The 72,089-nt window shown below is 35.4% G+C and overlaps 2 protein-coding genes across 5 annotated transcripts; both read right to left on the bottom strand.

The window, feature by feature from the left end:
* Positions 1-831: 831 nt before the first annotated feature.
* On the bottom strand, positions 832-23,517 carry LOC120167426 (myosin-17-like). The gene is made up of 37 exons (XM_039176451.1): positions 23,244-23,517; positions 22,123-22,251; positions 21,350-21,493; positions 21,017-21,162; positions 20,761-20,917; positions 20,616-20,674; positions 20,302-20,461; positions 19,205-19,354; positions 18,983-19,119; positions 18,327-18,473; positions 18,103-18,204; positions 17,957-18,014; positions 17,771-17,872; positions 17,608-17,645; positions 17,337-17,463; positions 17,081-17,251; positions 13,932-14,063; positions 13,695-13,804; positions 13,505-13,565; positions 13,000-13,177; positions 10,896-11,101; positions 10,663-10,782; positions 10,464-10,562; positions 10,102-10,323; positions 9,686-9,825; positions 9,105-9,336; positions 8,758-8,928; positions 8,445-8,600; positions 8,144-8,350; positions 7,735-7,872; positions 7,581-7,651; positions 7,372-7,471; positions 7,220-7,276; positions 7,062-7,118; positions 6,885-6,965; positions 1,316-1,398; positions 832-1,205 (listed from the first exon to the last, which is right to left on the bottom strand). Exons 1-37 carry the CDS (start codon positions 23,244-23,246, stop codon positions 1,082-1,084), a joined length of 4,575 nt encoding a protein of 1,524 aa, XP_039032382.1. The 5' UTR covers positions 23,247-23,517; the 3' UTR covers positions 832-1,081.
* A 2,169-nt stretch (positions 23,518-25,686) lies between these two features.
* On the bottom strand, positions 25,687-29,561 carry LOC120167427 (60S ribosomal protein L18a-like protein). Of its 4 annotated transcripts, none has more exons than XM_039176455.1 (5): positions 29,422-29,561; positions 28,843-28,919; positions 26,471-26,597; positions 26,261-26,378; positions 25,687-26,058 (listed from the first exon to the last, which is right to left on the bottom strand). In XM_039176455.1, the coding sequence occupies exons 2-5, from the start codon at positions 28,850-28,852 to the stop codon at positions 26,005-26,007; spliced, it is 309 nt and encodes a 102-aa protein (XP_039032386.1). In that variant the 5' UTR covers positions 28,853-28,919; positions 29,422-29,561; the 3' UTR covers positions 25,687-26,004. The 4 variants fall into 4 exon arrangements, with proteins under 4 accessions (XP_039032386.1, XP_039032384.1, XP_039032383.1 ...); XM_039176453.1 differs by lacking the exon at positions 29,422-29,561 and adding an exon at positions 27,458-27,530 and having other exon boundaries at positions 28,843-28,945; XM_039176452.1 differs by lacking the exon at positions 29,422-29,561 and adding an exon at positions 27,458-27,534 and having other exon boundaries at positions 28,843-28,945.
* Positions 29,562-72,089: the final 42,528 nt, after the last annotated feature.

Raw genomic sequence — 72,089 nt, forward strand, 5'->3', positions numbered from 1 at the left:
TAATGATTTCCAAAATATATGTTACCAATAACTTCTAACGAGACACGATTTGTCTTTGCTGGTCGAATATGTGTAGTGCCAGGTTACGGTGATTCAAGCTATGCTCTATTTTTCGGTATTCGTATTTCGATTCATCTTCATTATTCAACAACTATAGATAGTTGTCAAATTGGCTTATCTATGATCATCTTTCATTTAGCTGAAATCCGATAACTAAGTCTGTAAACGAACATAAACGAACGAATATAAAGGAACAGATTACCGAATGTTCACGAACATAAATGAACATGAATAAACATTAACGAACTTTCTGTCAAACGGTTCACTGAACGTGCAATTCATTTACATGCTACCGATAACTTTTGGATGTCAAAAAAGTATTTGGATCCTTTTTACTTTAAAGAATCGAGAATTACTTAAAATTTTAAAGTAATTTAAAAATTTAGAGAAAATTACTTCTATGAACACCGATGAAAGAAAGGCTTGTTATAATGCTTATTATTAGGGATATAATGCTTTAGGGATAGACCAACCAAGGAAGTAGGTGCAATCGTTTTCCTTGAAATTTTCATATATATTAATCTATTTACGTCTAAAATTTTATAGTCAACCTCTAATGAAAAATCTTACATCGATCCCTACTTATTGTGCTATTTGTTGTAGAAACTTGGTCATATGCATGACAACTTCCAAGAACTTTTAAGTGGAACATATTGGAATTGGCTGGGATCCATGTGTTTGAACAAAGTAAAACAAGTAAAATAGTCTAAATTGGGGATTGTTCAAAATAAATTAAGTACTTTTTTATTGGCCTATAAAAACTGGCACTTTTCCCCCTTTTTGGCTTCCAAATTACAATAAAAAAATACTAACAATTACTTAAAATTTTCAAAAAAATCAACAAAAATAAACCATAGAACCCCCACCATTAAGCTTATCCCTACAGCACAACCACCCGACCTGACACTGGATATGGTGTATTTTGTATAAAGCCTATTATAGTTACAGAGTATGCACATTTATCACGAGGGTGCAAAAATATCGTAACGGTAGAGTGAAGGGGGTAAAGTGACGGCTTACTTCATTCGGAAGCCTGTAATAAGAACGCGAAACTGGAGTGACCTCGAATCAAAGGTGGCGGATCAATTTCAGTCACCTCTATTTGTTGCATTGACTTGGAGATGTCATCCATGGAAAATGGAATGCTGCAAGAGGAGAGAGCAAAATGAACATATAGTTCGTTTTATAGCCATGGACGAAAAAGGATTCTTTCGATGAAGACGTTTGTAAGTTTGAATGTGATGATAACTGGTACCTTGAATCATCATCCAGTAAGAATGAACTGCTGACAGCATTGTTGGAATCCTCGGTCATCATAACTCTCATACTCGCAATTACCTGCAGTGAGAGAACATTTTCGGAATGGTAATGTTCAAAGTGTCGACGTGTGTGACAGAAAAGAGGAAAGGATAGTTCTCTCTACTTTCCATGTTGCATGCTTAAGCATATCTATACAAACAGTGTAGAATTATTTGGAGTTTAGTTTGAATGCATATCTGTCTGCATGTTAGAGGGCCGAAATTAAGGAAATCTAGAGTCAAACAGATCAATATTCAGTTCCATATATTAAGGGATTCTGGTAGCTTGTTACCATATCCTTATATATTTATTTCCTGTTTATTTCTTTCTGTTTTAGATAAGATTTGATCCTATTCTAGGTAAGTTGTATATATCCCTAGAAATTAGGTGTTTCAGCATGTATATATTTAGGGGATGTGTAACCTGTTTGATTATTGAAAAAGAAATAAAAAGGTATTCCTCTAATTTCTACATGGTATCAGAGCATTCTCTGAACCCTAAATCCCTCATATAACCAAATACGGGTAGCCATGGCCTCCAGTAACAGTAGTGGAGATAGCAATCCCATGCCCATTACAGGACACAAACTGAATGGGAACAACTATCTCCAATGGTCTCACTCTGTTATAATGTTCATATGCGGAAGAGGAAAGGATGATTATCTCAAAGGAGTGGCTGCCAAGCCAAGCCAGGATGATGAGAAGTTCAAAATCTGAAATTCCGAGAATAATATGGTCATGTCATGGCTCATCAATTCCATGACAAATGAAATCGGAGAGAACTTTCTACTCTACAGAACAGCAAGGGAAATCTGGGAGGCTGCAAAGGAAACGTATTCCAACAATGAGAATACATTTGAGTTGTTTGAAGTGGAGAGTGTTCTCCATGACTTCCGTCAAGGAGATTTAACAGTAACCCAGTACTTCAATACACTCAACCGCTATTGGCAACAGCTGGACTTGTTCGAGGAGCACAATTGGAGCTGCCTAGATGATGGAATCAGGTATAGACAGATCATTGAACGGAAGAGAATATATAAGTCTCTGATTGGATTAAATAAAAATCTAGATGAAGTAAGAGGAAGAATCTTGGGATCCAAACCTCTACTTAATATCCGGGAGGCTTTTTCTGAAGTCCGGAGAGAGGAGAGTCGAAAGAAAATCATGATGGGCTCTCAAGAACCAATGACAAGTCTTGAGAGCTCAGCCCTTGCTGTTAGAGGGAACTCCTACAACAACAATGACACCAAACCAAAGAAAGGACGCCCTTGGTGTGATCACTGCCGCCGACCTGGTCACACCAGGGACACTTGCTGGAAAATTCATGGTAAGCCTGCAGATTGGAAGTCTTCTCGGTCTGCCAACGACAAAGAGGGGCGAGGCAATTTTGCCTCAATGGATGACAAACCTTCACCTGAACCCACTCCATTCAGCAAGGAACAATTAGAGGTTCTACAGAATCTGTTCAACCAGTCTTTGCATGCCCAAACCTCCACTGTGGTTGGTACTAGGTCCTTAGCCCAAAAAGGTAATTTTTTAAGCGCTCTCAGTGTTAAAAAAGAGACGTCAAATCCATGGATTATAGATTCTGGAGCTTCAGACCATATGACTGGAAATGAGGACCTATTTTCTACTTACAGTCCATGTGATAAACACTTGACGGTCAGAATAGCCGATGGTTCACTCTCAAAAGTGGTTGGTACAGGTTCTATTAAAGTATCAGAGAATATTACACTTGAATCAGTCCTTCTTGTGCCAAATTTGAATTGCAATTTACTGTCCATTAGTAAACTTACTCGAGACCTGAATTGTGTGACTAAATTTGGTTCAATCATGTGTGAATTTCAGGTCTTGGACTCGGGGAAGACGATTGGCAGTGCTAAAATATGCTCGGGACTCTATCTTCTCGAGGTTACAAATCCTCCTCAAGGCACAACTTATCAGTCCGATTGTCTAGTGTCTGGTAATCCTACTTCTTTTTCTGTCAGTTGTTCTAATAATGATAGTGCAATCATGTTATGGCACTATAGATTAGGCCATCCGAATTTCTTGTATCTTGAGAAGCTGTTTCCTTCTCTATTTCATAATAAAAATCCAAATGAGTTCAAGTGTGAAATTTGTCAATTCTCTAAACATGTCCGTAATTCTTATCCCAACCAATCTTACAAAGAATCCCATCCTTTTTCAATGATTCACAGTGATGTTTGGGGGCCATCTAAACTAAAAAATGTGACTGGTTCCCGTTGGTTCATTACATTTATTGATGATCACACTCGGCTTACATGGGTCTTTCTCATGAAAGAAAAATCAGAGGCAGGTCAGATTTTCAAAAACTTCAACACCATGATACAAACTCAATTCCAAGCCAAAATCCAAATTCTGAAAACTGACAATGCCAAAGAATACTTCAAATTCATACTCAATGATTATCTCTTGAGTCATGGCATCATTCATCAAAGCTCATGTGTCAACACCCCTCAGCAAAATGGAATTGCTGAAAGGAAAAATCGGCACCTTCTAGATGTTGCAAGATCTCTTATGTTTTCTACTCATGTACCGAAACATTTCTGGGGTGAAGCTATTCTCACTGCAGCATACCTCATAAACCGGATGCCATCTAGGATTCTCAACTTTCAAAGTCCTTGTCAAACCTTACTTCAGTTTTTCCCAAATACACGTCTCATCAACACTATTCCCTTCAAGGTTTTCGGGTGTTCAGCCTTTGTTCATGTCCATCAACATAAAAGGGATAAATTTGATCCTAGAGCACTTAAGTGTATCTTCCTTGGGTACTCTCCAACTCAAAAGGGGTATAAGTGCTACTCACCGGTCACTAAACAGTACTACCACTCCATGGATGTTACTTTTTTTTTAGCACCAGCCCTACTACCCCAAATCTGATATTCAGGGGGAGACCAATTTTACCCAGGAATATCAAATTTGGGATATTGATGAATCAGTTCAGCTCTCTCCAAATTCTAACTCTATTTCTCCTCAACAACATCTCTCCCTAGAATCTTCATACCAAAATCTGGACATTAGTAAATCAACAACTAATAAAGAGTTGATTACCTATTCACGAAGGAGAAAGAACCAAAAGGAGATGGAACCTTCAGCACCTCTGCAGCAAAACCAAGAATCTGATCCTAGTCCAAGATCTTGTGAAGATCCAGCACCTCTGCAGCAAAACCAAGAATCTGATCCTGGTCCAAGATCTTGTGAAGATCCTTTAGGTAATCCTAATCTTGAGCCCTCACAGAGTAAACTAACTGGTGATGACAGTGACTATCCTATTGCCGTGAGGAAAGGGGTTAGAACTTGCACAAAACATCCTATATACACCTTTATATCATATGAAGGCATGTCACCAAAATTCAAGTCGTTTGTTGCCAACCTCGACAGCACTCAGGTCCCAAATAACATACAAGAAGCTCTTGGATCTCCTGAGTGGAAAGCTGCTGTGCTTGAAGAAATAAATGCACTGGAAAAGAATGGCACTTGGGAAATATCAAAATTACCATCGGGAAAAAGGCCAGTAGGATGCAAATGGATATTCTCAATCAAGTACAATGAAGATGGAAGTGTTAATCGTTTCAAGGCACGGCTAGTGGCAAAGGGATTCACTCAATCATATGGAATCGACTATGAAGAAACATTTGCCCCAGTAGCCAAGTTAAACACAGTTCGGGTTCTCCTATCACTAGCTGCAAATCTTGATTGGCCCCTTCACCAACTAGATGTCAAGAATGCTTTTCTAAATGGGGACTTAGCTGAGGAAGTTTACATGGAAATCCCTCCAGGATTTGAGACACCGAAAACTGACAACAAAGTTTGCAAACTTAAAAGATCATTATACGGGCTCAAGCAATCACCAAGAGCTTGGTTTGAGAAATTTACCAAGGTAATAAAGAATCATGGCTATTCTCAATGTCAATCAGATCACACCTTGTTTGTCAAACACTCATTTGCAGGAAAACTGGCTATCCTCATTGTATATGTGGATGACATTATCCTAACAGGAGATTATGAGGAAGAAATCAACACTACCAAAGGTCTTCTAGCTAAGGAATTTGAAATCAAGGACCTTGGACAGCTCAAATACTTCCTAGGCATGGAAATTGCAAGGTCAAGAAAAGGAATCTGTGTTTCCCAAAGAAAATACGTACTGGATCTTTTAAAAGAAACTGGGATGCTTGGATGTAAGCCAACGGACACACCTATGGATTCAACAACAAAATTAGGCACTAAAGAAAATTGTGCACCGGTGGATAAAGGCAGATACCAAAGGCTAGTAGGTAAACTTATCTACCTTTCTCACACACGACCAGACATTGGTTTTTCAGTCAGCATGGTAAGTCAGTTTATGAACAATCCAAATGAAGAACATATGGAGGCGGTGTATAGAATACTAAGGTATCTGAAGCTAACACCAGGGAAAGGATTATTTTTTGAGAAGAATCAAAGAAGAGACATAGAGGTGTTCAGTGATGCAGATTGGGCAGGATCAATACAAGACCGAAGATCAACTTCAGGGTATTGTACTTATGTGTGGGGAAATCTAGTCACATGGAGAAGTAAGAAGCAATCAGTGGTGTCAAGGAGCAGTGCAGAAGCTGAATTTCGGGCAATGGCCCATGGTATTTGTGAGGGAATATGGCTAAGAAGGGTACTAGAGGAATTAAGAATTTCTAGTGGAGAACCTATGAAGATGTTCTGTGATAACCAATCAGCATTGCCAAGAATCCAGTCCATCATGACAGAACTAAGCATGTGGAGATTGATCGGCACTTCATAAAGGAGAAGATAGAGGAAGGGATGATCAAAATGCTATATGTACCCACATGTCTTCAAACAGCCGACATTCTTACTAAGGCTCTACCAAGAAAGACTTTTGATGATCTAAGTTCCAAGCTGGGGTTAATTAACATTTACCATCCAGCTTGAGGGGGAGTGTAGAATTATTTGGAGTTTAGTTTGAATGCATATCTGTCTGCATGTTAGAGGGCCGAAATTAAGGAAATCTAGAGTCAAACAGATCAATATTCAGTTCCATATATTAAGGGATTCTGGTAGCTTGTTACCATATCCTTATATATTTATTTCCTGTTTATTTCTTTCTGTTTTAGATAAGATTTGATCCTATTCTAGGTAAGTTGTATATATCCCTAGAAATTAGGTGTTTCAACATGTATATATTTAGGGGATGTGTAACCTGTTTGATTATTGAAAAAGAAATAAAAAGGTATTCCTCTAATTTCTACAAACAGAGACAAAAATGGGGAACCCAATCATGCAATCAAAATCGTTAATGCTATATGGTAAAGTCAGGTTCATAACATAGCTAGGAATTCATATCATCGGAAAATGATAGCATCCTTGTAAATAATAACCAAGAAATGTCGGTAATAAAGATTGAAAAAGGAAATCAACTATCGAAACATGTTGTATCAGCTTCATGTTAATGCGAAGAATAGAAGGTAACGAGGGAAAAAATAAGGAAAAAAACCACTAGCAGTTGTAACTTACATCTGAAGATACACTATGTGTACCATATTTGTCATCCCAATACATTGTACTTATCCTGTACAACTGTTGCATGCTAAGCACCTGACATTTAATAGAATCGAAAGAATAATCAGGAAACTTTGGGGGGGGGGGGGAAAGAAGATTTTAGAATGTGCAAAAGATGTATAGGCAACTCACTGGGCAAAGATCGTTGGTTATTTCTTTCAAGGCCTTTTTGGGCTTCTGGTGTATGACCTATTTTGAAAGAAAATGAAAAATGAAGGTTAATAAGAGATATTAGGGGGGGAAATGCAAATGTAAACACCACAGTAGATGTGTAGGAATTAAATACGAACCAGGAAGCCAACGGCTTGTCTAATATGCTTCAGCTCATCCCAGGATGAGCCTGCAAACTGAAATGTAAAACCGATATTCAACATTTATTCTATTAGAAAATCAGTAAAAAAAAAGGAGGTTCTGATGTTTCGTCAGAGTACAGAGTTGATACCTCCTCAGTTGCATCATGGCACCATTGTTCCAGCTCAGCTAGCCCAGCTTTAACATACTCCCCATTGCTGAATGAACAACATTCGCGCCGCAAAAGAAGGCTGCAAAAACAAATTTAAAATGTCAATAAAAATAGTTTGATAATGTCAGAGCAGTCAAGAACTAAAAGGTAGAACCTCAAAAGTTTTTGTATTTTTGGAGTGCATTTACCTGTTAAACAATTGAACATTGATGAATGAAAATGTCTGAGTAAACACTTTGCAAATTAAGAACGAAGGAACCTGCAGAGTTGAGAGAGCAAAGAGTATTATGTGGCCATATTGGAAAGCAACTTGGGGTTAAGGCATCTTGGAGCCTCACTCACATAATTAGCCCTCATTGTCTTCAAGTAATTGTTTAAAGTTTTCACAATGCTTTGCCAGTGAGCAATAAGAGCTTGTTGAGCCACAGCATTTGCTTGAGAACGCCCCTTCACTAAGCTAGCCCGGGAAGTTCTGGGTGCCTGCATCGAAACATATGTGAATAGGGAGGGGGGAGAGTGTGTGTGTACCAATTTGTTCTAATTCTAAATAAATATGCTAAGTAGTAGATTTAGATTACAAAAAAATCCACAATAGAGCCGGTTGCATAGAAAATTGCAGAAATAGATCAATATGGACAAAAAGAGTAACTCAAGCCTCGATTTTTTGAAAATGAGTAACAAAGGAAATTCAAGTATTCTCTCCTATTGTTGTAACTGCTAAAAAAGTTTGGGCAGAATTGCTCTATGATACCTGAATACATAATGCAAGAACCGGAGATATCTCTTTTTTCAAATTGTCCCTTATCATTCCATATATCTTCTCAAGGAAGGCAGTCAGTTGCTGTTTGAAAAGCAAAGCCGGATATTTTGCTTCAACTTGCCGTAGGTCATCAAGACCACCAAGCAGCCGACCATTAAGAAATGAGAAACCAGCACTTTGTGGAGAACCTCGAAGTCCCTAAGAGGTTAGAGTCAGAAGTCAGAGGTTACTAAGAAGCCACAGGTTGAGGTACACATAGATGCTTAAAAGATAAAGTGACGGTGATCCCTACTTGAGACATCCTTCCAAATAGAGAAGCCGATGTTGATCTTCGCCTTTGTGGAGTTAGGCTTGCTGCACCACTTGCTTTGAGTGTCCGTTGCAGAAGCAATAGTAAAGTGGATGAATTTGATAACCAATAGGATAACAAGTCATTATTATCGGGTACCTAGAATTAGGAAGTATTTTACAACAACAATATTTATATAGTAATAATAGAAACAAAAGAAATTTGCTACTTTATAAATTATCCCATTGAAAGTTTTCCATGTGATCAGTCCAAATCAAATTGATTAGCCAAAAAATAATTGCAATTTATTAATCACCTGTATTGAAGCTCCTATGGTCTGAATTATCCGATCAAAAATACTTGTTCTATCAACTTCAAATGATCTCCAATGGAGCAAGCATTTATATATTAGGCAAGCAGCAACCGGTTTGCCCCCGGAGAATCCTAAATCTTGAGAAATACACTTTATTAGAAGTTCCTGATTCTCCTGCACCAGTCATAAGAAAGCTGTTAAATGTAGTTCTTCAAAGCATTCCCCAAGAAAAAAAAATCTAATCATTTTAATAATGATCATCTTCCATGTTAATAAATAAGCACCTGTCTAGTGGCCAAAAGAAAGAAGAAGAAAAAGTATACATCCTTCTCATAATTTTCAAAACTGACCTGTTGCTTTTCATTAAGAGATTTTTGGGGCTTTTCCTCAGTCTCATTCAACTTTGGATTTGGTAGAGCTTTCTTTATTTCTTCATTCACAACATTACCATTCTCAGGAGTCCTCTGAAAATTTGTCTTCTTGGGTCTTGCTGCCAAAGCTCTGCCGGTTGGCGACATGGAGAGTGCTTGTTGACGGAGTACCTGGTTCTCTGATTCCAAATTAGAGAGCTTCTCTTCTAGTCTGAACCATGGGAAGAATGAAAAGTTGCAAATGTATTAAGCTGTGCATCGTATCCAATCTTATACATGCATATAAACCGTTATACATGCAAACCATCAGTGTGAGAGCTAGCAGCAAAAGATATTTTAGTCATCCTAATTGACAATGTAACACACGCACATATTACAGTAACTTGTAAAATAGTTGATAACTATGGTAAAAGAACCACCATGAGAAAAAAGTCATGGCCACAAATTACTCGAGGTGACAGCATAAACAAGCAACTAAGTTATAACTAATCCTACTGAAACGGTAGTGGTCAACCATGGATTTCATTTTCAATATCATGGTATCACTATCAGTGACAAACCTCTGCAGTGAATTTTGAAGTTGATCTGCTTTCTTCCCAGCATCTTCAAGCTTCTTAGTCAGGTTAACGTTTTTGGCTTGCTCAGTGGCATGAGCTTGCTTTGCCTCATCAACTGTTTGCTTTTTGGCCAGTAGCAAAACCTGCACAAATTAGAAAATTGTTCATTAGAGCCAAGAGATGAATAATTTGAGCAATACAAAACTATGCAAGCGCAATTCGACTAGAAAATCAGATGCGATGTAAGAAAACACTGCTCTCACAAATACTTTTTACTATACGATCCTCAAATACTTGCATAATCCATTTTTTTATTCCGAGTACAAAATAAAAATAATCTTTCGGCATCTGCAGAGTCAAACAACCATGTTCTACTTATGGAAAAATATATGCCACTTCTGACAATAAAGTATACATACCTTCAACTCCTCAACTTCAGATGACAAGGAATTAATCCTTTCTGTATCCTGAACAATAACAGGGGTTTCTTTGATGACTGGAGGTGCTTCTTCAATTGCTTTCCGTGCTGCCTCTCTTTCCTTGATAGCCATAGATTTAGCTTCTTCCACTTGTAATTGCATTTCATGCAGCGTGTCTTGCAATTTTGCAATTTCTTGAGATTTCGCCTCCTCAAGATCAGTCTGCATTTAAGTTCAAATAAGCATAGTATAGACCTAGTAAACTGTTTGAAGCACCCATCTAAAGCATTAATCTTTCCAAGATTTAATATTAGGCTTAAAATGATTAAATGCTTTGCCAAGTAAGAATATAAGTACACTACCCTTAATCGCTTTTCAAGTTGCAAACGCCATGTAAGTTCCTCCACACGCTTCTCTAGCTTGTCCTTTGCAGCTTTCAGGGCTCCTGTTTCTCTTGCAGCCTAAAAAAAAATAAAGAATGGGTTCAGCTAGGATAGGCAACCAAATGCGCCCTAACATTTTGACATGTTATATAGCAATGTTAAGCAGCAAAAGACAAACCATTTTGAGGTTTCTAAGCTCTCTTCTAGCAACTCTGCACCTCCAGCCACACTGTGAAATTAATACAGCCTTTTGAAGACTCTTATAATACGAATAAGCTTGGTAGCAACGCCAGTTAGCCTGCAAAAAGAGTTAATTTCCTTTTAAGCATCAAAATGTTTCTAGTAGAGCTTCGAAAATGTTGAGTGCAGTATCCTTCAATGTTTTTAATAAAGATGTCAAGTTACTTTTACCTGTATGATAGTGGCAGCTTTAGTTTGCTTCCTGAACCTAAACTCATTGCGGGCAATCATTGATCTTAATCCTGACTGCAAAGTAATTGCAGATTTCCTCATTGTCAAAAAGGATTTCCTGTTAATGTGTCGGCGGAAATTCTTCTGAACATTCAATGCCCCAGATTCTCTCCTCAGCTCATCATATATTTTGCGTGCCATATTACCTACAAAATTTTGGAGGAGGATAAAACAGAACTCCAAGCCAGATGCATAAAATAAAAAGAAACGAGTCATTAGGGGTGAGTATACCTGTTAAAATTTAATTGTAATTATTTATAATATTATGTATGGATTCATTACAGTTTATTGACTTTCTATAACCATATACTATACATATATATTTCTTCATATTCTTTTTCACATCGTATGTTTATTTAATAAACCAAATATCATATAAAATTATAAAATATATTTATAATGTTATTCTTTCAAAGAGGGTATTTTGAGGAAAAAAAATTGATGGGAGTAAAAAGGAGTCATGGAATTGGTGGAAAGAAAGAATCTGCAAAAATGTTGTAGAAAGACCAAATTAAATAAAATGCAAAGTCGAGAGCCAAAATTGCAGAAACGGTAAATTTGTTGTTAAAAATAGGAATTAAAGTTACATAGTTCTATTATGGTAGAGGGGCATGTGGTTCAAATTTGGTAAAAAAATGAACTTAAAACGAAGAAGGAAATGAAGAAACAAGGAAATCGTGCAAAATTGAGGAGCTAAATTGAATAAAGAGGAAATTTCCCCTTCAAAGTGGGCGTCTTGGTTCTTGGCTAAATACATTGAATTCCCTATCCCAGTTGACTGCCTTGTGGGTGACTTAACATTGGCATATGTGCACCGTTCCCCCTCAAAGTGGGGCTTGACTATGCCAAACTGGTGTCCTCCCTCTATGGGGTTTTTTAAAATGAAAGTCGACGGGACTGTTAATTTTGACTGGAGGTGCAGTGGTATTGGCGGTGTTCTCAGGGATGCTGAAAATAAGAGGTTGGGTACTTTCTCAAGAGCGACCGGTCCAGGCCCCCCGATCCTTGCAGAGATTTTAGCGATCCAAGAAGGCTTAGACTTGTTTTTTAACTCGGTGTGGAGGGATAAGGGGAGTCTGATTTTAGAGAGTGATTCCTCTCTTGCTTTGAAGTGGATCAACAATCCGGAGACTTGCCCGGGTCGTTATGTTGATTTGGTTAGAGTTATTCAGAAGATTGTGTTGCATTTCAATGTTATAACTAGACTTGCTAAGAGATGTACTAATGAGGAAGCTGATTGTTTAGCTAAATCGGGCATAGGATAGTGTGAGGAGAGGTGTTTTGGTTCGGTGAGTTGGGGGTTTGTTTTGGGTGTTTTTATGGGAGTCTCTGTACTGTATCTGTTTTGCTTTGGTTGTAGTCCTTATTCTGGTAATAAAATCTGGACACTCTTTTCCTCCTTCCTTCCTATGACTATTGAGTTTTCGGAGCTTGATGGTTATGAAGGGGTTTTTTAATGAGGCCATATTCTTATAAAAAAAAAAGAGGCAATTTGTTGTCAAAAAGAGGAGTTGAAGCTAAATAGGAATTCTACAGTGGTTTAGGAGAAATGTGATTCAAATTAGGTCGAATGGGATTAAAATGAAGGGGTAATTGAGGAAAAAAGGAACATAGGGACCAAATCGCAAAACTGTCAAAATTACTTAAATAAATTTTCGATTTTTCAGTTATTCAAACTTTGCAAATTCAAGCTAGACTTAAACTCAAAATTCGAGTTGACTCAAACAACATGAATAACTCGAAATTCCCCGGGGGGATTGGGTTTTTAGAATCAAATTTTGTTCACCCTAAATTCCTAATCACAATTTTGAAACTTGGTAAAAATTCGAGAAATTACTATTTTTCAAAATGCCAGCAGCTATAAACATCCATCTCACTCAGAATAATATTATCACTGCTTTTTCCTCAAACACAGTTTGCACACATGGAGACACTGAAAAACTCGGTAACATAGAGACATGGACATCTCTAACAAGATTAAAAAGACGCAAGTAGGCAACATGAAAATAGGTAAAGGAGGCCTTAATAGAGTTTAGAAAAACACCTCGCAAATAAGACTGAAGACTGATAGCGGCCCCACGCAGGAAGATGAACTCCTTGCGAGCAATATATGTACGAATCTGCCGTTGGATGGTCCTGGCTGCATTTCCCAGCACCTCTGCTCTCCTAGTATCCAACTCTGCCATCTGCCCTGCCCTCAGGAAAATCTTTGTCTTTCCTATCTTTAAATACACATTACCCAAAAGAAAACAAAAAAGACTCACAAAATAGAAGGGATTCAGTAGAATTCAACTGCTTATTTAGTAAATCTACACAGAGTATCCAAGCTTAAGTTGCTCATAATTAAAGTTAGAAAGAAAGGTGACTATCACCCTAGGTTAATAAAATTAACCAAGAATAAGAAAGCAATTCGAGCATCCTCTCAAGTTGAATTGTAGTTAAATATGGTAACTCCAAGAATAGCTAAATTTTCTGGCAATATTCTTTTCCAGAAGATTTATTAAATAACAATGAATGGAGAAGAAAAAGAAAATGATAACGGGAGATACCTGGTACCCTTTCAGTCCTTTCTTATCAAGTATCATTTGGCATGCAACCTTATCATCGTAACTGACGAGAGGAGATTAAATGAGATGAAACTCTATCAGTTAGTTATAGTTCAACTCAAAGAACAGTGATACAGATCTTCTAAAATCCATATATATTCAAGAAACACCTAGAACTGCTTCCGAAACTTACTTTCCTTCCAAAACATCCGGAGCAAGTAGACCAAATCGGTTAAGGAAATCATAAAATGTACGTCTGGTAGGATATCCGGCACAGCTAATCCTAATTGCTTCAAGAACACCCTAGAAGTGAAATAAAATCAGATTTTAGTCAAGCTCAGGTATGGTTAAAACCAAAATATAATGAACCACGTGATTCCTGATAGGTAACATTCAGATTAAACAACAGCATAAATAAATAAATACTCACACCACAGCGTAATTGTTGAATGACACTGGAATTCTCAAAAATGGCAGGTTTGAGAACATTATTTGGCTTCACACATCTAATATAGTGCGGTTCTGTAGCACTCAGGGTCTCCATAAGAGATTGAAGCTGTAGCTGCAATTAGACAAAATGTTAATAATTTCTCCGGATCAGACCATAAATGATATGCCAACAAAGTTATTGTGCAGGGCAATTAATAAGTCTTTCAAATTCATTAAAGATTAAGAACAGCTAAAATTGTAGGTTATGCAATAGATAAGTTAGTATTTTAATATAACACTAACTCTTAGAAAGTTAGATAGATAAGGATAACTACTAAGTAGTTTACTTCTAATAGAAAACTTACTCCTAACTTTTCCTATAAAAAGATGTATTTTCACCATTCACAATATATAATAAAAAGAGTTCCTTTTCTTCTCCACTATGTTGTTTACTCTTTATCAACATGGTATCAGCTAGGTGACCGATCCTTCACCTAAATCTAGCCGATTTTTTTTCTTTCTTTTTTTACCCTAAATCTAGTCGTCGATCATGAATTCCACCACTTCTTCATCGGAGGTCATTTCGGAAATCCTCATTAATTCACCCCATTCTGATGTTTCTTCAGCCTCTATCACCTGTCACCGATTGAATGGTGACAATTATATCCCTCACTCTCAAACTACTACTCGGCCAAAGAAGGGAAGACCTTGGTGTGACTATTGTAAGAAGGTTGGCCATCTACGGGATTCCTGTTGGAAATTACATGGCAAACCTACTGATGGGAAGTCTTCAAAATAGCATCAACAACGTGATACTCAAGAAAACTGTGTTGTGAATACTGATTTACAAGGAAGTTCGTTTACTAAAAAACAAATGGAAGAGTTGCAGTAGTTTTTTAGTCAGTTAAACACTCATACCCAATCAGTACCTACAGGTAGAATTCCTTCTGCTACTTTGGCTAATACATCCACCACTCCTACTTGGGTTGTGGATTCTGGTGCAAGTGATCATATGACAGGTGATCTTCGGCTCTTTCACACTTTTCATGCCGACTCGTCTATCTCTCATATTCGAACAGCTGATGGTTCTCTATCCGGTGTTGCCGGTCATGGGTCTATTCGAATAAATCAGGACATTTTGTTATCTCATGTTCTTTATGTTCCCAATCTTACTTGCAATCTTATCTCCATTAGCAAGTTGTCTGCCGATTTATGCTGTATCACGAAATTTAACTCTGATTTTTGTGAATTTCAGGATTCTAGCTCGGGGAAAGTGATTGGCAGTGCTAGGCTTTGTGGGGGTCTTTACCTACTTAAGCAATCTCCAAGTGCCTGGTTTGACAGATTTACAAAGGTGATTATTAATGATGGTTACAAGCAATGTCAATCAGATCACACTTTATTTGTCAAAACATCTTCAAACAACAAAAAGGCAATTTTGATTGTCTATGTGGATGATATCATTCTAACAGGTGATGATTGTATGGAGATAGAAAGATTGAAAAAGCTACTAGCGAAGGAGTTCGAAACCAAAGACTTGGGAACTTTACAGTATTTTTTAGGCAAGGAGGTTGCAAGGTCAAAAGAAGGAATAGTGATCAACCAAAGGAAATATATCCTTGATCTACTATCAGAAACTGGAAAGAAGGGATGTAAGCCGGCTGAAACACCCATGGAAGCAAATCTGAAGCTAAGGAGAGAAGAATTGGGAAGTCCTGTGAACAAAGAACAGTATCAAAGGCTAATAGGTAAACTAATTTATTTATCACTTACTAGACCTGATATTGCGTTCCCTGTCAGTATAGTGAGTCAATATATGAATGATCCAAGAGAAGAACATTTAGAGGCTGTGAATAGAATTCTAAGATACTTGAAAATGACACCAGGACATGGATTAAATTTTAGAAAGAGTGATGATAGAACAGTAAGAATTTTTTCAGATTCAAGCTGGGCAGGTGAATTAACGGATAGAAGATCTACAACTGGTTATTGTTCATTTGTTTGGGGAAATCTGGTTACTTGGAGAAGCAAAAAACAGGCGGTGGTGTCTCGAAGTAGTGCAGAAGCAGAATTTAGAGCAATAGCACTTGGAATTTGCGAAGGAATTTGGCTTCAAAGAATGTTAACTGAGTTGGGGTTATGTGCCAACAAATGGTTTGAACTTCAAAGTGACAGTAAATCTGCAATAAGTATTGCAAAGAATCCAGTTCATCATGATCGAACGAAGCATGTGGAGATTGACAGACATTTCATCTCTGAAAAGGTGAATGGTGGAACGGTGAAGCTCAATTATGTTTCAACAAAGAATCAGTTAGCAGATATTCTCACCAAAGCACTTCCAAGAATTAACTTTGATGAGACTATATCCAAGTTGGGTCTTTTCAACATTTACTCCCCAACTTGAGGGGGAGTGTAGGTTATGCAATAGATAAGTTAGTATTTTAATATAACACTAACTCTTAGAAAGTTAGATAGATAAGGATAACTACCAAGTAGTTTACTTCTAATAGAAAACTTACTCCTAACTTTTCCTATAAAAAGATGTATTTTCACCATTCACAATATATAATAAAAAGAGTTCCTTTTCTTCTCCACTATGTTGTTTACTCTTTATCAACAAAAACAACATAATGCAAAATGTGATAAGGAGGGCAGAAGCACTAAGCATATAGAACATGACCCAACCGGAGCGTAGAATGAAAGGCTAAAAGCAAAAATTGACTGCCAACACAGTACACACTGGAAATTGTAAATGCTAGCCATGTCTTAGCCAACTCGGTGTCATGATTTAAACATGATAAAAGCTGAAAGATAGTAAATCAGACAATTCATATTTTCAATCGGTTTTCATACACCAGCGTTACATATTTGCCATTTTTCAAGCTCTGAAAAATGGTCAAAGTAAAAATGTAGTATAAATATCACTTAATCAGAAAAATCCTACAGTATAAAAATAGATGATCAAGACATGTCATTAGCGACATACCTAAGAAGTCTATCATATTTATGTGCTACAAGCAAACTAACAGGTAATGACAAATAAAACTCCGTATAAGAAAGTTAAATCAACGATTCGGCAGCTAGTAAATGGAAACCAGCAATCACATATGTTATGTGACTGAACAAGTGGGATTGACTAGGATACATTACCTTGAAGCGTGACCCAATGGAAGAAAATTTTGATGATTTGGATGATTCTTCTGGAAGGGGAGGAAAAAGGCTTCTCACGAAGGAGCAGACTGATGCAGTCAACAGAGCTTGGTGCTCAGCCACAACATAATCTTTGTTTTTGTCTAGAAACTGGTTTGCTTGATAAGTTACCTAGAAAATAGAGAAAGACATAAAAACTGTGAACCGTCTACAGCCAATAAGGATAAGGTCTATATAATAGAAAGAAAAATTTTACCTCCCCTGCATAGTGTGATATAGTAAAATCAGTACGGGAAAGCTTTGGTTTAATGAAGCGCTTATTATTTTTGAAAGTCTGGTACAACTTCTGGGCAAAAGTTTCATGGGTAGACTTGGGGAACATGCTGCATTAATGAAGATTAACTCAAGAAGATTGGCCAAATGAAAAAAACATGATCCAAGAAAATATATATCAAAGTAAATGAATTAACCAAGCATAAACTTGTACTATAATAATTTTGAACCACTAATTAACAAAAGCAACATACCAGGCTTCATCTAAAAGAGCAATTATTCCTCCAGGCTTCTGTAATATATTGGATTAAACAGAATGACAGATCAGAATAAGTGAGAATTTCAATATGAAAGAATAAGAAAGATGCAAGTCTATTAGCTGGTACAAAAGGAACATATGAGAAACAAGCTATAAACCTTTTCAATTAGGTCCAAGACATCTTGGTTATCAACGAACTCGATGTAGCTCCAATTAATTTCTTCTTTTTTATATTCTTCTTGCTCCATTTTGAACACATGCTGCAAATACATATACAATATACAATAATAAGTCTTATTATATCACCAAAATCATGGTCAAACCAATTGATGAACAAATCTAACCTGATTGAAATGTTGCTGTAGCTTTTCATTCGTGAAGTTGATACAAAACTGTTCAAAGCTGTTTGGAGCATCACAAGTCAAGCTTGTATTTGCTTATCAATATTATTACAAAAGTACCATCCCAGTTTACAAAGTTGAGGTATTACCTGTTACACTTGAAACTTTCAAAACCATAAATATCAAGAACTCCGATTATCGACTCTGAGTTTGGATCTTGTCCGATCGAAACATTAATTTTATCCACGAGCCTGGAAACAAAAACGTGAACGGAAACAATTAACATTTTACATATAGAAAAGAAGAAGACGCTTTTAGCTCCAATCAATATGCAGGAAAAAGGAAAAGGACACAGATTTAATTAATTGTTTACCAGTCAAATAACCGTGAATATATTGTTTTGGCCAAAGCATCCCTGCTGGCAACTGCATTCTCAGGATCAAGACATCTTGTGATAACTTCTTCTGGGGTTACCATGACACGTTTGATGAGGGCATCTTCCAAGTTCTGGGCATCACACCTATTAAATGAATTGGATTCGTGAGTAGGACTGTAAATGAGACGAGACAGATCGCGAGCTACTCAAGATCAACTCAGTCAAGTGCTCGATAAATATTCAGATCGAATGGACTCGACTCGAGCTTGAGCTTGACTTTAGTTCTTAAAGAGCCAAAACGAGCTACTCGATATTAACATTTATGTGTTGATTTTTAAAAAAAAAAAATACAGTAAGGTTTTCATGCACTTAAGGTTCAAGTTTGAGTTTGAGACTTCAATCAAGTTAAGTTTAAGAAAAAAAATTCATTTCGAGCCTTTTCGAGCTTCTCACGAGCTTCAGTTCAAGATTTCGAGTTCGAGTCAAGCTTGAAAATTTTAAGCTCACGAGTTTTCGAGTCGAGTCGAGCTCAGCAATACTCGACTCGGCTCGGCTCGTTTACACCCCTATTTATGAGTAAGAAAGTAGGATTGTTTAACAATCATCAAAACAATACATCACACTAAGAATATGGAAATGTTAAAGATAGATACCTAAGAAGTTCAGCGGTCGTATTAAGGTGGAATCTAGACTTCTCATCCTTGATGACAGAGGAATCTATTTCCTTTCCCTTGGCAAAATTTATGTTCCCAAGGTGAAGAATTGCAGCTACAACTCTAAAAATTGCCTCCTAAAATTTTAGGTGTGTCGTCTATATTAATAAAACGTCACAAAAACCAAAATGTACCAAACTATCAAATGTAATGAAGTAAAACCTGTTCTTCATCATTGATTCCAACAATATCCATAGCCCTTCTAATTGCAAGATACTCATGAGCATCATTTACATCATCCAACTCATAGCAACTAGATTGATTTAAATAATGGAAAGCTTTCGGACTGTCCAGCTTATATCTCTCAATATCCTGCAAAGTATCAAAAAGATAAAACATTTATCAAATACAGAGTTCACGTAGCTTGGACTCAATTATAAGTATCAAGTGTTGGTATGTGTCTAGATACTGATTCACAACTTCCTTGAACTTAAGATAACACGGCATAGAAGGGTCCAAGAGGAGTATAAGGATACGGGAAATTGTTTTATTGTAATTGAGTATAACATATACATATGTACAAATTAAGTTACACGAATTATATGTTTGATTATGAGAGTTAATTACAACTTAGGTAATCTGAGGGATGGTAAACATATTGATCTGTTTTCTTGCATATGTTAAATGTGAAGTCAACATATTGAAGGGGGGCTACGAAATTTTATGGTTGCATATTTTAAGGAAATTTGAAGATCTACTTTGAGCAGAATTGAGCCCTTATCTTTTATGGAGTCCAAAGTTCTTTAGTATTATAATCAGCTGTTCACCCTTTTTAAGGTGGCTATGCAAAAAATATATAAGAAGTTCATGGCTTGATCCGTATAGTCTCTCAAGGCCCAAAATCAAACCTCGTTGCTAATGATGATGTAGTAACTGGTTATTTCTCTTCTAGACGAGAAAGAAAGAGGAAGTCATGACAAGCCACGTTTTTTCCTTCTTTCTTTTCTCTCTATTTTACCCACTTTTCTTTTGCTTAACTCGTTGGTTTATTGTTTTTATCACTATAAAAATTCCCAATGTTTTATCACCTCTCCTAAACCACAATGTTAACACTAATCTGGGTCTCTAATGCCTTTGGGGGTTCTGCTCAAAGGATGAAGAAAAGTTCAAAGGTTTTAACAATGTCAAACATAGATCCCAAATCTTTTCAAGGTCATTTTGTGTCAACGCATATCCTTTCCGGTCAGAAAAAACGAAGCAAGGAATCACAAGCAATATTAAAATTGCTTGATGAAAAAGAACATAAAATCGAAACATACCTCAGGTGGTGCAGCACAGAGAAGGTAAAAGCAGTGGTAGTTCCTCTCAGGATCAGATATTTGACAAACACGAGATCTTTCAAGTAAATAGGTTCTGACAGCTGCCCCAGATATCCTTACATTCTTGTCAAATTGGATTTCAACAAATTTACCGAAACGACTGCATTGAAAAGCCTCAAATAAAATAAAGGATACAATGCCAAGAAGAAAATCCAATATGCATAATATGCTATAATCAAAACCAACAAATATTTTTAACATTACTCTAGCAACACAATAAATTCATATATAACACTACAATAACAAGTGCACACCTTGAATTGTTGTTCCTAACCGTTTTGGCATTGCCAAATGCTTCGAGAACTGGATTGGACTGCAATATTCAATAGCACAACCAGATAAAAGACGGACAAAAATCTTGATCAATTCTTTTCTCGAGAAAGGAAACGTATAGCTTACCTCCAGAACTTGCTGTTCAACTGTGCGTCCTTCTACTCCAGATCGCCCACCCAAGAATGCAAGATATCTCATGAGCATTTTTGTGGTCTCAGTTTTACCGGCACCACTTTCTCCACTAACCAGAATAGAATTGCTTTTTCCCTCATTAATCATTGCCCTAATTTTTTATGCAACTGCACATAGTAAGACTTGAAACAAAAATAAAAGAAACAAAAGAATGTTTACCAATGCATGAAAGACATTGATATCTAATCACCTGTAGGCAGCATCACCAACAGCAAAAACATGGGGACTTAGTTCTCCAAAAGTAGCTCCTTTATATTGTTCCATCATATGAGTGTCATAAAGATGAGGTAATCTTTGAAATGGATTAACTGCGATCAGGATATTGCCGGTGTACGTCTAAAACAGTAAATACATTAACATGGTAAGAAAAATCTTAAAGTTCTTCCTTTAGCATAAAAGTACCTTTAGCTTGTTGAGATATGTATGTATTAATATATATATATATATATATATATATATATATATATATATATATATATATACACACACACAAATATATGTACAAATAAAAGTATTGACTCACATAGATTTCATTAAGTTCATATCTTGTAGCCAAGTTTTGCAGAACTCCAGGTTCATGCAAATAGGAAAGTTTCGTCATGTCATCCACTCCACCAGGTGGAGCTTCAGTATCTTTGGGAAAAGCTTTTGATATATTTGTGACAACCTGCTCAAAGCAATCCAACCGAGTACGTTTACATATACACACCATAACCATCAAGTTTAGCTAATGGAAAAATCATACACTTAGTTTACACAGTTATGACCCAACATAATCAGGAATTAAGCATATTTGTGCAGATGAGCACTCAATTATAGTTGACAAATCTTAGCCATTAAAAATGGGAATAAGCCAAATTATGAAATGCATGGTTCCTTACTACTCTAGGCTGCGGAGGGTTGAAGACATGAAGTCCATGCTCAATATGCACTTTGACCACCTTTATCGATCACAGTGATATTTATCATTAGGAGTTCAGAGGCAAAAATGTGCAGACATTGACTTTAAACCCTCCATTATTTTATAATCCCTCAGCAATTCAGGCAAGTTATGACAAAATAATTTTCTTTATTGCATTAACTACATTATATTCCTATACTTCTAGATTCACTATCATCTACAATAACCAAAAGTCATCAATTTTTTCTCCTAAATTATGTGCGCTAGTAGCTTCGAAGCTACAAAATAAGCTCTCCTTTGCTCAAATTTCAACTCACGATTACTTACAATGTCAAATACAAGCCAACTCCATTAATAAAAATTATAATAAAAGAAAAAGATAAGGGAAAACTTACAGTTTTTCCATTAGTGGTTTTAACATGAAGCTCATTGCCATTGATACGAATAACTTCTCCATCAATCCATGCTAAACCAGGATCCTCAACCCATACATGAGAACCTATAATTATGTTATCTGGGCCGGCCTGAAAACAAAATTGCAGGATACAGCTAAGTAAACATCATATACAAAAGCATTAAACTACTAATTTAAGAATCAATTATAAATTTTCAAAAAGAGGAATCAGATGCATAAACTCAAACAACATGTAAACATGGGATATAAATCAAGCGTATAATTTCTAAGTTGCAATGACTAAGAAGAAGGGAAAATATAAGGTAAGCAAAGGATACTTAGAAGTCAGTTGAACCTAAATCTACAAAGGTTAAGAAGAACGCAAAATCTTAGTTGAGACAGGGTTATTGAAAGATGTTCATCAGTAAGCAACATTCTTTCAGAAATATCAGATATTAAACCAGGCGTCAACTGGTATAGAAGTACAAAGAAGCAAATAATAAATCATTAGTGGAGTAACTCTTACAAATAAATTATTCAACCTTTTACAATTACTTGTAACATGAAAACTAAAGTCATAGAATCAGCAATGTTGCTTCTAAGCTCTAACAGAAAGGTAACCCGTCTAAGACTACAATTGACTGAAACAACTTTAGCATGAATTGAATATATATATATATATATATATATATAAGTTAAGCTGATCTCTCATTCGTTTGCCTCTTTAAACCAATTATAGTACAAAAGCAATCGAAGTAACCACTCTATTAACTTGACAACACTACAAATAAATAAATAACATAATAAAATTAAAAGTTGCAAATATTCATCCCAGTAAGTTGCATCCTTCTATGCTCTGTTAACAAGCCCTACTTCCCTTCAAAATTTTGGACTTAACAAATTACCCACTTCCTCAAATTAGAACTGCATGCCAAGTCAAGTCAAGCAGGAAAAAAAGTCAAATTTCAAGTTTTACATATAGGCATATATATAGCACACGCCATAAATATAGGCATATAGCACACGCCATAATCTTATATGCCCAATAACATACAAGCAAAAAAAAAAACTAAAATTTGCTAAAAGAGCAACAGGAATATATTGAAGTGAACCGGTCCTTACCATTGAAAACAGCAAAGCAAAACCCCTGATCTTTCAGCTCACCAAATACGAACTCTATTAGAAAACCAACAACCCTAAATAAACTTTCAAACTTATGAATAAACCCCAGGAAAGCTTGCAAGACTATGTAATATTCAAATATTCCTCCCTCTTTAAACTATGGATTTTCCTTCTATTTCTTGTTTCCTCTTTTCTACTAAGAAAACACTTGTTTCAAAGAAAAATCCTCGTTCCAAACTTAGGGTAGTTTGCTTTTGAAACCAAAAAAAAAATGTTTTTTTTTCTAATTTTCAAAAAAAAATGATTGAATTTTTTTAGTTTCAGTTCTTTCTCTCTGAAACAAAGCTTTTTGGCGTTTCTGTGGTCAGCTGAGGATAGCCAGGGTGGGGACAAAGGGCGGGTCCCACAGACCAAACCTCCTTCTTCCTTCTCTCTTCCTCTGCACCGTGCTTTGAGGGTCCGTGTCTTTTTCCCTCTCTTTTTTTCCTTTTCCTTTCTTTTCTCGCAAACAGTCTTCAAGAATGAGACGCCATTAACAGCTTCAATATTTTGTATATAATGAAATCCAGGACGATCACTATTTAATACTGGAATTTCTTTTAATTGCTTTCCTACTAGATTTTGCCCATCCTTTCTGCCTTTTATAACCTGATTGCCACTCCCCACACGAAACATTCACCAAAATTATTATTTTATTCTACCAACTAACAATTGTGAACTTTATTATTCATAAGGACAAGAAAATAATAAAAGTGGTATTTATATTAATTTAATTCAATTTCATGGGCTAAATTTGAATCTAATGATGTAAAAATAATTGAATTTCATGATTGAAAAAAATGAGGAATCTTTTAGAAACAGGCCATGCTAATCCAAGGCATAAAGCTTTCGCCTTTTAGGGCTTTCCTAAAGACAAATTTAAACTCTAATTTAAAAGCTGGTGGACCAATCCAATTCTTCTCCCTTTTTCCTTATAAGCATAATTAATTTACTAATTAATATTGCTGATCAAACCGGAAGAAAAAAAAAACAAATTGTAATTTTTATGTTAAATAATGAATTGTACCAGACATTTTTAAATTATGGTTCACTTTTTAGATTGGTTTCTAAATTTTTAAATATTTCAATTGTATCCCTAAATTATGATTCTCATAAATTGATCCTAAACTTTTGAGTATTCCAAATTCATTTCTAAACTATGACTCTCATTGTAAATTAGTCTCTAAACTTTTAAACATTCTAATAGCATCTCCAAAATCATTCGAATCTTCGGAGACAAATTTAGAATGAGGGTAATAGCTTGAGTATGAGTTTAGAATGTTCAAAGTTTTGAGGATCAATTTAGAATGAGACATAGTTTGGGATGAAATTATAATATTCAAATTTGTAAGGACTAATTTAAAATAAAGGTCATAAATTAGGGATGTGAATGCAATTAACTCTAATTATTATTATTATTATTATTATGTAATCTCTTCAACATTTAAAATAAGCGTAAATCTCGACCTTCAAAAGATGTCAATCTACGTCGATATTAAAAATAATAATGTTAAATTTTTATTGTATTGTATGAAAATGTTGAAACAAGTGGCTCAAACGAAAGGGTATTCTCGTGATTATGTTAAAAGACGAGGGCCATTTACATTGATTCCGAAAATGTAAAGTGTAAATTAAATATTTTTAAAAAAAATAACTTTAATCATTATATTTAAAAAAATAAAATTAAAATAGAAAGGGAGGGAGGGAGGAGGAATATTATCCTTGGACCGAATATTATTGCCATTCCTCACATGTTCTACGGCAGCTACTGTCCAAAATTCGAGTCTGTCTTTAACTGGAGATGACCAAATCACTCTTAAACATATGCACATGTTCTATTAAACCTATAGAAGATACGAAGACTTTTCTGTCTTTTAACTTAAGGTTATCATTTTTTTATTAATTTATAGCAAGTAAAATACTTCTATAAATAATTTTCCACCATTTGATATTAAATCTCGTCCCTAATATTTTTTGTATTTAAAATCAAGATCTCAATGAATAACAATGATCTATTTTTACCACCGAGGTCATCTTACTCCAATGCAAAAGGTAACATGCGATGGGCAAGATGTTTAGTAGGCCAAAAAAATAAAATTTATGGAAATGTGGAATTTAGAAATTTGTTTAGGAATTTGAGGTGAAATATATTGCAATTGAAATATAAAATAAAAACTTCAAACAAAATAGGGATATTTTTACTCTAAAATGAAAGATTGATAGCCAATATGCTTTAATAAAAAGAATAACGGCCAAAGTGACTATTTAGTCAGTCAAACGTTAGGAGACTTTTTGCCTTAAATGAAATGTTGGAAGCCAAAATGTTCAAAAAAGAAAGGGAAAAAAATAAGAGCCAAAATAATCATTTTAATACGTTAGGGGTTAATTTTAGTAGGGATTCCAATGTTTTAAAGTCACAATATCAGTAATTTCATATTCTAGTAGTGTGTTACTAGTTCACAAGATTCCCCTACCATGGATATCATAACACAGTTCCGTTCTCGAAAGCTGTAATAATAGACTTTCAGTTTTGTACAAGCCTAGAGAGGACTACATCATTCACAACTGAACTTTCAATTATTCTCGAGGTTCCTAATATGTTTTTGCTTCTTTCCCATTTTTTTAGCCGGGCCCATTACAGGTTTAGTACTCTTGTCTCACCTTTTGTTTGAAGAAGCACCACCATAAGCAGAGGTAAATACACAGATGGTGGCAGCGAGAACTAGAAGATAAGAACTGCTGTTGTGATTATTACAGCAATTGTACATATCATTGCCTGCAAAATGTAATGACTAGAATCAGAAACCAACGATCATTTTTTGCAATTTCTTGAGTTACTTCCGGATTTGATCATTTCACCATATTCAGATAAGAGTTCCTATCTCGCATTGATATGTGTTTCAGCTAAAACAAGAGTACCGGGAAACTGTTACGAACCTTGAATGCAAATAACATTAATCTCTTATGTTAGCACTTACAGCTATTGCGGAGGCAGCAAGTCCAGCCCTCTCCCTAGGATCCCTTTGATAGTAGTTTCTGAAGTAGAGAATGGTAGCATAGTACCACATCAACGGGAAAACAAATCCTAGCAGAAGACTGCAAAAAAGAAAAAAGCAAGATATGTACAGGGGTCCATAAAACAATATAGGATGAGTTGGAGGAGGATGGCTGAGGGCAAAAGAACTCACGAAAACCATCCTATTCCACAGCCGAAGCAAGGAAGAGGTTTATCGTACATTCCCAGACGTGGATCTTCTGCATCTCCAATAAGTTCATATTCGCCGTTTTTGTGTTCTACCGGTTCTGTTGAGTGCCCTGAATTCACCAAATGCTTACCGAGTCAATGAAAATAATCAGAGGCTAAATAGAACACATTCATTGGTCTAATGGAGATGTCCGTAAGAAACATGGCAGATAACATGGTTTGAACTTCTAGATAGAGCAACATGCAGAACCAAAACTATTTTGACCCTGAACAGATATTCAAAATTTCAAACTTCTATAAAACCACCGACATTGGGTAACCATCAGTGCTCCTATCAACCATTCATGTGCATGCAAAAACAGGTACGTAATATTGCATGAGCAGGACCATAACCTTTTACGATGCATGATCACCAATCCAACTGTTTAATCTTATAAATCGTGATAATTTTGTGCTCCTTTAACAATTGCTTACCAAAAATACTTTTTGATGCATGAGCAGCACTTGTATGTATATTCATCCAAGAAAGAAAAATCCCAGCCAGTAAAATCGAATCCCACTAAACCAAGCCCATACAGGCACTTCGACTCAAACTTTCTAAAAGTAATAGCAATGATATTGTCAAAGGAACAGTTTCCAGATAGTTCAAGGCTTTACTTGAATAGTCAATCGTAACAGTTATTAGTGCAAAAAAAAAAAAAGGACTTGAGATTTTTAAACTTCAAGTAGCACATTAAATATGCTTCTGATTTAATCACCCAAAGAAGAACCAAAGTACTTAAAGGATATGGTCCCAATTAGCAAATATTATAGTGGATAAATTTGTACACATGCATAATACTACATACAGAAGATAAAATTCCATAAAACTTGGTTAACAATACAATTTCACAGCTGATAAGCAAGTTTTGGGCAAAGCACTGAACTGCTATATGCATAAAAAGAGATGTTGAAGGAATAAGATCAGTACTCTGATCCATGTATTCAGAAAATCCAAGTCTAACTGTTGGCGGTGTCTACTACTCACTCTGCCTTTGAAGGACCTCTCTGTTATGAACAAGGGAAGGAGATACAAAGTCCATTAGAAATATTTTGCTAAACCCCTAATACTGAATACTGATTTTGACCTGCGAAACTGCTAGTGCCTGTTTCTACTTCCCCAAAAGAACAATATTACAAAACCAAATTTCAAGAAAACATTCAACCAATCCTCACCCTTTTGCTCTTGAAAGAAATTGCAGCGACACATAAAAAGCACCAATTAAGAACATTTTTAATTATGCATAAAGAACATCTGATCAACTATACTCTCCTTTCTCAAAAGCAAAAGATTGGAGGAGGTAACAATCAATTTTTACTCGGAGGCTAAATTGAAAACATATATAGGCCCAAGGGAGATGCCAACATGAAAGAAAGCAGATGTTCATTGTTAAACTTGTAGTTAGAGTGAGATGCAGAACTGAAACTACTTTGAACCTCACACACATCCAAATTTTCAAGGTTTAACGAAAGCTCCGATATCGTCTACACAGCTGTGCTAATAAATTGGTTACATTCAGATGCATGCAATAAACAGGCTCATAATATTGCATAAGCAGGAGAGTAACTTTTTAAGATATGTGGTAATCGCTAGAAATCACGATATAACTTTTACTGGATATTAGTACAAATAAAAGAGACTACTGTGATTTATAACCTTTAAGTAGAAAAGTAAAGACGCTTCTGATTTAACCACCCAAATAAGAGCCAAAGTACTTAAGGGATATGGTCCTAATTAGCCAATATTAGCGATGTGGAACCCAAGACCCGAGAAAACCCCAAATCTCCAAGTTAGCCAACCGGAAAGAAAGCATGATTTTAATGTAAAAACAAGAAGACGGTCTATCCTACCACATCTCTAATCAACTTGTGACTAACAACAACAGTATTCGGATAATTTCGCCCTAAGCCACCTCTAATCAATTTGTGATTACAGTAACGGTGACGGATCCCTACCACACCCCTAGATAACTTGTATCTAATAACATGAAAATGAGAAGATAACAAGGTTAATCGCTAAACCTTCTAAAATGAAGACCCATGGCCAAAGTTGGCTAAACTAAAATCCACATCCTAAGTATACTAGAAGAAATTAAACTCTCAAGTTTTATTTAGAAACATAAAATTACTTTAAATAACAAAAAGTCCTAAGCTACATAAACACTTAGATTGCTACTTGAACGATTAAATGAACATGCATAACACAAAATACAGAGAAGACATAGCTGGGAGAATTATACAATATTACAGCTAATAAGCAATTTTTTTGTCAAAGCACTGAACAGTCGGAGGGTTTCAAAGGAGTACGATCAGTACTTTGATCCATGCATGTATCCAAGCCTAACAGTCAGACAGTTGCCTCAGCTCCTCTCTCTGCCTTTGAAGGACCCGCTCTGTCAATGAACAGGAGAAGAATGCACTATATTAGCAGCTAAAATAGCCATTTGAATGATCTCACATTTAAAAAGATGCTAATATGGCAGTTCTGATAATTGAATTTTTTAGCTATGAATCTGCTAATACCTGGCTCTAATCCTCTAAAAGAAGAATCTCACAAAACCAAATTTCAAGAAAACTTAATTATACATAACTCTCCTTGCTTAAAAGCAAAGAAATGAAAGAGGTGGCAAATTTGGTAAAATCAATTTTATTCAATCCAAAGAAAAGAATTGTGAAATCCCTCAAAATAACGCCCCATAACCAATAATCCCACCAAAACACAAACCTTGGTTTCTAGAAAGACCAACTCCCGGAACCCTTAAAAACCCGCAAGATACAAAGCAAAACAATCATTCTACAAGAACAAAATCAGTAATTTGGCAATAAAAACAAATACCAGAGCAATTTGATTATGAAATTGCGAGAAAAGAGAGATGAAGAGTGAAACTTGCTTGCCTGTCAATCAAAGCGAGAGAGTCAAGGAGAAGAAATTCAATTTTAGAGAAGGGAAAAAGCAAAGCAAATCGAAGTCTGGTTGAGAATTGATTTTCTTTCCATTTTATCAGTGGGTCTTTATTGGTGTCAGCGTTACCGTATTCATCTTCCCCCATTAATTAATCAAATAAAAAACAGATGTTATCTATTAATGAAAAACAAATAAATAAAGAGTAAATTACACCAGATACAACTGAAGTTTAGGTAATGTATTGTTTATACCACTTAACTTTTAATTTCTCCAATTATAACACTAAACCTTGGTTTTAACTTCAATTATATCACTTGACCGTTAAAATCTGAACAGTGTATGACATAGACAAGATGATGTCCTTTTTGGCGACGATTGTTGATATCCAAAATAATATCATTTTAGATATTAAATTTTAGAGTGTATCAATTTTGCCACTAAACTTTTAAATAATTTTATGTCTTGCACTACATTTTTTTTATCGCCGCTCTCATCCAATCATCAGACGTCTTTCATGGCAAGATAGTTACTAAAATGTTCACATTTTACTCCTCAATCATCTTCTAGAATTGATTTTTCATGAAACACACTTAAATATACGAAATTAAACACTTTTGGTTAGTAAGATCTTTACATGAACTTGTTAAGACGATTATATGTTTGTTAGTTAAAATTTTATAAATTTATTATCTTTTAAAAAAATTAGAAATTTTGTTTCATTTAATATAAAATCACGAAATCTTCCCTAATCATGTTAATAGTTTATACAAGTTACGGGCTCTTTCCTTCTTATCATGTTATTATGTTATGGTTAAACGCATTAGCGGATCTAAAAATATTTTTTAACGTCAGCACACATATGTTAACAACATAAAATTTTAACACATATGTTAATAACATAAAATTTTTAAAAAGGATGTGTACAAATAAAATTTAGGGTGGATATCGTCTATAAAATAACTAATCGAAGAAAACTCAGACTTCAAGATAAACAATATCAATAAAATAAATAAATAATCAAAGAAAATTCAGATTTCAGTATCCACCCTCTCTAAATTGTGGCTCCTCCACTGGCTAAACGTTTGGTCGAGTCTTTTATTTTAGCTTTAAAGCTTGATTCCTCTCATTCTCTACTAGTATGATATATTGTCATATATAATTAATAATAGTTATGAATTTATGGAGAACAAGTGAACAACAACGAACAAAAGAAATTGAAGAATAAAAATTGAAGTGTATAACATTCGATTATAGAATATAAAGTATTTTTTTGTTAAATATATACTAATTTTATGTTCATAAAGATAAAACGAAATTAGGGAGTAATTTTTAGATTCATAAACCACTTATAATCATAATGACAAATAATGTAACAGCCTGTCATAAAGAGTAGTGATAAAAATATTGGTTCGTTTATATCAAAAAAAGAAAAAAAGAAGAAGAAAAGAATATAAAAATAATATTATTTTGATAATGTTTTAACTTCAAATCAAGTTATTTTAATGGTTAAAACAATAGTAATTAATTTTTGAAGTTATAAGCTTGAGCATGGTCCAGAGTTTTTAGAATAGATGCAATTAATTATGTCCGTTTCTTAATTATAATTTTGTGAAAATTTAACCCTTTGCGTTAGGATTTTTTTCTCTACTTTTGGCAGCCGCCGTTCGAGTATTTTGAATTGTCTCTGATTGTTTCAGTTTTCAAGTTTTGCTAAATTTCCAGTCTTGCTAAATTTCCAGTCTTGCTGGTTTTGTTTTGTTCTTCTAATGGGAGAGATAGAACAGGTTTCGGAGGACCTCAATTTAGGTGAGGAGGAGGAGAAGGCTTTGATTTTAGAGTAGCTGAACAATGTAATTCCCATCTCATTCGAAAATTGTTTTGTAAGTCAATTCCTTACGGGTAGCACGATCAATTTTCAGGCCATGATAACTACATTGGCAAATGTTTGGCACCCTATTGGAGGTATTTCGATTTCTGATTTAGGAGATGGTAGATTTTTGTTCCGGCTTTATCATGTGATTGATGTGGATAGATTAGAGACATACAGTCCTTGGTATTTTAGGGCTCATTTTCTAGTTCTGCATCGTCTGAAGAAATGGGAATATCTAATGTCAGTGGAGCTAAATCGTGTTGACTTCTGGATTTTAGCGAACGTCCTTCCTGTAACATCCTCAATACCGGGTTAGTGACTAAATTGTAAAGTCTCATAATTTGGTGATTTAAAATAGAATGATTGAATAGTATAAAGATTTATTTGTAAATTATTGTATGGAATTGAATTGAAAGGAAGAAGGAATAGAAGGGCAAAGAGGTCATTTACAAGGAAATAAGAAAAGAAGGGTTATATATGTATCCACGTGGGTTGAAGAGGGGAGAACACAAAGGCTTCTAGAGTTCTTTTCTTCTTCTTTCTTCCTTGTACGTGTAAAGCAAAACAAAGGTGAGTTTTCTGATTATTGAGCTTCTTGTTAAATTTAAGATTGAGTTTTGATTATTAGATGATAACTAAGCTTAAGGAAAGCTTAGGTTATCTTAAAATCAAAGGATGATGGAGTTAGAAGAGATTAAAGATTAGAGGTTCTTGAATGAAATCTTGGAATTGAGTTCATATCTAGAATTAGAAGTTAAATTTGACTTGTCACCAATCTAGTTAAGACATATTAAGGGTTAGAAGTGGAATTAAATCATGTTGCAAAGTTGGTATAATTCTTGAATTTCATAATGAGGATAGGATTTTGAGGTTTAAGATGAAATAAATGAGTATAGATTGGTTTAAGTATGTGTACTGGAGTTAAGAATATAAAAGGGGATGAAACATGAAAGATTTAAGCTGAAATGGATAAGTTTTCGGGTTCAAGAACTGAATTCTGGGCTGAGTGCATCGGTGCACATTCAACGTGTACCGATGCATCAAGAGAAAGTCCCAGAATTTGTTAAAGGTGCATCGATGCACATGGAGTGTGTAACAACCCCAACCTGTACCCGAATACGAGTTCGAGATGTCACATTACCTTTTTAAAACACATTTATTACAAAATAACGACATTTGGGCTTATATTAAGAAAATACGATAATATACATATATTAATACACAGTTACCAAAATACTCAGAGCATACACAACTTAACCCTCTAGATACATGTCAACATCCATTTACGTAGCAAAATGACCTACTGATTAAGTTGCTTCTGATCTGATAGTGTAGGAGTAATGATGTCAGCTGCTTATCCTGTCTCTTCTACTTATCGGATCCTACGCGTGAAACACTCACACGCTAAGTCATTGACTTAGTGAGGCAATGTAATAATAATAATAATAATAATAATAATAATAGCAAGGAACTGTAATGAAAATGTCATAATGATATGAAATGAAATGAAATCGTGTACTTAATCAATGTAGTTATATCACCATGATCCTTATCCGTAAGCATATTACATTAGCATTCATGAATTTGTATTTATAAGTTATTGGCTCATGCTACCATACGGAGAACCTAAGGTATATGAGTATTGTGAGGTTGTGCACTATGCTGTCACCACAGCTCGTATAAATTGCACCGAAGTGCCGCGTAGAAATTTGTCCCGAATGACCACGTAGAATTTGTCCCGAAGGACCACATATAAACTCCTTAAGAATCATATACATATACCAAAGATCAATTATGTGTCTCAAAAGACCTCACAAATGTTCCAAAGAATATATATATATCCCGAAGGACCACGTAGACCCTCTACCATTGGCATGCCAACTATACCTACAGTTCTCATCTACAGAACATGGGCTTTTACAATTCACATAATTTATATCGCATAGACATATCATTTCCATACCTTTATCACATAAACATTTCATTTTCCATACCTTTATCACATAATTCATATAATATGTATTCATGTCAAGTATCATAATATAAAATGTGATCATCAAATATTGAATCTAGACTTATCACAAGTCTATAACAGAATATAATACTATATTCATGCTATGCATATGCACTCAACTATATTTCCTTGTTTTTTCCTCGATCGACCTTACTTGTCGATTGTTCCAGAACTCGTTTAGGCTCAATATCTATATAGTAATTCATTGATATTTATTAGTATACTAATTAGTATATTCTAAACTATCCTTTCTTAGGCTAAAAGAAAAGCCATTTTCATCTCTAAATAAGGGTATGCATCGATGCACTCTACAGTGTATCGATGCACTCCTTAATGTGTGCATCGATGCACTACCTGTGCATCGGTACACAAATGTCATTCGACGTTTGTATTTAAGTGGGTGCATCGATGCACTACCTGTGCATCGATACACGGATAACATTCGATGTTTTCTTTTAAATTAATGCATCGATGCACTTCATGTGCATCGATACACCTAGCACTAATTTTCAGGATTTATCATTGATGCATCGGTGCACAATCGGTGCACAATGAATGTGCATCGATGCACATTGCTCAGAAATGCCATTTTAGCACGAAATTCTCTTCTTAGTCTACTTAACACTTTATATTTCCCTTCTTTTTATATATCTAACTTGCATACTCTTACTTAAACTCATTGTTATCCATTCCATACTTCTAAAACTTAGAAATCCAATTCTCCATATAGAATTTAAGAATCTAACCCAAATTCGAACATGTTCTAATTTGAATTCTAACACCTCCTACTTCTTTGTTAGCTTTATGACAAGTCAACACTCACTTCTAATTCTTATTATGAGCTTTAATCCAAGATTTCACTTTTCTACCTCATTTCTTTGATTCTTCATATTCTCCTTGTTAACTTCCTAAAAAGGCTACTTTTAAAGCCTTTTTCACTTAAGTTATTGTTTGTTTAAAAGCTCATTTTAATCATTTTAGGATCATGTAGTTGCATATAGTTGCATTTGTGGTGGTTGTGCTATTTTATTTCTTAGTGGTGTTGTTTGTGGGAAAGGTGCAGTTTGTCTATGGTGTGCAGGGAATAGCAAGAAAAAGGATTCTTTGGGAAGTAATGTTGCGGCATCACACGTTGTTAAAGCAAATTGAAATGTCTTGGCATTTCTGGCGCAGAAAAAGACAAAACGATATTTCTGCATAAGGACAGCTGGCACTGGACAGTTGTCTCCACACGTGAAAGACTGCTGTAACCGCCTGCCAGAGCTGCCAATGGACCACTGCCACTTGGAGGATAAGGTTCATGCACAAGATGTGATTCTAGGGGTATGAGGGGTATTTTGCACCCAACAACCTCATCATTACCCCTAGATATTTTTATTATATATGACACCTCATGAGAGAGAAGAAAAAGAGGACGGAGAGCACACGCATAGAGCAGAAAAAATCACATTTTTATTTTCTCTTTTCCTTTCTTCTTCCTTGGGATATTCCTCCATTGATAAAGCTCTAAGGAGTGGCAAGCTAGGCGCCGGAAGGAGCTAGCGAGCTAGGTGGTTCGTGGTGGCCGAGAGGAGACCTCTGGTGGCACGTCGAAGGCTTCTTCTCACTTCCCTTTTGCTGCTATCTTTCTATTAATTTGTGGGTTGTTGGAACGAATATTTTCATGACTTTGTGTTTGGATATTTCGAACCCCACCATGAACTAACTTATTTGGTGGTGGTTGGTTGAACGATTGTTTAAACTTTATTTTTTAGGGTATATTTAAGTTTATTTTGGGTTCTTTATTTTCTTTGCTTATGAATGCTTCACCATCTAGGCTTGTAAGAGGCATGGAAATGTCCATCTCTTAGATGAAGGTTAGGTATTCGGAAGAATCCTAAGCTAAAAATACTTGTAAGTATTCGGAAGAAACGCAAGATAAGATCCTCATAAGCAATGGGTTATGGTATTTTCAAGGGGCTTTGAACCGGCCTAGGAATATTATAACTTAATCCCTTAGATCTCGGAAGAGACTAGGATAGGATTTCAACGACTAAAAAGGGTGTCTTTATCAATAGGGTAGGCTATCTAACATCGTTGAGTGAGAGCAGATGCCTTGGCATCCTATTCTGTTAGGTTCTTTTGAACACCTTAGGAAATCCCTGTCGAGTAAGTAAAGACAAGATAGCTTAAATATACTTGAGAAATAAGTTTAGCAACCTTAGACCAATCCTTACCATTCATTCCATTGAAAGCTTGTCACGTGAGGATTATTTTCTTCTTATTTTATTTATTTTATTTACTGTTTTTACCATTTCTCATTGCCTCAACATTTCACCATACTCAACATTAAACATCCATCATTGCCACTGCATTTCCATTTGCTACACCATCACACCATCAATCCGCATCCACTAGCATACACATATCAATTGCCGTGACATTTGTATATATCAAGACTAATTATACTTAGATAGAATATTGCATTGCTTTGGTTAGACTTTTGTGATTTCACCCAATCCCTGTGGAGACGATACTCACTCATCATTATATTACTTGAGCGATTGTGTATACTTGCACATTATTTGCGTATATTTTATAGTACTCACAACACGCGAACACTCCTCATCTTATGGTTTTAAGATAATCTAAGCTTTCCTTAAGCTTAGTTGTCAACTAAGGATAAATAAACAACCTTAAATTCATCAAGAATTTGATCACAAGAAAACTCACCTTTAGCTTGGCTTCACGGCAAAGAAGAAGAAGGAAGAAGAAAGAAATATCCAGAACCTTGTTTCTCTCATTAGCTTTCCACGTGGATTTAAATATCCTCAACTATCATTTAATTATTTTTCCTTGTCAAAGACTCATTTGCCCTTAGTTCCCATGCTTTGCTAATTGATCCTATACCAAATATTTCAATCAATTACTTCAACTTCCAATTTATCTACTTTGATCATTAACTTTTAAAATTTCTCAATTTAATCACTAACCCGGTATGGGGGATGTTACAAAACTCCCTCCCTTAAGAAAATTCATCCCCGAATTTTCATTGTTGAGTATTAAAATTCTTCCTTTATAATACAAATCTCCATCTGACTTAACCTCAAAGTCTTTAATCTATTTGCTCTTTACTTGTTCAATTCTTTTCAAACACATTTCATCCTTAATTTGTAATTCTCCTATTTCGATGTTTGTATTTAAGGGGGGTGCATCGATGCACTACCTGTGCATCAATACACGGATAACATTCGATGTTTTCTTTTAAATTAATACATCGATGCACTTCATGTGCATCGATACACCTAGCACTAATTTTCAGGATTTATCATTGATGCATCGGTGCACAATGAATGTGAATCGATGCACATTGCTCAGAAATGCCATTTTAGCACGAAATTCTCTTCTTAGTCTACTTAACACTTTATATTTCCTTTCTTTTTATATATCTAACTTGTATACTCTTACTTAAACTCATTGTTATCCATTCCATACTTTTAAAACTTAGAAATCCAATTCTCCATATAGAATTTAAGAATCTAACCCTAATTCCAACATGTTCTAATTTGAATTCTAACACCTCATACTTCTTAGTTAGCTTTATGACAAGTCAAAACTCACTTCTAATTCTTATTATGAGCTCTAATCCAAGATTTCACTTTTCTACCTTATTTCTTTGATTCTTCATATTCTCCTCATCTTATGGTTTTAAGATAATCTAAGCTTTCCTTAAGCTTAGTTATCAACTAAGGATCAATAAACAACCTTAAATTCATCAAGAATTTGATCACAGGAAAACTCATTTGCCCCTTTAGTTCCCCTTGCTTTGCTAATTGATCATACACCAAATATTTCAATCAATTCCTTCAACTTTCAATTTATCTATTTTGATCATTAACTTTTAAAATTTCTCAATTTAATCACTAACCCGGTATGGGGGATATTACAAATCTCCCTCCCTTAAGAAAATTCGTCCTCGAATTTTCATTGTCGGGTATTACAATTCTTCCTTTATAATACAAATTTCCATCTGAATTAACCTCAAAGTCTTAATCTCTTTACTCTTTACTTGTTCAATTCTTTTCAAACACATTTCATCCTTAATTTGCAATTCTCCTATTTGTTCCAACCATGTTGGTTTAAGTTTTAACACTGCACATAGACCACCATCTCCAGTTAAAGATAATCTTGCATCCATAGCTCGTAAGGCTGCAAACGTCTTTCTACTCAAAGCATCTGCTACCACGAATTCTTTTCAAACACATTTCATCCTTAATTTGCAATTCTCCTATTTGTTCCAACCATGTTGGTTTAAGTTTTAACACTGCACATAGACCACCATCTCCAGTTAAAGATAATCTTGCATCCATAGCTCGTAAGGCTGCAAACGTCTTTCTACTCAAAGCATCTGCTACCACGTTAGCCTTTCCAGGATGATAGTCAATTATCACATCATAATCTTTTAAGAACTCTACCCATCTGCGTTGCCTCAAATTCAGCTCTTTTTGAGTCATCAGATACTTCAAACTCTTATGATCCGTGTCGTAACTGATTTTCGTCCGGGCACGAATTTTTACTTGACGGAGAAAATTAATGTGGATAAAAATGATTTTGATTTAAAATAAATATTTTGGGAGTCGCCATTGACCTTTTTGGGTTAGGTAGATCAAATACCTAAAAACAATCTTTTAAAATAGTTTTTAAGAAAACAATATTTAAAAGATAAAACTGATCTGCATATAACCAAAAATTTTAATAAAAATGGATTTGTGGTCGGTTACATTCAGGGAAGGATTAACACCCCTATAATGCCCAAAATTGGTACTTTATTAATTATAATTTGTCTCTATCATTAGAAATTTAAAAATTCAAAGATATATTTAACTTATAATATTTTTTATTTCAAACTTATGATTTTATGAAAATATATTAATATAAATAAGATATTTATTTATTTAGAAATATCAGAAAATGACTTCTAGGTGCTTTAAGACAGTTCTTTTCTTAATAAAAAAATTAAATAAATATTAAAGCATTTTTTAAAATAGATATAATTTATAAAAATAATATCTTATTTAAAATATCAGAAAAAAGACATCCAGTTGCTTTAAGACTGTCATTTCTTAATATTTAAAAACATAATTAAAATAATTTTTAAAATAATTTATGAAATTTATAAATAGGATTATAAATAAATATTACTTTTTGTATATATATTTTATATGAATAAATAATAGTAATATTCAAATATTAAGAACATATAAATATAAATAATAACTAAAATCAATATATATGTACATAAAAATAATAATGATATTTAATATTAAATAAAAGCATTAAATGACTAAATTATAAATTTTTTAAAATTAGATTCCTAATTTACCAATTATTTAATATTCTAGTAACTGAACATGCAATTTATCAGTATTATTAATTTAGTGATTAAAATAAAATTGTATAAAATTTGAACATCAAATTAAAATAAATTAAAACATGTTGTTCAGGATTAAAATATTAATTTTTAACATTATAACGGCTAAATCGGTTATTTGCCTAAAATATATATATTATGCTAATGACTAAAATATGAATTAAATAAAATTAAGAGGCCAAATTAAAATGATTGTAAATTTGATTCTAGTGACTATAATATAAAATTACAAAACTACTGGACTGCGGACGGGGTTTAACTTTTAATAAATTACAAATAGACCCCTCCCCAAAACGACGTTGCTCGGGGAGGGGTATTTAAGCCCCAAACCAGACGACCTTAAGGCCAAAAATTCATTTCTCCTCTCTCTCATTCTCTTGTTTCTGAGAGAGTTTTAAACTCTCTCGTCTCTCTCTAGCTTCCCTCATCGGAGGGAAGCCGATCACCGGTCGGTAGCCGTCTACCGCCGCCAGCCTCACCGTCAGCCACCGTCGCTGGTGGCCGGAGAACACCAAAATTTCCTAAACACTATATCCGAGTACCCTAAACTCGATTCCAACATTCTTTCGTCCTAAAAAACCATGGATTTTCCTAAAGCTAAGGAAATACCTTTGGTATTTTTAGTTTTACGGTGACGTTTGAGGTTCTCTGGCGAGGTAAGCTCATCTTCTTCTTCTTTCCTTTTTTCTTCTTTCTGTTTTGTGGATTCGGTGGTTGCTGTGTTGCTTGTGGCTCGTTGCTCTCTCTATTTTTTTCTGTGCTCTCTGTTCTTGTTCTCTCCCCTTTCTCTTGTTTGCAGGTGGTCGGCTTTTATAAGCCTCGCCGATATCTTCTTCGGACTGGGTAAAAGATTGAAGCTTGGTGAGTCACCGAACTTCCAGTGGTGACTCACCATTGAGGGCAACGTGTGCGGCTATGGCTGGGCCTTCTGGATCATTCGGTTGGCGTCGTGGCAGCGTGGTAGTAGAGGTTGACGAACGGCGGCCGCGTGGCCCTAGGGTATCATCACCCTAGGGTTTGTTATGGATGTGATGCTGAGGCGGCTAGGGTATTGAGATGGAAACCCTAATCTGGTTTTAGGGTTTAACTAGGCCATCTGGATCTGGGCCACCATGTTTGGGTCACTGTTGGGCCTGATGTATCTGGGTTGGGCTTGTAATGTATTTGGGCCTGTAATATGTAATAATATTTATTAAAATATATAATAATAATAATTAAAATTATAATAATTTAATTATAATAATTATAATAATAATAATTATAAAATATAAATATTCAAATGAAAAAAACGAGTATCTTCAGCTGCCCCTCTTTGCTTCTTGTGTTAACAAGAATAGGGCAAAGACAAAAAGATAACAAGTTTTTTTTTATTTGACTTCACTTGATTATGATGACAATGTTGAACAAATTCTTCTTTGGGATTAGTTCTTCTCATTATGAACTTTTTCAATGGGGATGACAATTTATCTCCTTTGTGATGTAATCTAGCAAAAAGTTGAACAAATTCATATTCAAATAAGTTCTTTATTACGAACTTTCTCTGAAAAAGTTGATCCATTGAGTAAAAAAAATTAAACAAGTTCTTCTCATTTTGAACTTCTTCTTCCTTCTTCAATGAGTTCTTCTCATTATGAACTTCTCTGGAAAAGTTGATGTTGATATCTCCTTATGTGATAGAGTCATGCAAAAGGTTGAACAAGCTCTTCTCATTATGAACTCTCTTCCTTCTTCAGATGAGTTCTTCTCATTATGAACTTCTATGGAAAAGTTGATGTTGATCTATCTCCTTCTGTGATAGAGTAATACAAAAGGTTGAACAAGCTCTTCTCATATGAACTTCTTCTTCCTTCTTCAGATGAGTTCTTCTCATTATGAACTTCTCTGGAAAAGTTGATGTTGATCTATTCATTCTGTGATAGTCATGAAAGGTTGAACAAGCTCTTCTCATTATGAACTTCTTCTTTCTTCAGATGAGTTATTCTCATTATGAACTTCTATGGAAAAGTTGATCCATCGAATGATGAATTCAAACAAAAGGTTTGAACAAATTCTTTCATTATGAATTTCTTCTTCCTCTTCAGATGAGTTCTTCTCATTATGAACTCTCTCTGGAAATGCTGATCCATCAAGTGATGAATTTGAGCAAAAGGTTAAACAAGTTCTTCACATTATGAACTTCTTTTTCCTTCTTCAGATGAGTCTTCTCATTATGAACTTTTCTGGAAATGTTGATCCATCGAATGATGGATTCGAATCTTTGCTAAAATATTTGAATTTTCTGTCAAATATTTAACATGGATAAAAATGGATGAAAATGCACCTATTTTGAAAATGTCTAAATATGATGCATGAATGTTAATTTCATCTTATTTAATTTCAAAGAGGTGAACTTAGTCTTTCTTCAATTGTGTAGAAATCCAATAAATCTTTCCTCTTCGAACGGAGAATCTATCATCTTTGAAGAGTGTAGATGTAGATATGCCTTATTTTTGTATAATGTCACAAAACCCCTTGAGAAACAAAACTCAATGGCACAGGCTCTTGAAAAGTTTGCACTCATGTAACATGTTGATTCTGATAACTACTCATCTGATTATGAAGTGATCTTTCAAGATGATTTCACATATATTGATAATTCTTCTGATACCGAGGAAATCCTGAATTGATTCTGATGAGGAGAGAAACTGTATACTTAACGAAAATGGGATACTCAAATGCTAATCTTCAATAGTCATAGAGATATGGTCCTGATTCATCAATTACAGAGTTGACAATTTTATATGTGTTGTCAAATGGTTAAGGCTGCTGACGCACTTATTCCTATAAAAGATAGGAAACCATTATGTAATGATCCCAATTACAAGAAAATGCGAAACTTGGGCTATGATTTTCTTAGAAAAGAAGAAGTAGATGTAACTTGAAAAGAAGCTCTTAATGAAGACGATCATGCAGTTCATTTTCCTAATCCAATGATTGGTTTTGGAGTTCTTACTGAACCAGATCTGATAACTCAAAGAATACTTCCAAAAGATGTTGGGCCTCCTTATTTCTACTATGATAATGTGGTATTTGCTCCAGTTGTATTTGGGCTAAAATGTCACGGTACTTATACGATGTAGAGCCAGAATTTGTAGATTCGAAGCAATTTTACACTGCTATATGGAAAAGGGGCTATATTCATAATTTGCCAATTGATAACAGATTTCCTCTTGTTCTGCTTCCAAATGACTCTATGATGGACATAACTTGTTTGCTTTTCAACAGTGATTGCAAATGTCGATAAGACTTACTTTAGATTCCATGTACTTAAAAGTATTAACATGAAGTAATAGCCATAAATATTTGTTTTTTTTTTAAGATTATATTAATCTATTTACAGGATGTTTATATGAAACAAATTGAATTTCAAAAATAAATTGAATTTCAAAAAGATAAACTTGGAATAAATGAAAAATATATAAAAATATATTTAAAGTCATGACAATCATAGGAATAATAAAAATTCAAATGGCTCAACAAATTATTAGCAGAAGTATTTCTAAATTAAACAACTTGATATGATTTAGAGTACTAAGCTTTTGTCTGGAAGATCTCAAACGTTGTCGGAATGCTTGTAGATGTGAAGCTCCTCCTAAACTATCAAAATCTTAAGAAGGTTTAATTGCCAGATGCCTAATACCAACATGCATTTGAGCATCCCTTTCAAGTTTTCAACTTAATCCTTTTAGTGCAAGACGCCCTTTGCGGGTTTTCATCCTGACCCTCCTTTTCTATTTTTTCTTTTTTCAACATTTTTTCTCTTTCTTTTTTTTTTCTTCATTTTTTCTTTTCTTCATTTTTTCTTCAAGCATAATATTTCTTGACAAGATCTGAGTTTATTGGGTTTTCTCATAACTTTTCCATCTATTTCTACCAAGATCAACGCTCTCCGGAAAGGCCTTCTTTACAACGTATGGCCCTTCCCAATTAGGCATCCATTTCCCACGAAAATCTTTATGTATAGGCAAGATCTTTTTCAGCACTAGATCACCCCCTCTTGGATATTTTCTTGTCATGAGACTTCATATCCGTTTCTGATACATCTGTCCATGGAAAATAACTTAAATCTATTTTCATCATAAGGTTCAATTGATCAAATCGAGCTTGGATCCATTCAGACTCATCCAATTTCACCTCTCTCAAGATTCGAAGTGATGAGATCTCAACTTTAATTGGTAATGACTGCTTTCATCCATATACTAAAGAAAAAGGTGTTGCCCCAGTAGATGTTCGCACAGTAGTTCGGTTGCATATAAAGCAAAAGGTAACTTCTCGTGCCAATCTTTGTAAGTTTCAGTAGTCTTTGTAATGATTCTCTTGATGTTCTTATTTGCCGCTTCAACTGCCCCATTCATTTGGACGATATGCTACTGAGTTTGCATGCTTGATCTTAAAATGTGCACAAAGTTCAGTCATCATTTTATTGTTCAGGTTCGAGCATTATCTGTAATGATCCTTTCTGGCAGCCCATACCGGAAAATTATTTCTTTCTTTATGAATTTGCAGACTGTAGACCTCTTAATATTGGTATATGAAGCAGCTTCAACCCATTTGGTAAATAGTCAATTGCTACTAAGATGAAACAATGTCCATTCGATGTTTTTGGTGTGATTGCCCCAATGATGTCTATTCCCCACATAGAAAATGGCCAAGGTGATATCATTACATGTAAAGGAGATGGGGGTACATGAATCTATCTGATATATCTGGCATTTATGACATCTCCTTGCATAATCAATGCAATCTGTGTGCATGGTACCCAATAATATACATATCTCATTATTTTTCTAGCCATGGAAAGACCATTTGCATGTGTTCCACATATTCCAATGTTTACTTCCTCAATGATGGCTGGCTTCGCTAGTATTTAAACATCTTAACAGCATTTGATTATTACTTCTTCTATACAAAGTCTCCATCAAGAAAGTATTCATCAACCATTCTTCTCAATGTTCTTTTATCAATTTCATATGCATATTGTGGATAACTTTGATAATTGTTTATTGCAGGATATCATAATACCATGGTTTGCCATCTTCCTCTTCTTCCACACTGTAACAATGTGCAGGAATTTCATATACTTGCATTTGATAGGCATCATATCAACTTTCTTAGTTGCTGAAACTAGCAGTTAATGTGGCCAAAGCATCTGCCATTTGATTTTCCTCTCGAGGGAGATAATTGAAGGTGATTTTCTCAAATTTTTACTAATTCGAGGGTAAAATTTCGGTATTCCAACAATTTGGGATCTTTTGTTTCCCATTCTCCTATGACACCACTAATGATGAATCTCCATATATCTGGAGAAATTTATTTCCTTTCTATGGCTGCCTTCAATCCCATGACACAAGCTTCATATTCTGCCATGTTATTAGTGCAAAGAACTCTAGTCTGCTTGTGAAAGGATTATAATATTTTCTGGAGAAATTAATATTGCTCCAATTCCTCGTCCCAAGGCATTGGATGCTCCATCAATATAAAGCTTCCAAGATTTATCATTCGCCTGACTTCTTCATTCATGGATATGCTTAACAAATCTTCGTCTGGAAAATTAAAGCTTAGAGACTGATCATCGGATACGCGACTGGCCAGAAAATCAGCTATGACACTTTATTTTATTGCTTTTTGGTTGGCATATACAATATCAACTCGGATAATAACATCTACCATCTAGCCATTTTGCTGTCAAAGCTGGTGATTCCATCAAGAACTTTAAAGGATCAAATCTAGATATCAGCCAAGTGGTATATTACATATGTATTGTCTGAGCCTTCGAGTAGCCCACACCAAGGCACAACATAATTTTTGTATGGTGGGTATCGAATTTCACAATCAGTAAATTTCTTACTCAGATAATAATGCTTCTCTTTTCTTCCAGATTCATCATACTGTCCTAGTACACATCCCATCGAATTTTCAAAGACTGTTAAGTAGAGGATTAACGGTCTATCAGGCACTGGTGACACTAAAATGGGGGCATTGGAAATATCTCTTAATAATATCCAAAGTTTCTTGACATTCATCATTCCAGACTTCAGGTGTTCTTTCGGAGTAATTTGAATACTGGATCACATTTCAGTTAACTGAGAAATGAACTGAGATATAATTTAATCTTCCCAAAAAGCCTCGAACTTCTTTATTTGTATTTAGTTGTGGAAGATCTTGAATTGCTTTTACTTTATCTGGATCAATCTCGATTCCTTTTTTAATGACTACAAATCCCAAAAGCTTCCCGAAAGTTACCCCAAAAGTGCATTTAGCGAGGTTGAGCTTTAATTGATACTTCCTCAATCTATGGAAAAGCTTTCTCAAATTTTGAATATGTTCTTGTTCGGTTCGGGATTTGGCAATCATGTCATCCACATACTTTAATCTTTGTGCATCATGTCATGAAACAGAGTTACCATGGCTCTTGATACATTGCCCCTGCATTTTTCAATCCAAATGGCATTACTTTATAGCAAAATGTGCCCACATGGTTACAAATGTTGTTTTTCCATGTCTTCAGGGTTCATTTTTATCTGATTATACCCTAAAAAGCCATCCATGAATGAAAACCATGCATGTCCTGCAGTATTGTCCACCAATGTATCTATGTGAGGTAATGGAAAACTATCTTTCGGACTAGCTTTGTTGAGATCTCTGTAATCCACACACATTCGGACTTTCCAGTTCTTCTTGGTACTGATACTATGTTGGCTACCCTTTCTGGATATTTAGCTGCCTGTAGAAAACCTGCATTAATTTGCTTCATCACTTCCTCTTTAATTTGCAAAAGCATTTCTGGTTTCATTCGTCTGAGCTTTTGTTGAACGGGTTTATATGTTGGACCGATTGGAAGTTTGTGCACCACTATATCTGTACTCAAACCAGGCATATCTTGATAAGACCAGGCGAATATATCTCTGAACTTGGAGGATATCTATTAATTCTTGTTTATCTGGGCTGACAAAGTAGTACCAATTTTCACTTCTTTCATTTCTTCATTAGTTCCCAGATTTACATTCTCAACTTCTTCTTTGTGAGGTAAAATTTGTTTGTCTTCTTTTTCTACCAGTCTTAACAATTCAGTAGGAACATCATATTCTATTTCACCCTCACACTCATTGATTTCCTCCAGACATATGGGCCGCTCTAAATTTATCTCTTGATTAAATTTAGAAATAAGCATGCTATTAACATTGTGACACCTGCAAATTTAAGTCGGACATATTTCCGAAAGGATATAGTAAATTATGAAATAAATGAAAAATAATGAATGTAAAGAATGATTGCCATTTGAGAATTTTAAAAAATTTCTTATTTGATATTAGGTGAACTTAACATAATTTCCTTTACAAGATAACAAAGTTTTCATATTCTTGGGCTAAACAAAAGATTAGTTCTGAATATTACTCTGTGTTAATACTAAAAACTACAGGGAGGTCTTCAGCAGTCAAATTGTTGAGTGTTTCTCCAGGAAAACAAGGACGAATTAGGCAAGTATTTGCCATCTTGTTGTCATTCATGATCATGTTGATAAATAATCCTTCCATAGCTTCTTCAAATATTCTTTGATCTTTTGTCAACTTTTCTTCTTTAAATGCATCAACAAGCTGTTGTTCTACATTAACCGTTCCTCCTGATCTGAACGTGGTCTTCAGCTGGGAAAACATGTGTTCCCAAGGGATTTCTTCTCCTTCCAACCTTGCCTTTATCTTCGCATCTTTTTTCATCTCTTTGTTCTTTTTCTGAAAAGTGGGCTTAAATCCAAGCCCAAAACTTTCTTTCTTCATACTTACGGGAACTGAACTCCTTGAAGATTCTTTCCCAAACCTTTCCCAGTTTTAGCTCCAATGCCTAAAGTCTGTCGTACAACCATCTGGTGCAATCAGACAATTTGGGATGTGGAATTTGCTTCCTCATCAATAAAGGTTGCATTAACAAATTCCAAAGCTCGAAAAGAGCATTCGAGAGCATTATCATTGGTTTCAATATACAGAACATCACTTGTTATAGACGCAATGATTTCTTCCTCAGCTCCTACGCATATTAGTTGTCCATCAACAAAAATTTCAATTTCGATGTAAGAAGAAGGAACAACTCCTGCGAATCCATGGCCTCCCTAATAAACAATTATATGTAGGGTGGATATCCATCACCACAAAGTCAATATTGTACATGACTGGTCCAATAAAAAAATGTATTTTCATTTTCCCAAGTACCTCTTTTTGAGTGCCATCAAAAGCTCGCATACATTCTGATAACTTTTCATGTGCGATTTATCCACCGGCATTCTTTGAAGTGTGACCAGAGGCATCAAGTTAAGAGTGGATCCATTGTCAATCAATACTCCTGGCAAAATATGACCATGACAATGTGTGGTAATATTCAAAGCTTTTACTGACCCCATTCCGCCTTCAGGTATTTCATCATCCGTTAACGTTATGTAATTGTCAGCGGCTATATGTCCCACAATTCTATCAAGCTTGTTGAGGGATAAAGGTTTGATTAAGCATTTTCATCAAGGCATTTCTGTGTGCTTCTGAATTCATCAATAGATCAAGAATAAAAATCCGCGATTATTGTTTATGTAGCTGTTCAACCACACTATATTCGCTATGTTTCAGGAATTTCAAAAATTCTTACGCTTGTTTTTGTTACAGGATCATTGAATGCTGGATGAGATTCATCATCAAATACCTTTTGGGTATTACCATAACTTTTCCTTTGCTTTTACCTGTCTGATGCATTTGATGTTTCGAGAGAGTAACATCTCCCACTTTGTAAAGAATCCGACTTCACTCACTGCTTCAGATGTCGAATCCACACTCTGTATTTTCTCTTCTGCTTTTCCCAGAGAAACAGATCCTCCTACCATTAAAACATTGGTAGTATAATTCCAAGGTACCCTGTGGGTATCTTTATGGAAATGGTAAATGAGTCGTGATAACCATTTTGGCTTGTTGGTGCAGGATTCACTGTAGATGATTTCACATTAATAATCACGGGATCACTTGTTCTGTGTTTAGGTTTAGAATCTTTTGATGAGCAAACGTCATCTTCTCTTTCCATGGTTCTTTAAAGAATTCTATCTCTTTGTTATTCATCAATTTTTGCACCAAATCCTAAATTCAGGACATAGTTGAATTTCGTGTCCCTTCTCTTGATGATATTCACAATAATTCTTGCCTTCATTATGCTTTGGCCTGAATTCTTGTGGAATCATACCGGATAAGGAGGCTATTGAAATATCCAACCAAAAGGAGATTTAATCTCAGAAACGTCAGTTTTTGCTTTTTTTGTTTCTTCCTGAATTGCGTTTACGTTTTATCTCCATGATTTGGCAGCGGATGATTTGAAGTAGCTGGTGAATTGAATTCCAACTTTCCAGTGTTGATCAAATTTGAACCACCTTTTTGAATGCCAAACAGTTTTTAATAGAATGACCCGTAATTCCTTAATGGTAAACACAATGCGTTTTTACATCATACCATGGAGGGAATGGTGGTTGCATGGGAACCAACGGATAGGGCCGTATGATATCTTTTTTAACAGCGAATCATAGATCTCATAGGGGTACTGGTAAAGGTGTAAAAGACAACCTTTCACTTTCCCTTCGAGATCCTCTGGACTCTACTCGATTAGTGTTTGTTTCTTCTTCTTAACCCTTGAATGGGTTATTGTAACACTTTTCGAAGTATCTTTTTGTAAGAGTTTGCATTATTGACTTCGTTCTCTTTTCTGGTATATAGGTCTTTTGGAACTAGTCCCCTCGTTTGATTCAATTTTGCCACTTTTCAAGACATTTTCAAGGAGTTCTCCAGAAATGACCAGATCTGTAAATTTATGGTCGTATTCCCCATTAGATGAGTTAAATAAGGATCCTTTAAAGTATGGACAAACATTACTGTGGCCTCTTTTTCTAATAGAGGTGGCTGAACTTGTGCTACTGTGTCACGCCATCTCTGAGTACTGTCTGAATGTTTCGCTGTTCTTTTTCTCAATTTTGGAGAGTCATTCTATCAGGGACCATATCTGTCACATGGCGATACTTCTCTAGGAATGTCTTTGCCAGATCTTTCCAGGATCTAATGTTGGTTTGGTCAGTTGAGTATACCATTTTAAGGCTGATCCTGTCAAGCTATCTTGAAAGCAGTAAATTAACAATTTCTCGTTTTCACATGTTCTGCCATTCTGCGACAAAACATAGTAATGTAGGATGAAGGGCATGTGGTACCGTCATAACTTTCAAATTCAGGAACTTTGAACTTGATGGGGAGGATTAGGTCTGGAACCAAACTCAACTCGCTAGCGTCAAACCCATAGAATGACTCAGTTATTTCTACGGATTTCATTCGTTCCTCTAAGCTCCTGATCTGTCTGGTCAATTGTTCATTTACTTTTTCTTTCTTTCAGCTCATTCAAATCTGGGATTAGATGTTCAGCATTAAAATCCCCTATTTTCACATCTGATATAAGTGGATTTTTGCTTGAAGATACATGATCTACTTGTTGATTTTCATGTGGTTTGGCCTCTTGAAGTGCTGATGTGCGGGCATGGATTTGTATAGGTGTAGTACCAGAGTGATAAATTGTTCCGGTGGGAAACCTAGGATACATAGGTTCTTGGTCAAAAGATACAGGATTTTCATGAATTTTTCCAATAGTAGCCTGTTTTTGAGCATGTCTTCTATTTGTGCATCATGTTGTCTTGTGAGTTTGCAATACTGGCTTCAATTTTCTCTAGCTTCATTCCCATCTCTGCTTGTTCTTTGTTATGATGTTCCTCAATACGTTGTATTTTATCCTCCATGATTTTCTTAGTAGCTTGTCTATTACCGTAGTGATGTTGTATTTCTCGTTTGGCCAGAATAACTACGATTGAAAATTCTTTTGATATTATTTTTTCAAATTTTAATTAATGAATGTTATCTTAATGTAAAATAAAAATTATACATAAAGAAAATAATGCAATGAATAATGAATGTATGCAAAAGGTATTGATCCCAAAAAGTTAATGTCATAGAACAACTTCCATCGGTATACAAAAGTTTCTTTATAATAGTTTAACTATAGATACGGCGTAGCTTTCCTATTAAGCTCTATAATTTCTTTCATCAACTAGGTCATCTTTCCATAGTTGGAAACTGGATCAAACGTGATGCTCAATTATTTTGCTTCAATAGTTAGCTCCCCAATATATCTGGCAACTTCGCTCATTTGTACCATGGCCTCAAATACCATATTGCTTCTTTCTTCACTTCTTTTTACATAGAAATCAGTCGATTTTTCCATTGTTCATTAGTTACTTTGAGAGTCTGTTCTAACTCAGTGTGATTCTGATTTGATAATTGTGCAGAGTTTTCAAGATCTCTAATGCTTCGTAGTGAAGCATTCTCCTCATAACTTTCTTTAAGATCACTAGGTCCTAGACGAACCTTTTCTTGAAATAATGACTCTTCAAGTTGCAAAATGTAAGCAAACTCTGAGTTTTTGTTTCTAGACTGATCCAGATCTTCTTTGAGTTTCGTTCGTGCTTCTTGCGTCCTTTGACTAAGCTTTTGGATTTGAACATTCTTGTTTCTGCATCTTTGCATCCAATTGCTAGCCACTTCTTGCTCTACCTCAAGTCTGGTGTTGAAACTCTTCTTCCAATTCCCATTTTCTTTTCAACATCGAACTCTTCAATCCTTTGGCCCTGACTTCAAGTTCGGCAATCAGATTGTTCATTTCAGATTCAAATCCCTTGAAATGGTATTTTTCTCACCTTCAAATTTCTCAAGCATGCCATTATTTATCTCTTATATTTCTTTGGGCTTGATCCATTTCTCTCTGCATTTCATTCATGATCTCGCGGCTTTCAGCTTTGTGCTTTATAATTTGTTCCCTTCTGTCAACTTCAAAATCCTCCATTTTTGCTTTCCTTTCTCAAGGTTTTTAAGTAGACGGCTATTTTCCTTTCAAATCTTCAACTCGGCTTTTCTGTTCAATTCTTTGGTCATCTGTACTATTGATCTGCTCGGTCCTGATGCTTTCCGAGATTTGTATAGCTCATGGTAATTTTTCTTTAACGTTCTGAATTCACCATAAACTTTTTCTTTGTTTTCTCTCAGCATTGCACATTGTGCTGAATGAAAGTCAACGTCAACACCCAACATAGCTTTATCTCGTCTCATTTGCTCTAATTCTTTCGACCAACCTTCTCTTTCTGCTTCAAACTCAGCTCTCAGGATTTCAATCTCTGATGGAACCACTTAATGCGATCTTCCATAGAGATCCTCATTTTGGTCTGGTAGAGGAATATTTTCATTTTCCTGACAGATCTACATTCCTCATAATCGGGAGTTAACATTTCTTTTGCTGCTTTAGCTCGAATACAATAAGTTGTTTTCCAAGCTGTAAAGGCCTCCATGATATTTCTTTTATAATTTTTGTTGTGGAATGCGAACTCAGACGAATATAATCCAGTAGTGACATGAACAAATTGATGACCTTCATACTGCCTTATGACCAGAAGTAGTGCATATCCGATTCCTCCCCACAATTCGAGCAGCATCACCCATTTGTAATCACCACATTTGTAAAAGAATTCCCTTTGGATTTGCCACGGGGCTTGCCAAACAATGTCATCGCTTTGCAGATTTCGAAAGGCATTGATCCGTATATCTTTCGTAATTTGTTTCGACCATTCTTGCTCTAGAAATTCTTTCAATGGTGAGTAGTCCGTATTAAAATGCCGGTATGAAACCTTTTCTGTCCTCCAAAAATGGCTACGGATCCAGACATAACAATTGGGCATCCTGATAATCGTCCACCTTCTAGCTTTCTACAAGCGTTTAAAGATCTGAAAGTCTCTTCTAGAATTGCAGAAGCAGGATTGACCCTTTTAGGTAGCCGCTCAAACAAATCTACTACTGCAGCTTCAATATATCATAATACTTTCGGGAAGAAGATCATACCATACATACCCAGAGCAAAGAGATCGAATCGTACTTTATCATCTAGATGACTCTGAATATGTTCTTTAATGTTGGTCCAAGAAATGCCTTAGCTTTTGCCCTTTTGTTTTGTGCAGGATACCACCCATTCCTCTCGTACTCCGGCAATCTTTGCTAATTAACTCGAAAAGGTTGAGTTTAATTGACTTTGAATAAATTTGATTTTCCAAAGCCCCTTCTATATGTAGTAAAGTTGTGTACTCTTAAATAGTAGGAACCAAGTCCTCCTTATTGAAAGTGAAACAATTTAACCGGGATTCCAGAATTGAATTAGGGCTCGAAGTAAGTTATCATCAACTTCGACATAGAGCAAATATGGGATGTCCCCGTAAGTATGATAAAACTGCAACTTTTTGTTTGAGTCCCAACTCTCCCAAATGCCTCACAATCATCATTTCTTTTAGCGAAACCGGAGCATAATTGGCTAACTCAGATACATAGTCATCTTGCAGACTGTCTCCCCCTTGTTGTAAGTCCTCAGCCCACTGTCTTACTTCTGAGTTTGGAACTATTTGATTGAACACTTTTATCCATAGATGAAGGTTTTCCAATGAGACGATTAACACTAGGATCAATACCTTTAATCCTGTATGATGTTATGCAAACAGAACACGCAAAAGAAATGAATTAGTTCACATAATAAAGGAAAAATTAATTAATAACATCTATCCAAATATTTCTAATTAAACATGCTTTAAAATAATTTAAATTTTTGCAATTTATTTAGCAAGAAAATAAATAATAAAGGAAAAGTTAGAAATCATTTCTCCTTTGTGTACGCCTATTTTGGACAAAATTTCGACATGGCTTCAGATCAGAAGAGTTTCTAAGGTACTATATGTAGAGTTTCAGTTCTAAGAGTAAAGGTACCCGAATTGTCCTTGTTAGTGCCTTGGGCTGCTAACCCTCAATCCTAGTCCATCACAGACTAAAGTGGATCGAGTTCAATACGAGGGGATACACTTCTCTATGTCTGACACGGAGAATAAATTCTCATGAAGACATAGAGCATATGAATCCCGAAAGCTACTTGCTAGGTCTGACACGGAGAATAAATTCTCACGAATAAGTCGCTTTCACTCCCACTTAAAAAGGACAAGCTTGATTAAAAGTTTATGTTATGCAATGCATGTGTTGTGTGTGAGGAGAAATGTTCATACCTCTGACAGAAAATAAATAATGAAAGTTAATACATGAAAATAAAATGAAACATTAATAAAATAATATATATATATATATATATATATATAATATTATGAAAATAATAAGTATATACAAATTTTTGAAAAGAAAGAATTATAAATTAAATATATGAATTTTAATTCTAATTAATAGAGACAATTTATAATTGATTTTAAAGCTTGACCAGGTCCCCAGTGGAGTCGCCAAGCTGTCGTAACCGATTTTCGTCCGGGCACGAATTTTTACTTAACGGAGAAATTATTGTGGATAAAAATGATTTTGATTTAAAATAAATATTTTGGGAGTCGCCATTGACCTTTGGGTTAGGTAGATCAAATACCTAAAAACAATCTTTTAAAATAGTTTTTAAGAAAACATATTAAAAGATAAAACTGATCTGCATATAACCAAAAAAATTAATAAAAATGGATTTGTGGTCGGTTACATTCAGGGAAGGATTAGTACCCCTATAATGCCCAAAATTGGTACTTTTAATTATAAATTCTCTCATTAGAAATTTAAAAATTCAAATATATTTAACTTATATATTTTATTTCAAATTTATGATTTATGAAAATATATTAATATAAATAAGATATTATTTATTTAGAAATATCAGAAAATGACTTAGGTGCTTTAAGACAGTTTTTTTTAATAAAAAATTAAATAAATATTAAAGCATTTATTAAAATAGATATAATTTATAAAAATAATATCTTATTTAAAAATATAAGAAAAAGACATTCAGTTGCTTTAAGACTGCCATTCTTAATATTTAAAACATAATTAAAATAATTTTTAAAATAATTATCAAATTTATAAATAGGATTATAAATAATATTACTTTTTGTATATATATTTATATGAATAAATAATAATATTCAAATATTAAGAACATATAAATATAAATAATAACTAAAATCAATATATGTACATAAAATAATAATGATATTTAATATTAAATAAAAGCTTTAAATGACTAAATTATAAAATTCTTAAAATTAGATTCCTAATTTACCAATTATTTAATATTCTAATAACTAAACATGTAATTTATTAGTATTATTAATTTAGTGATTAAAATAAAATTTGAACATCAAATTAAAATAAATTAAAACATGCTGTTCAGGATTAAAATATTAATTTTTAATATTATGAGGGCTAAATCGGTTATTTGCTTAAAATATATATATTATGCTAATGACTAAATTATGAATTAAATAAAATTAAGAGGCCAAATTAAAATGATTGTAAATTTGATTCCAGTGACTATAATATAAAATTACAAAACTATTGGACTGCGGATGGGGTTTAACTTTTAATAAATTAAATAGACCCCTCCCCAAAACGGCGTCGTTCGGGGAGGGGTATTTAAGCCCCAAACTAGACGACCTTAAGGCCAAAAATTCATTCTCCTCTCTCTCATCTCTTGTTTCTGAAAGAGTTTTAAACTCTCTCGCCTCTCTCTAGCTTCCCTCACCGGAGGAAAGTCGGTCACCGGCCGGCAACCGTCTGCCGCCGCCAGCCTCATCGTCGGCCACCGTCGCTAGTGGCCGGAGAATACCAAAATTTCCTAAACACTAGATCCGAGTACCCTAAACTCGATTCCAACATTATTTCATCCTAAAAAACCATGGATTTTCTAAATCTAAGGAAATACCTTCGGTAGTTTTTCGGTGACGTTTGGGGTTCTCCGGCGAGGTAAGCTCATCTTCTTCTTCTCTCTTTTTCTTTTATCTGTTTATGGATTCGGTGGTTGCTGTGTTGCTTGTGGCTCGTTTCTCTCTCTATTTTTTTCTGTGCTCTGTTCTTACTCTCTCCCCTTCTTTTGTTTGCAGGTGGCTTTATAAGCCTCGCCGGTATCTTCTTCGGACTGGGTAAAAGATTGAAGCTTGGTGAGTCACCGAACTTTCGGTGGTGACTCACGTTGAGGGCGACGTGTGCGGCTATGGCTGGGCCTTATGGATCCTTCGGTTGGCGTCGTGGTAGCGTGGTAGCAGAGGTTGACGAACGGCGGTTGCGTCGTCCCTAGGGTATCATCACCCTAGGGTTTGTTCTGGATGCATGTGGGCCGTTGGATCTCTTAGATCCAACGACTGTGATGAGGCAGCTAGGGTATTGAGATGGAAACCCTAATCTGGTTTTAGGGTTTAACTGGGCCATTTGGATCTGGGCCACCATGTTTGGGTCACTGTTGGGCCTGATGTATCCGGTTGGGCTTGTAATGTATTTGGGCCTGTAATATGTAATATATTATTAATAATAATAAAAATAATAAAATAATTATTATAATAATATAATAATAATAATATAAAATAAAATAATATTCAAATGAAAAAAAGTATCTTCAATCCGTATATAAGTAACAACGCTCTCCATAATATAATGACGCCAAATCTTGAGAGCGAAACCACGTCAGCCATTTCTAAATCATGGGTAGGGTAATTCTTTTATGGTTTTAACTGTCTCGATGCATACGCTACCACCTTCCCTTCTTGCATTAATACACAACCCAAACCATTATGAGATGCGTCACTGATACTACAAAATTCTTGCCAGATTCTGGTTGAACCATTACAAGAGCTTCTGTCAAAATTTTCTTTAAAGCTTCAAAGCTATCTTGACATTCAGGAGTCCAAGCAAATGGTACGTTCTTTCTCATCAACTTTGTTAAGCGCAACACTATCATCGAAAAATTCTTACGAATCTTTGATAATAACCGGCAAGTCCAAGGAAACTCCGAACTTCAGATACATTCTTTGGAACTTCCCAGTCTATTATAGCTTTTATCTTTTGAGGGTCCACCCGAATCCCCTCAACAGAGATCACATACCCAAGAAAATTACTTCCTTTAGCCAGAATTCACATTTGGATAGTTTGGCATAAAGCTTCTTATCTTGAAGAATTTGCAAACTATTGCAAATGTGCGCTATGCTCTTCAATGGACTTCGAGTAAACCAGTATGTCATCAATAAAGACAACAACAAACTGGTCCAAATAGGGCTGAAAAATCCTGTTCATGAGATCCATGAATGCAGCAGGTGCATTCGTTACTCCGAATGGCATTACGATGAATTGATAATGACCATATCTGTTCTAAAAGCCATCTTCGGAATATCTTTCTCCTGAATCTTCAATTGGTGATAACCCGAACGTAGATCGATCTTCGAAATATCGAAGCTCCTTTTAATTGATCAAACAAATCATCAATGCGCAAGAGGGGATACTTATTTTTAATTGTCACCTTATTAAGCTGTCGATCAATGCATAAATGCATTGACCTATCTTCTTCTTAACAATAACACCGGAGCTCCCCAAGGCGACACTTGGTCGAATAAATTCCTTCTCTAACAGCTCTTGCAATTGATTCTTTAACTCTTGCAATTCTTCGGAGCCATCCGATAAGGTCATTACAATTGGAGCAGTTCCTGGCATTACTTTAATTGGAATTTCTACCTCTCTATCTGGAGGTAATCCTGGCAACTCAGTAGGAAAAACATCATGGAATTTGAACTATTGGAATCTACTCTAGCCCTTTCTCTTTAGCTCTTGAATCTATCTCATTTGTAGAAATCCTTGACATCTTTGTAGCAACAATTCTTAGCTGAAATAACTAATATTACATTTGCTAAAGGATTAAACCTTTCACTACTAACCACTTTGTTCCTCCTAGACTCTTCAGGGTTACTTTTTTCGATCTGCAATTAACATCTCCATAGTAACGGAACAACCAATCCATTCCCAGAATTACTTCAAATTCATCAAAAGGTAGTTCCATCAGATTAAGGGAATTCAATTCCCTGAATCCTTATGGGACATCCCTTACAGACTTGTTCACATGAGCACTATGGCCTAAAGGATTAGTTACTATTATTTCATTACTCGTAGCTTCTAAGGGAATCCTCAATTCCTTTACTAACTTACTTGTAATGTAAGAATAATTAGAACCTGGATCAATCAGTACCAATACTAATTTATCATACAGCTGAAAAGTACGCTATAATATCTGGATCATATGGTTCACTTGTCTTTAAATTGTACACCGTGCAATTGACTGAACTTCAGGTTGAGCAGAGGATTCAGACTAGTTCTTCCTCTACTCTTCCTCATCCTCTCTGTGAGCAGAGCCAAACCTCTCAGATGAAGCAGGCTCACCAAACCAATAACGGGCAATCCGAATAAAATGTCCAGCATCTCCACAATGAAAACAAGCTCCAGAAACCATCCGACATGACCCAAACTGATTCTTCCCACAATGCTGACACTGTCTCAATTGACTCTGAGTGGATCTCCCAGCACCAGATCCCATGATTGCGTGTCTAGCCTCACTTGACTGCTCCTATAGCTGAGGATGCAACTGATTCAGATCTAGCTTTGATTGAAATCCTGAGTCTCTTTTTGGTGGTGCTGAGTGGAAGAAGACACGTCTTTGATGTCTGAACTCTGAAATCCCCGAATCTCTCATTCTGAGCCCTCTCAAGAGCTTTTGCACGATTGATCACCTCCTGGAACGAGGACAAATTCAATACTATCAGTATCTCTTTCAATCTAGGGCGTAAGCCCTCCACAAACCATTCACAAGCATCTTTTCAGTAGGCACAAGCTCGGCTGCGAACCGACTCATCTGCTTCAAGTTCATAAACTCCTGCTTCATCTGGCGAATAAATTGATCTCTAATATACTTGTTTTTAAATTCCTCCAAGACAATGACCAAGTCAATTGGTCACTAGACATCCTCATGGTGACGTTCGTCCACCATATCCTCACCTAACCCTCAATAACGAGATATTCCATCTAACTTCTCTACTTCAGAGCAGTGGAGACCATCCAACATGATTTTCAAATCATTTAACCAAAAATCCCACCGCAACTAGACCTTCCTCGGCTTCTCCTTAAATTCGGGAGCTCCTAAACCTCTAAACTCTTTTGCTACATTCTTCTTTGAGTTGGTGGAGCAGGAGGTTGAAGACGCGACAAAAATAACGTCTAATGTTCTAAAGAACGTGTCTTGGTCTTGTATAGACACTCCCTGAGATGCATGTCCTTCACCTTGCCTGGCCAGGACAGGTGAATTACTGCTTTCAGCAGGCCTATCTTCTCCCGCTTCACTTCAGGAGCTACTATGTCTGGACATCTAAAAATAAACACATTGTTCTATTAGCAAAATAGCATACTCATACTATATCAAATCAGAAGCTCTCACTATTTGTTAGCATGTATCCCATTTAAAGACTCTATAGACTCTGGTTTATACCTAGAATCGCTAAACCATAGCTCTGATACCATTAAATGTAACACCCCCAACCCGTACCCAAATACGAGTCCGAGATGTCACATTACCTTTTTAAAACACCTTTATTACAAAATAACGACATTTGGGCTTATATTAAGAAAATACGATAATATACATATATTAATATACAGTTACAAAAATACTCAGAGCATACACAACTTAACCCTCTAGATACATTCCAACATCCATTTACATAGCAAAATGACCTACTGATTAAGTTGCTTTTGATCTGATAGTGCATGAGTAATGCTGTCAGCTGCTTATCCTGTCTCTTATACTTCTCGGATCCTACGCGTGAAACACACACACGCTAAGTCATCAACTTAGTGAGGCAATGTAATAATAATAATAATAATAGCAAGGAACTGTAATGAAAATGTCATAATGATATGAAATGAAATGAAATCGTGTACATAATCAATGTAGTATATCACCATGATCCTTTTCCGTAAGCATATTACATTAATATTCATGAATTTGTATTAATAAGTTATTGGCCCATGCTACCATACTAAGAACCTAAGGTATGTGAGTATTGTGAGGTTGTGCACTATGCTGTCGCCACAGCTCATATAAATTGCACCGAAGTACCGCGTAGAGTTTTGCACTAAAGTCCCGCGTAGAAATTGTCCCAAAGGACCGCGTAGAATTTGTCCCGAATGACCACATAAACTCCTTAAGAATCATATACATATACCAAGGATCAATTATGTGTCTCAAAAGACCTCAAATGTTCCAAGAATATATATATATCTCGAAGGACACGTAGACCCTCTACCCTTGGCATGCCAACTATACCTACAGTTCTCATCTACAGAACATGAGCTTTTACAATTCACATAATTTATCGCATAGACATATCATTTCCATACCTTTATCACATAACATTTCATTTCCATACCTTTACACATAATTCATATAATTGTATTCATGTCAAGTATCATAATATGAAATGTGATCATGTATCAAATATTAAATCTAGACTTATCACAAGTCTAGAACTAATATAATACTATTCATGATATGCATATGCACTCACCTATATTTCCTTGCTTTTTCCTCGATCGACCTTACTTGTCGATTGTTCAGAACTCGTTTAGGCTCGATATCTACATAGTAATTCATTGATACTTATCAGTATACTAATTAGATATTCTAAACTATCCTTTCTTAGGCTAAAAGAAAAGCCATTTCATCTCTAAATAAGGGTATGCATCGATGCACTCTACAGTGTATCGATGCACTCCTTAATGTATGCATCGATGCACTACCTGTGCATCGATACACAAATGTCATTCGATGTTTGTATTTAAGGGGGTGCATCGATGCACTACCTGTGCATCGATACACGGATAGCATTCGATGTTTTCTTTTAAATTAATGCATCGATGCACTTCATGTGCATCGATACACCTAGCACTAATTTTCAGGATTTATCATTGATGCATCGGTGCACAATGAATGTGCATCGATGCACATTGCTAAGAAATGCCATTATAGCACAAAATTCTCTTCTTAGTCTACTTAACACTTATATTTCCCTTCTTTTTATATCTAACTTGTATACTATTACTTAAACTCATTGTTATCCATTCCATAGTTCTAAAACTTATAAATCCAATTCTCCATATAGAATTTAAGAATCTAACCCAAATTCGAACATGTTCTAATTGAATTCTAACACCTCCTACTTCTTAGTTAGCTTTATGACAGTCAAAACTCACTTCTAAATCTTATTATGAGCTCTAATCCAATGTTTCACTTTTCTACCTCATTTCTTTGATTCTTCATATTCTCCTCATCTTATGGTTTTAAGATAATCTAAGCTTTCCTTAAGCTTAGTTATCAACTAAGGATCAATAAACAACCTTAAATTCATCAAGAATTTGATCACAAGAGCTTGGCTTCACGGCAGAGAAGAAGAAGAAAGAAGAAAGAAATATCCAGAACCTTGTTTCTCTCATTAGCTTTCCATGTGGATTTAAATATCATCAACTATCATTTAATTATTTTCCTTGTCAAAGACTCATTTACCCCTTTAGTTCCCCTTGCTTTGCTAATTGATCCTACACCAAATATTTCAATCAATTCCTTCAACTTTCAATTTATCTACTATGATCATTAACTTTTAAAATTTCTCAATTTAATCACTAACCCGGTATGGGGGATGTTACAGAGTGTATCGATGCACTCATTTAAAATAAATGAACATCGAACGCCATTAGTGCATCGATGCATAAGGAGTGCATCGATGCATCTTCTTAAAATACAAACATCGAATAGGATTTATGCACTAATGCATGGGTAGTGCATCGATGCACCCGTCAAGGGATGCATCGATACATGGTGTAGTACATCGATGCATACCTTCAGTAAGAGATGAAAATAACTTTCTTTTAGCCTAAGGATTAATAGTTTGGAATATCAATTCGTATGCTGATAAATATCAATATATTTCTATGTAAATTTAGAGCTTTATCTTATTCCAGAACATTCGAAGGATTAGAATCAAATCAAAGCAGGGCTAAGGTGAGCGCATTTTATAGTTAAAGTGTATAGAGACAAGACTTGCGATAAGTCTATCTTTTATAGTTGAATTAATGATTCTATACCCATGTATAGTATATACTATTATAATAGTGATTGCATGCATAATTCATATATTCATATGACATTGAATGAACGATATTATTGCCAGAGAATATAATCCAGGTATGTGAATAATGGAAAAGATTATGGGTTTATATGAAAAGTGATGAAAGAGATATGAAATAAGAAATGTATTCATATTAAAGCCCATGTTATATGATACGAGCTATAGGTATAGTTGGCATGCCAAGAGTCGAGGGTATATTAGTCCTTCGGGATGTATCTAGTGGTCCTTCGGGATGTATCCAATGGTCCTTCGGAACATAGTGGTCCTTCGGGACAAATACTGAACAAATGTTCAGTGCCCCATGAGGGAATTTATTGAGCGTGGTGACAACATTAGTGCACAACCTCAATGTACTCAAATACCTCTGTTCTCAATAATGTACATGGGTAATTGAAAGATAAATTAAGGTGAAAGTGATACAAGAAGATAAGTTTCATATGTACAAGACATAATTATATCGGTTATAGTGAAATGTATACATGCATATTGAAATGTCATGATCAAATGGTAAGAATGCATATTCATGAATCTATAGCTACATTTATTTATTGCCTCACTAAGTCTATGACTTAGCGTGTAAGTGATTTACACGTAGGTACCAGGAAACAAGAAGAGCAGTACTAAGTGGCAAGAATAACATTACTACTAAAAGATCAGATCAGAAGTATTGGCAAAGTAGGTATTTTTGGTTGTGTATAGAGTGTTGGCATGTAATAAGTTGTTAATTACGAATGCTCTGATCGATTTTGTATTCGTGATCTCTTTTATGTAAATTAACATATTTCATTTTAATGAAAGTTTAAAATTTTCCTGTTTTTCTTTATGTCACAAAGTTTGAAAAGTCAATGTGACTCCTCGAACTCATATTCGGGTCAGATACGGGTTAGGGGTGTTATATTTAATGGTATCAGAGCTACGATTTAGTCGATTATCGGCATAAACCGAAGTTTAGAGGGTCTTATAATGTATACATGCCAACAAATTAGTGAAAACTTCTGATCTAATAGAATAGTAAGTATGTTGTTTTGCTAATAGAATGATATTATTGTGTCTTAATAGATGTCCGGACATGGTAGTTCTAGAAATGAAGCGGAAAAAGATAGACCCGCTGAAAGTAGCAATTCACCTGCCCTGGCCAGGCAGAGTGAAGAATAGACACCCTCTGGAGTGCCTGTGAATGATCAAGATGTATTATTTAGAACGTTAGACGCAGTATTGACGCGTTTCCAACCTCCTACTACTTCAACTCCAAAAATAAATGTTACGAAAGAGTTGAAGGGTTTAAGAGCTCCAGAGTATAGAGGGGAAGTTGAGGAAGGTCCTATTACTGCGGACATTTGGCTTAATGACGTGAAAGTCATGCTTGAGGGACTTCATTGTTCCGATCTGAGAAGCTAGATGGAGTAATTTCCTTGTTAAGAGGGCAAGCAAGGATTTGGTGAACCAATGTTACATTGAGGATGTCTAGTAATCAAGTAACTTGTTCATTGTTTTTAGAAGAATTCAAGCATAAGTACATCGGAGATCAATTTGTTCGACAGATGAAACAAGATTTCATGAATTTGAAGCAATGGAATTACACTGTATATGAGTACGAGTGTGAATTCAATAAGTTGAACCGTTTTGCTGCCGAGCTTGTTCCTACAGAGAATGCTTGTGAATGGTTCGTAGAGGGGTTACGTCCTCGGTTGAAGAAAATAATGATTATATTGAATCTATCTCGTTTCAAGAGGTATTCAATCGTGCCAAAGCTTTGAAAAGAGCTCAGATAGTCAAAAGAACGGGTGCTTCTTCAATTTCTGCACCATCAAAAAGGGGCAAAGATGATGGTTCTCGACCCCAAGGGAGATCAGAGTCAGTGGCATCCTCCGCTAGAGGATCGAATCCGATGAGAGGTAGACAAACTCAGTCAGTGGGATTTGGAGTTGGGAGAGCTAATCAGAGTCAAGTCAGACAATGCCCACATTATGGAAAGAATCATTCAAGGATAGGTAGGATAATTTCTGGAGCTTGTTTTAGATGTGGGGGACCGAACATTTTGTTCGGGATTGTCCCAGGGTAGCCGATGATTCTACACAACTGGAGAGGTCTATTTCTGCAGGCCAAAGGGGAAGAGATAGAGGTAGAGGAAAAAATCGGTCAGAGTCCTCTGCTCAACAAGAGATACACTCCACGGCTCGAGTGTATAATCTCAAGACCAATGAGGATCGGGATGACCCAGAGATTGTAATATGTACCTTTCTATTGTTTGATAAACATGTTATGGTATTGATTGATACGGGGTCTATAAATTCATACATTACTAGTAAGTTAGTGAGAGAATTGAACATTCCGTTAGAAACTACTAGCAATGAGGTGATAGTGACGAATCCATTAGGGCACAGTGCTCGTGTAAATATGGTGAGTCGAGAATGTCCCATACGGATTTAGGGAATTGAATTTCCTGCTAATCTGATGGAATTACCTTTTGACGAATTCGATGTGATACTGGGAATGGACTGGTTATATCGTTACTATGCTAATGTTGATTGTAGAATGAAAAGAGTAACGCTGAGAAGTCCAGAAGGGGTAGATGTGGTGGTATTTAGTGAAGGATGGAATCTATTGGTAAATGTAATTTCAGTAATGTCAGTGAAGAAGTTAATGTTGCAGGGATGTTAAGGGTTCACTGCTAATGTATTAGATGTTAGAACCTAGGAGAGAGGGATTGACGAAATTCCTATAGTCAGAGAGTTTTCTGACGTTTTTTCTGCAGAGTTACTAGGTTTGCCTCCAGATAGAGAAGTGGAATTCCATATTGAAATAATGTATGGAACTTCACCTATTGCAATGGCACCATACAGAATGGCTCCAAAAGAATTGCAAGAATTAAAGATTTAATTACAAGAATTGCTAGATAAGGGTTTTATTAGACCCTGTGTATCGCCTTGGGGGAGCTCCAGTTTTATTTGTTAAGAAGAAAGATAGTCCAATGTGTCTCTGCATTGACTACAAGCAACTCAATAAAGTGACTATTATCAAGAATAAATATCCACTTCCTCGAATCGACGACTTATTTGATCAATTAAAGGGAGTTTCAGTATTCTCAAAAATTGATTTACGTTCGGGTTATCACCAATTGAATATTCAAAAGAAGATGTTCCAAAGACGTCGTTTAGAACGAGGTATGGTAATTATGAGTTTATCGTGATGCCGTTTGGAGTTACGAATGCACCAGCTGCTTCATGGATTTAATGAACAGAATATTCCAACCCTATTTAGATCAGTCATGGTGGTTTTCATTGATGATATTTTAATATTCAAAGTCAGAGGAAGAGCATAGTTTGCATTTGAAAATTATCTTGCAGATTTTACGAGATGAGAATCTTTATGCTAAACTTTCTAAATGTGAATTCTGGTTGAGTGAAGTGACATTCCTTGGACATATAATTTCTACAGAAGGAGTTCGAGTAGATCCTCAAAATATTAAAGCTATTCTGGAGTGGGAAGTTCCAAAGAATATATCAGAAGTTAGAAGTTTTCTGGGATTAGCTGGTTATATCAAGGTTCGTTAAAAACTTTTCCAATAGCATTACCCCTAACTAAGCTGTTGAGAAAGGAGATAAAATTTTCGTGGACCCACGAATGTCAAGAGAGTTTTGAAAGGTTAAAGAAGATTTTGACAGAAGCTCCAGTGTTGATTCAACCCGAGTCTGGCAAAACCTTTGTAGTGTACAGTGATGCGTCTTATAACAGTTTGGGATGTGTGTTAATGCAAGAAGGCAAAGTAGTGGCCTATGCTTCGAGGCAACTAAAACACCACGAAAAGAATTATCCTACACACGATTTGAAGATGGCGGCCGTAGTGTTTGCTCTTAAGATTTGGCGTCACTATTTGTATGGTGAAAAGTGCTACTTGTATACGGATCATAAGAGTTTAAAGTACTTGATGACTCAGAAAGATTTGAATTTAAGACATAGAAGATGTTGGAATTTCTCAAGGATTATGATGTAGTGATCGATTTCCATCCAGGGAAAGCGAATGTGGTAGCGGATGCCTTAAGTCGAAAGACGTTTACAGCCTTACAAGCTTTGGATGCTAGACTATCGTTAAGAGGAGACGGTGCCATATGTGCGGAATTAGCTCTCAAGCCATTATGGCTAGATAGAATTAGAGTATTGCAGGCTAGAGATGAAAAACATTCAAAGAAGCTACATCAAATAAGGAATGAAGAGTGTACAGATTATGAGATGAAAATATATGGGAACCTATATTATCAAGGAAGGCTAGTGATTCCAGATGATAATGAATTAAAGACTGATATATTAACGGAAGCTCACTGTAGTCCATTAATGTTGCTCCCAGGAGGAAACAAAATGTATATGGATCTCAAGAGTCGATATTGGTGGCCTGGAATGAAGAAGGACATTACGGAATTTGTATCAAAGTGTATGACTTGTAAACAAGTCAATGCTGAGCATGAGGTTCCATCGGGACTATTACAATCAGTATCAATTCCTCAGTGGAAATAGGAGAATGCAACAATGGATTTTGTGATGGGATTACCTTTAACTCCGAACAAAAGGGATTCAATCTGGGTGATTGTAGATAGATTGACTAAGTCAACCCATTTTATCCTGGTGCGAACTGATTTCTCCATGGATATATATGTCGAACTATATGCTAGAGAAATTATACGTTTACATGGTATACCTGTTTCTATAATTTATGATCGGGATCCTAGATTCACATCACGATTTTGGAAATCATTACATAGAGCGTTGGGAACTCGGTTGAACTTTGGTATAACATTTCATCCTCAGACCGATGGACAATTTGAACGAACTATCCAAATTATGGAGGATATGCTTAGAGCTTGCGTAATCGAATTCAAAGGATCGTGGGAAAGGTATTTGCCACTTACTGAATTTGCATATAACAATAGTTATCAGTCAAACATCAAAATGACTCAATATGAAGCTCTTTATGGAAGAAGATGTCGTACACCCTTGAATTGGTTTGAGCTTAATGATAAAGAAATTATTGGTCCTGAGTTGATTCAGGAAATAGAATAAAAAGTTCAAGTGATTCAGAGTAACATCAAAACAACAGCTGATAGACAGAAATCGTATGTAGATTTAAAGAGAAAGAAAATAGAATATCAAGTTGGAGACAAAGTGTTTCTCAAAGTTTCTCCTTGGAAGGAGGTTCTGAGATTTGGACGTAAAGAAAAATTGAGTCCTCGGTTTATTGGACCCTATGAGATTATTAAGAGAGTAGGATCAATAACATATCAGCTAGCTTTGCCATCTAAAATGGAAAATATACATAATGTCTTTCATGTCTCAATGCCTCGGAAGTATCGATCTGATCCATCCCATATCGTGAAGACTGAAGAGATCTAGGTTCAACCAAATTTGACTTATAAAGAGGAACCTATTCAAATACTAGCTCATGAGGTTAAACAACTAAGAAACAAGAGTATTACATTGGTTAAAGTCTTGTGGAGGAATCACAAAGTAGAGGAAGTAACATGGGAGTGTAAAGAGGACATGAGGATTAAGTACCCCTATCCATTTGCGTAATGAAAATTCGAGGACGAATTTTCTTAAGGGGGAGATTTGTAACATCCTCAATACTGGGTTAGTGACTAAATTGTAAAGTCTCATAATTTAGTGATTTAAAATAAAATGATTGAATAGTATAAAGATTTATTTGTAAATTATTGTATGGAATTAAATTGAAAGGAAGAAGGAATAGAAGGGCAAAGAGGTCATTTATAAGGAAATAAGAAAAGAAGGGTTATATATGTATCCACGTGGGTTGAAGAGGGGAGAACACAAAGGCTTCCAGAGTTCTTTTCTTCTTCTTTCTTCCTTGTACGTATAAAGCAAAACAAATGTGAGTTTTCTGATTATTGAATTTCTTGTTAAATTTAAGATTGGGTTTGATTATTAGATGATAACTAAGCTTAAGGAAAGCTTAGATTATCTTAAAATCAAAGGATGATTGAGTTAGAAGAGATTAAAGATTAGAGGTTCTTGAATGAAATCTTAGAATAAAGTTCATATCTAGAATTAGAAGTTAAATTTGACTTGTCATCAATCTAGTTAAGACATTTTAAGGGTTAGAAGTGGAATTAAATCATGTTGCAAAGTTGGTATAATTCTTGGATTTCACAAAGATGATAGGATTATGAGGTTTAAGATGAAATAAATGAGTATCGATTGGTTTAAGTATGTGTACTGGAGTTAGGAATAAAAAAGGGGATGAAACATGAAAGATTTAAGCTGAAATTGATAAGTTTTCGGGTTCAAGAACTGAATTCTGGGCAGAGTGCATCGGTGCACATTCAACGTGTACCGATGCATCAAGAGAAAGTCCCAGAATTTGTTGAAGGTGCATCGATGCACATGGAGTGTATCAATGCACTCATTTAAAATAAATGAACATCGAATGCCATTAGTGCATCGATGCATAAGGATTGCATCGATGCTCCTACTTAAAATACAAACATCGAATATGATTTATGCACCGATGCATGGGTAGTGCATCGATGTACCCATCAAGGGATGCATCGATACATGGTGTAGTACATCGATGCATACCTTCAGTAAGAGATGGAAATAGCTTTCTTGTAGCCTAAGGATTAATAGTTTGGAATATATCAATTCGTATGCTGATAAGTATCAATATATTTCTTTATAGAATTAGAGCGTAATCTTATTCCAGAACAATCGAAGGATTAGAATCGAATCAAAGCAAGGATAAGGTGAGTGTATTTTATAGTTAAAGTGTATAGAGACAAGACTTGTGATAAGTCTATCTTTGATAGTTGAATTAATGATTCCATAGCCATGTATATGCATATATATAATATTGTAATAGTGATTGCATGCATAATTCATTATATGCTCATATGACATTGAATGAACGAATATCATTGCCAGAGAATATAATCCATGTATGTGAAATAATGGAAAAGATTATGGGTTTATATGAAAAGTGATGAAAGATATATGAAATGAGAAGTGTATTCATATTAAAGCCCGTGTTATATGATACGAGAGCTATAGGTATAGTTGGCATGCCAAGAGTTGAGGGTATATTAGTCATTCGGGACGTATCCAGTGGTCCTTTGGGACATAGTGGTCATTCGGGACAAATACTAAACAAATGTTCAGTGCCCCATGAGGGAATTTATTGAGCTGTGGTGACAGAATTAGTGCACAACCTCAATGTACTCAAATACCTCTGTTCTCAATAATGTACATGGGTAATTGAAAGATAAATCAAGGTGAAAGTGATACAAGAAGATAAGTTTCATATGTACATGACATGATTATATCGGTTATAGTGAAGTGTATACATGCATATTGAATTGTCATGATCAAATGGTAAGAATGCATATTCATGAATCTATAGCTACATGTTTATTTATTGCCTCACTAAGTCTATGACTTAGCGTGTAAGTGATTTACACGTAGGTACCAGGAAACAAGAAGAGCAATACTAGAAGTGGCAAGAATAGCATCACTACTAAAAAATCAGATCAGAAGTAATTGACAAAGTATGTATTTTGGGTTGTATATAGAGTGTTAGCATGTAATAAGTTGTTAATTACGAATGTTCTGATCGATTTTGTATTTCGTGATCTCTCTTATGTAAATTAGCGTATTCTGTTTTAATGAAAGTTTAAAATTTCCCTATTTTTCTTTAAGTGACAAAGTTTGAAAAGTCAATGTGACACCTCGGACTCATATTCGGGTCGGATACAGTTTAGGGGTGTTACACTTCCAGTGGGTTATATTTCTCGATAGGTGGCTATGCAATTAGGGAATTTTTTAGGTATTTCCCTCGACTATGATGAATCCGCTAAAGCGTTAGGGTATCGGGGTAGTATCCGAATCAAAGTAGGGATAGATGTGTGCAAGCATTTGAATATGAGAAAGAGGATTTCTTCGCCAAATGGAAAGTTTACTTACGCCACTTTCCAGCATGAAAAGTTTCAGCTTTTCTATTTCTTATGCGGTAAATTGGGTCATGGAGAAGCCTTCTGTCCACAACGTGTTTTGCAGAAGAAAAATAAATTGATTTTCCAGTGGGACGTTTCTTTGCGAGCACCCCTAAGGAGGAAGGAGATTGGTACCAGCCATTGGCTTCGAGAGGATGAGGAGGCAGATAAGGGGGAAAAAGTGATTGATAGTGGGCACATCATCTTCCTATTCGAAAGTTATTTTAAAGGGGAAAAGTCAGAAAGCCTAGACTAGCATATGTGAACTTGCAAAGGGGGCTCTAACGTGATTATGACTCAGGCAGAAGAGAAGTATCCACTGAAAAAAGGTGATAGTGCTAAGAATAAGAGGAGTGAAAGATCGAAAAATTCAACCAAGTTATCGACAAGCATAACATCTCAGGCCAACCGTCAACAATAAAGATCCTAAGTTGGAACGTACGAGGTTTGGGGATGGATCAGGTAGTTTGTCGTCTCCAGTATTTGCTGAGAGATGTTAATCCCTATATAGTTTTCATTATGAAAATGAAACTATAGGGTTTGAGGATGATCGATGTTCACAAGTCTTATGGTTTTGGGCATGGCATTGAGGTGGATGTACAAGGTTCTAGATAAGGTATGTATATTGTCTGGAAAGCGAATTGCAATGTCTCATTATGTTCTCTTTCTAGTTTGCACATTGATGTGATGATAACTGTTGATCCTGATGGAATGTCGTGGAGGCTCACTGGTTTCTATGGTGCCCCGGAGGAACATCGGCGAAATGAATCTTGGAGCCTTTTAAGAAAATTGAATGATAGGTCGAGTTTTCCTTGGTTACTAATTGACGACTTTAATAAAATACTATGTGTTTATGAGAAGAAGGGTGGGTTGTTACATAATGATCGGCAAATTTTAGCATTCATGGAGGCGTTTGATGACTGTTTCCTATCTGATATTGGATACAATGGGGCTTGGTATACCTGGGAGAGAGGAAGGACGTCGACAAATAATATGTGAGAGGATTAATAGGGGAGTGGCTAATGATAGGTGAAGTGAGATTTTTTCGGACTACTCTTTACAACATCTAGTGAATTCTATGTCGGATCATTATACCTTGTTACTCAAATCTATTCTGCTTAGGATATTCACAGAAGATGGCATTTTTGTTTGAGGATTCTTGGTTGTTGGAGGAGTCCTTAGAGTGGAAAGTTAAGAGGCTATGGACTGAGGTAGATGGTTTTGTTCCGGACATGCTTCTTTATGTTAGTCGGGGGTTAAAAAGGTGGTTCAAGAATCTTTTTCGATCAAAACGTGTAACTAAATTGGATTTGCAGGGGCAATTGGCTAATTTAATGGAGCATCAGCCCACAGATGATATGTTAGGGAGATGCTAAATACAAAACTACAGCTTAATATGGAAGTGGATAAAGAGAAATCTATTTGGGAGAAAAGAGCTTGTGCAAATTGGTTGCGTTATGGGAACAATTGATAACTCTGTAAAAATGTCATATTTGAGACCTTTTTACTTAAGTTATTGATTGTCTAAGAGCTCATTTAGGATCATATAGATACATTTAGGAGCACATAGTTGCATGTGGTAGAATTATGTTTGTCGTGACATTTTATTTTGTAATTGGTGATGCTTTATGGGGAAGGTATTTGTTTGGTGATGTGCAGGATTTGGGAGCAAGAAAAAGAAAAAGGGAAATGCCATGATATGATGAGACTGCTGAGCAGAATACAAATGTCAATTCGGTTAGTATTTTGAGAGCGAACAAAACGAAAGAATATATTTTTAAAGCCAGTTGTCCTTATCTTCACGTGATTTCTACCCGTGAGGAGATACCTGCCTAGAGGGGATCACGCGCTACTGTAGTTGATCCTATCGGACCACGTCCTACTACAGTTGATTCTGCTGGGCCTCAACCTCCTACAACCTGATCTTGTCGGGTACTCAGCTAGCCATCTAGGCTATACTATTGTCAGCTGCCTAATGGGACCACTGCCACCTCTACCCACCCTCACGTGAATGAAGCATGATTTGGGGCATCCTAGGAATTTCAACACAAATCCCTAGGTTTATTCTCCCCTATAAATAAGAAATGAAGCCACCTTGCAAATAGACTTTACATACGCCGCCAAGAGCCTAAAAATTTAGAGAAAAAGGTCTCAACCTATCCTCTTTGCTGTGGCATTCCTCCATTGACAAGCTAGAGGAAGTGGCGTTCTAGGCGTCCGAGAGGAGCTAGTTTGCTGGGACAGTTCATGGTGGTCGAGGGAAGCTCCGGTAGTGCACGTCGAAGGCTTTTCCTCCTTCTCTTTTCTCTTTTCTTTCATTATTTATCATTTGGGTTGTAAGGAACAGATTGACTTACTTTGTGCTTGATATATATTAGAACCCCACCATGAACTAATCCTATTTGGTGGGAGTTCATTTTGGATATTTAAGATTTGTTTTAATAAATGGTTGTTTTTGTATGTTATTATCTATTTTGTTTATGGAGCTTAGTGCCTTAAGGTTGTAGAAGCTACAAGACTACCCATTCCTTAGGAGATTACTTAATGTTCGAGAGAATGACTAGGTAGCACATCCTTAGTGTTCGAGAGAAACTAATGAGAAACCACATAAGCAAGGGTTCTAGATAATAACTATGCCTAATCCACCTTAGAGATAAGATTAAGATTTCATTCGACTAAAAGGAGTTGTGCATGAACAGGAGGTTAGATGTTAATGCTGCTGTAAGAAGGTATTGTCAAGACATATCCAGTTATCTGGACCAATAGAATCATTACAGTGGTTAACACCAATCGGTTTGCCAAGGCATCTTCAATCTGTCGAGTCCCTTAACTAGAGATAACATAGGCACACTTAGTAATGTAACATCCTCAATACCGGGTTAGTGACTAAATTATAAAAATTCAGAATTTGATGACTAAAATAGAATAATTGAATAGTATTGTAATTTGGTATAGGGTTAATTGCAAAGAAAAAAAGAATATAATGATATAATGGTCTTTTGCAAGGAAAAATTAATTAAAGAAGGGATTTATATATTAGATCCACGTGGAAGAGAAGAAAGAAAAACAAGGTTTCAGAGTTTTCTTCTTCTCTTATTTTCTCCTAAACGTGAAGAGGTCAAAACAAAGGTGAGATTTTTCATGAGTTAATTGTTTGCTGAAATTTAAGTTTCGTTTTGATCGTTAGATGCTAATTAAGATTAAGGAAAGCTTAATTTGC

This window comes from Hibiscus syriacus, unplaced genomic scaffold (assembly GCF_006381635.1).
Source record: "Hibiscus syriacus cultivar Baekdansim isolate YM2019G1 unplaced genomic scaffold, ASM638163v2 tig00111678_pilon, whole genome shotgun sequence".
Taxonomy (NCBI): domain Eukaryota; kingdom Viridiplantae; phylum Streptophyta; class Magnoliopsida; order Malvales; family Malvaceae; genus Hibiscus; species Hibiscus syriacus.

What these genes read in the sequence shown, in the direction of transcription:
- LOC120167426 (XM_039176451.1), bottom strand. An exon ending in AACTTGAAAAGCGATTAAGG is followed by an intron (nt 10,324 to 10,463) that starts GTAGTGTACTTA and finishes ACTTAAATGCAG; the next exon opens with ACTGATCTTGAGGAGGCGAA. An exon ending in AGACAATGAGGGCTAATTAT is followed by an intron (nt 7,652 to 7,734) that starts GTGAGTGAGGCT and finishes TCAACTCTGCAG; the next exon opens with GTTCCTTCGTTCTTAATTTG.
- LOC120167427 (XM_039176455.1), bottom strand. An exon ending in TGTGGAATAGGATGGTTTTC is followed by an intron (nt 26,379 to 26,470) that starts GTGAGTTCTTTT and finishes TCTTTTTTGCAG; the next exon opens with TCTTCTGCTAGGATTTGTTT. An exon ending in TTGCTGCCTCCGCAATAGCT is followed by an intron (nt 26,059 to 26,260) that starts GTAAGTGCTAAC and finishes TACATTTTGCAG; the next exon opens with GCAATGATATGTACAATTGC.